At 37.4% G+C, this 72,089-nt stretch overlaps 1 protein-coding gene across 1 annotated transcript; it reads right to left on the minus strand.

Annotated features, from left to right (window-relative positions):
- Positions 1–28,554: 28,554 nt before the first annotated feature.
- On the minus strand, positions 28,555–29,364 carry LOC140974938 (uncharacterized). The gene is made up of 2 exons (XM_073438430.1): positions 28,948–29,364; positions 28,555–28,857 (listed from the first exon to the last, which is right to left on the minus strand). Exons 1-2 carry the CDS (start codon positions 29,362–29,364, stop codon positions 28,555–28,557), a joined length of 720 nt encoding a protein of 239 aa, XP_073294531.1.
- Positions 29,365–72,089: the final 42,725 nt, after the last annotated feature.

A 72,089-nucleotide genomic window follows, 5' to 3' on the forward strand; every position in this document is an offset into this window, starting at 1 on the left:
CACTCCGTCTTTATCAGAGGTGCCAGTAGTCAGAGACTACCCAGATGTCTTTCCTGATGACGTCACAGGTCTTCCACCAGAGAGAGAGGTGGAGTTTGGAATTGAGCTCATGCCAGGCACAGTGCCAATCTCTAAGGCACCGTACCGATTAGCTCCAGCTGAGATGTTAGAACTCAAGCAGCAGATTCAGGAGCTTCTCGACAAGGAATTTATCCGCCTTAGTTGCTCGCCTTGGGGCGCACCAGTGCTTTTTGTAAAGAAAAAGGATGGGAGTATGAGGTTGTGCATCGATTACCGAGAATTGAACAAGGTAACGATCAAGAACAAATACCCACTTCCTAGAATCGAAGACTTGTTCGACCAGTTGCAGGGAGCTACAATGTTCTCTAAGATAGATCTTCGATCAGGGTATCACCGGCTGAAGGTGAAAGATACAGATCTTCACAAAACTGCCTTTAGGACCAGGTATGGGCATTACGAGTTCTTAGTGATGTCGTTCGGACTGACGAACGCTCCAGCAATCTTCATGGACTTGATGAACCGAGTATTTCAGCCTTACCTTGATCAGTTCGTCATAGTATTTATCGACGAAATTCCCATTTACTCGAAAAGTCATGAGGAGCACAGTCAGCACTTGAAGACAGTTTTGCAGACTTTGCAGAGTCGCAAGCTATTTGCGAAGTTCAGTAAGTGTGAATTTTGGTTGGAGAAAGTAGCGTTTTTGGGGCATATAATATCTAGCAGTGGAATTGAGGTGGATCCAGCCAAGGTGGCATCCGTTAAAGATTGGGTTGAGCCGAAGAATGCATCAGAAATCCGCAGCTTTTTGGGTTTAGCCGGTTAATACCGTAAGTTCATCCAGGGATTTTCGTCGATAGCAGGGCCACTCACTTCACTGACCAAGAAGGATGCTAAATTCGCTTGGAGTGACGAATGCGAGAAGAGTTTTGACACTTTGAAGCAAGCTCTTATTTCAGCACCTGTGTTAGCCATGCCGACAGGGCAAGGGGATTTTGTGCTATACACCAATGAATCTAAGCTCGGGTTAGGCGCAGTGTTGATGCAGCAGGGTCGGGTTATAGCCTATGCTTCCAGGCAGTTAAAAGTGCATGAGAAGAACTATCCGACGCATGACGTGGAGTTAGCCACCGTTGTGTTTGCGTTGAAGATTTGGAGACACTACCTGTACGACGAGAAATGTCAGATTTTCACTGATCACAAAAGTCTCAAGTATTTTTTCACGCAGAAAGAACTTAATATTAGGTAGAGACGGTGGTTAGAACTGGTAAAAGACTACGACTGCAAAATTAGCTACCATCCGGGAAAGGCTAACGTTGTGGCAGACGCCCTGAGCAGAAAAGTCGCAGTCATAGCACAGTTGTCAGTGCAGAGACCTCTTCAGTCCGAAATTCTGGAACTTGGTCTAGAGATTTATCGTAAGGGCAGAGCTCCCAGACTATCTAATCTGACAGTTAAGTCTGATTTGCTAGACCGTATCCGTCAAAGACAGTCTTCAGATGAACAGTTACAGAAGTGGAGACTGAAAGATGAAGCCAAGGGCAGTGTGCTCTACTCAGTGTCAGAAGGTATTGTGAGATACAAGGGAAGAATGTGGGTGCATAACGTAGATTCGATCAGAGAAGATATCTTATCAGAGGCACATGCATCTCCGTATTCAATCCACCCAGGAGGTACCAAGCTGTACAAAGACCTGCAGATCTTGTATTTGTGACCAGAGATGAAGAGAGACATCCGCAGATTTGTGTCTGAATGCCTCACTTGTCAGCAGGTGAAGGCAGAGCATCAGAGGCCAGTAGGAATGCTTAAGCCACTCCCTATTCCCGAGAGAAAATGGGAGAATATCACTATGGACTTCGTCGTTGGGTTGCCAAAGTCAATTAGAGGTTTTAATGCTATTTGGGTCATAGTGGATCGACTCACTAAGTCAGCGCACTTCTTGCCAGTGAAGACGACTTTCTCCATGTCGCAGTATGCAGAGCTTTATATAAGGGAGATCGTTCATTGCATGGGATCCCAGTTACTATTGTGTCCGACAGAGACCCGAGGTTTACTTCTTCATTCTGGAAGAGCCTACATGCAGCCATGGGGACGAAGATGCAATTCAGTACAGCTTTTCACCCGCAGACAGATGGCCAGTCGGAGCTAGTGATTCAGATCTTGGAGGATCTATTGCGAGCATGTATGATCGATTTCCAAGGGACGTGGGAATCGAAGCTACCTCTAGTGGAGTTTATACACGACAACAATTTTCAAGCATCTATTGGTATGGCTCCCTATGAGGCATTGTATGGAAGGAAGTGCAGATCACCGATTCACTGGGATGAGATTGGTGAGAGAGCAGAACTTGGTCCAGAGATAGTTCAACATACTGCAGATGTGGTGGTCAAGATTCGGGACAAAATGAAGACCACTCAGAGCCGTCAGAAGAGCTATGCTGATAAGAGGAGAAGAGATCTAGATTTTGCCGTTGGTGATCACGTCTTTGTCAAGATAGCACCTATGAAGAGTGTTATGAGATTTGGGAAGAGAGGCAAGCTCAGTCCGAGATTTATTGGACCGTTTGAGATTCTTGACAGAGTTGGGACACTAGCTTATCGTGTTGCCCTTCCGCCGAATCTGGCCGGGGTACACAACGTGTTCCATGTCTCGATGCTGAGAAAGTACCTAGCTAATCCTTCGCATGTTCTGAGCTACGAGCCGTTACAGTTGGCCCCAGACCTGTCTTATGAGGAAAGACCCGTCCAAATCCTAGACAGACAGGAGCGCAGACTTCGGAACACTGTGACTAAGCTAGTCAAAATCCGGTGGCTAAACCAATCAGTGGAAGAGGCCACTTGGGAGTCAGAGGCAGATATGAGACTTCGCTACCCGGAGTTGTTTGGTAAGACTTAATTTCGAGGATGAAATTTTTATAAGTGGGGAAGGAACTGTAGTGCCCAAATTCAGTACACGTATAACCCATGCATTTATTTAATTATTAAACCATTTATTTAAATTTAAATGGGTGTTAGCCATGCATTACTTATTTAAATGCATTCTTTTAAATTATTTATGTTTATGCGATGCACGTTAAAATGCTTTTCGAGTTCATGTTTCGGGCGATTATTCGAAGCGGGATCAAGGAAAAGACTGGTGACGATTTTGGCAATTTTAAATGTGGTATTTTATTTTAAGTTGAAGTTGGGGGAATTTTAATTAATTTATTTAGTTGTTAGTATTTTAAAGCCTAAGTTATTTACTTAGTGATTTTAACATTTTTTTTTAAAACTTTTAAAGTTTTGCTAGTGTGCACCTTATTTTTCTCTACTAGATTTTTACTTAAAGATGGGTAGGGGTAATATTTTAATTAATTGTTAATTGAGTTAAACTTTGTAATTAGCACCTTGATTAGCATGTTAATTATTGCATTAAGCAATAATTTTCCCTAAATTGCCTACCCAACTCACGTCACACACACACACTACACGCTTTACACACTTTTACACATACCTAAAGCCGATCAAAGCACACACACATATTTCATTCAGCTTTTATTATTTTGAGAAAAGAAAACTTAGGGTTCTTGAGAGAACAAGCAGCCGCCCCCTTCCCTTTTAATTTCCAGCAAGTTCTCGGCGATTTTATTGCAAGGAAAATCGAGCCACGTTCGTCCCGGATTAACCTCGCTTCTTTCTCCGCTTCGGTATCGTCGTTTCGGTAAATTTTATCATAAAAAAGGCACGTATAATCTTTCTTTTGCTGCATCTATCATGTCATATTATGTGTTGCGTTGTTTTATGCGTAAAAATATATGTGTTACGTTCGTCTTTTGAGCGGAAAATGATTTGGATCAGTTTTAAAATAGATTTTAGATCTGAAAACTCGTTTTTACTGTCTTTTTAAATACTGCGAAAATATTTATGGCGTTTTGAGAAAACTTTAAACATAAAATCATAGAACTTTTTGATACCTTCGATTTGATATAAAATTCGAAATATTTATGGCGTTTTTTGTTAGACTGCTCAAACTGCATTTTTCTGAAAATTATGATATTGATGTGTTCTTGGAGTTTTATTGTTGCAGGCTTCGTTGGGGATCGAAGGGTGATCACTGCTGCGTTTAGGTATGTTGAGTAGGATGTCGGGTTGATTTTTGGGGCTTCGTTTCATGTCGATAATCCTTGGTTGCATTAGAAATCGTAGGAAGTATTTGGTATCAAAATTTGGGTTTATGGTGTTTGTTGCATTGCACGAAGTACGACGTTTCTTTGGGAACTTTTGGGACAATTTTACGAAGTACGAGTCAATGCATTAGCGTCCTAGGATGGGTCTCGAGGTGTTGCTCATGCTTCGTATGATCGGTTTGGGTGGTTCAAGTCACCAAAGTCGCGGAATGCAGATTTCTCGGCGCCCGAGCGGTATGAATTTACCGCCCGAGCGCCACTTTCACTGTCGGGGCCAAATTCTTCGAAGGCTCGGCGCCCGAGCGGTAATTTCTTACCGCCCGAGCGCCACCCCTTCTGTCCAAATGTTTTGTTCTTGCTTCTTTTCAAGTTTTAAATAGTAATTGTACGTATTTTATTCTTGGAGAATGTTCACACATCTTTTAGGGATCGTTCGGGGTTCAACGTCGTGGTTTAGTACATTGATTTAAATGAGGTCAATTCCCCAGTTTGTTAGAACGTCCTAGTTATCTATGGAGTTTGATGGTGAGCATGTGTACCTACGTCAAAGTTATGCAAGTTAAGTATGTGAATTCATGTTAGTATGTGCAGCAACGGCCCCGATCGAAGTCCAATGAATCCCTCAAAGCCAAGTAAGTATCTATGACGTGCAAGAAAATATTTTTAGTTTTTCAGATTTGCTAAATGCCTTGTGACCAAATTATGTTTAGGATTGGAAAGCGTTAAATTATGAACGGGGATCTCATGTATGTGGCAGTGGATACGTCCCTGTCAGCCCAGTACTGTGGTTTAGTCTGATCAGGCGAATTATGTTATGGGTCACTTACTTTGAAACATTCTCTATGCAAAATGATGAAGCTATGTATGTTCAAGTATGTTCAAGTATGCAGCATATTTATGAAAAGTTTAAGTTATGGCACGTCTAAGTATGTATGTACGTATGTTCAAGTTTTAATACGCACGTTCAAGTTTTCAGTATGTATGTTCTATTTTGATGTTGCGTGTAGTTTTATTACGTAGTATTCGCTACTTCCAGTTTATACGTGTTGAGTCTTTAGACTCACTAGACTTGATCGATGCAGGTGAGGATGTTCATGAGGAGGCAGGAGGTGAGGACCAAGGAGCAGGCTTGGACTGAGCGGAAGGCTAGACCCGAGGACCGCCCATGTTATTTTAAGATTTTAAGCATGAAAATATTAATACTCTGATTTTATGTTTTGTTGTGAGATGTTTTGAGCAAGCTTTTCGTTTAGCAAAATTTTTATTGGTGACAGATGATTTCAAAGATATATTTTTATGCTCGATGAGTTGACGACCGTATGGATGTTTACATTTAAGAAAATTTTTGATTTTTCCGCAAATTTTAAGTAGTAAATGTACGGTACGTCACATTTAGACTCACTAGATGTGATTGATGCATGTGATTAGGACGATTATGTTTATGGAGGTCTTGATGGTTAATCTGACTGGACTGAAGGTACACATAACCCGAGTACCGACGCTAGTTTTCCGCACTAGTTTATGATTTATGATTTTAAATTATGTTAAGGATATTTGATGACTTTTTTCATGATTATGAGTGATTTTTTTGAGAGGTGATAGTATGGGCTATACTTTTCAAATAATGTTTTGAGGTTTGGTAAAATAGTTGGTTGTTTTACTTTTAAAATGGTTCCAAAATATTTTATGCATGTGATTATGCATCTCGGTCGATTTAGTGAGGTTTAGAAAAAAAATTCTAGCACGTTTTAAGAAAACGATTAGCAGATGTTTCATCTCGGGTTGGTGCATGCCCGGTGATGGTTTAAATGGGGTATTCTTTCTTTACCTACACTGGCTCTCACTAGGGGTGGGCATTTATTCTTGGGTATTGGGTACCCGATCCTACCCGATCAGGTCGGGTAATTTTTAAAAAAATCGGGTTCGTATGGGTACTCGACATTATCGGGTTCGGGTTCAGGTATTTTACTTATACTCGATTGTGTATCAGGTGTCCGACATATTTTTTCTTAAAATTTTTTTATGGTTCTATCCGTCTATTCAATTAAAAAATACATGTATTTTTTTGTGGCTAGTGATAACCCGATATAATGACAAATGAATAATCATAAAAGGGGAAGTTGGTGAAAAATTCCCAATCAAAATATTTCTTTGGGTTCAACCCCTACCCACAAAATTGTGGTACTATGTCATACAAAATGTGGTACACTTCATGTGGAAATGTGGTACTAAAATAGTACCCAGGGACTGAACACAAAAAAAATCGACGGCTGGAGACTGAATGCCAATTTCCCTATCATAAAATGATATAATGACATAATTTTTTGTGAAATATGAAAAATACATGTGTTTTTTAAATTTAATAGTCATAATATGATATATTGTTTGTCCATAACTCGATCATAACATGATTTTTTGTGAAATATTAAAAATACATATATTTTTTCAAAAAAAATTGAAAAAAAGTTTTTTTTCCGGTACCCGAAAATTTCTGTTACCCGACAGTCGGATACCCGACATGATCGGGTTGATGTCGGGTAGTAAAGGTACCCTCGGATACCCAACCCGAAAAACCCGATCTACGCCCACCCCTAGCTCTGACCCAGTCTTCTCTTGACTTCCTTGAAACAGCTCTAAGCTCCCGTTATTTATTATGCCCGAGTCTAAGAATGACCCGGGCTCTTGCCCCAGATATCACCAACCTTATTTACTAGATTACCTCTAAACTACCATATTTCATTAATTACAAGTGTTGGAGATTAATTATTTTTCTCTTGTTGAATCTGCCAATAAGAATTAAGAATTGGGATAAAATTAAGAAGATGAAGTTATTCAGAAAAATGTTAAGTGAGTGGAACACACACATCAACGCACAATAATTGTTTGACTTGGCTAATAAAAGAACTAGTAAATTGAGTCATCTTCGCTATTCCTTTCTAATATATTACAGGAGATTTATAGTTTAATTTTTTATGTACCGGTATATATTTTTATTTTTTGGATACAATTATCCTTGTAATCGTAAATTCACCGGACGAGAAAATTACCCTAATCATATATGAGTTAAAATACCGAGAAGTCTAATGTTTGTTTTCCTAATTTAACTGCAAGGGAAATTCATATAAGTTTTTTTTTTTAAAAAAAAAAACTTATATGAAATCGTCCCACGGATTAATTTTGTAAGACTTATCTCATAGCGGACCCGATCCATTAAAACTATTACTTTTTTCATGTCAAAAGTATTAATTTTCACTTTAAATATAGATCGGGTCGATCTTTTTAACGAGTATTGATCTGTGAGATCGTTCACAAGAGACCGTCTCTTTTTTTAATCAACAAAATCAAAATCATTTTTGTTTAAAATTTTAGAACTCCTATATTTATTCATTTTCTTAACATTTTTATCTCAATCTCGATCTCAAATCTCAATCTCGATCTCCTCAATCTCAATCAATGGTTAATATGATACATTGTTGACATACGAGTATCGTAAATGTTAGAGTAGATGCCCTGCAAGTCAACTGTTGACTAGGGATTTTATTGACTCAGTTGTAAAGAACAATCTTTATTTTAATATAATTCATTATTTCATGGTTTGTTATTTCTTTATCTGTATACCCATGATTTCAAACATAGATAAAGACCTTGATTATACTTTAATACAAATGAATCGTAATTCGATGTTGAAACTCATTTGTAAACACTGTATGATCTAAATTCGTTCCTAGTCGATTCAGCCGCCTAAAACGTGGATAAAGGTCGCTTGAGCTCGAGACTAGCATCTGTGATGTTGTGTACTGCGTTTCTTGGTAAGGGCATAGAGATGTCCAAACATACAGATGGGTAGTCATATGATGATTATACCGAACAACCCTCCCTCGGACTTTCCAAGTGGTTATCATTCATCGAGAGGATAAGTCCGTGGTTATGATTGTACACCATTAGTCCTTACGACCCGGGACAACACTGAGGCTCTATGTGCTAGGGCTGTGCTTTGACTCGTTTACCGACTCCAGGAGAGTCATCAGGTGGCGAGGTTGGGTATAGTTGCGACACATATAGGAGCCAGTGCATTGTAGTCGGGGATTCACCGCTCACCTACGGGTGTGGATATCCTATGTGATCTAATGTAATAATAGTGCATGGAATCTCTGGCCAGAGTATGAGATGTACATTGAAGAAGGAGTTCTCCAATAGTACACGCGATGCCACTATTATAGTTATCACATAGTTATCGAATTAATATGCAACCCTCGATGAACCAATGGTTGCAGATTCGATCGGGATATATGAGATGAAGGGACCGTACTGTACGTTAATCATAATCGACTGGTTCTTGCAGGCACTATCAGTGATACCTAGGGGATCATGGGGCGATGCTACTAGACGCTCTTACCATGATCCGATGGGTGCAATCAGAAATGAGTTCTGACATTCTTAATCAAGGTGTTGATGAAAAGAATGGGGCTAACTAGGGTAAGCCCGAATAAAGGATTATGTCCTGAATCACAAAGAGTTGTGAACCCACGGCTAGCTGTATCCCTGAACCATTGAGGGTCACACAAGTACTGGATTGTTTGTTCCCGTTGAGAGAATAAATTCAAGAAGTTGAATTTATATTATATAGTAAATTCAAGGAGTTGAATTTATGATAATTAAATTTTGAGAGAATAAATTCAAGTAGTTGAATTTATAAAATTTGAGAATATGATTTATTAAACTCAAATGTTGGGTTTATTAAATATTAAATTTTGGAAGTGATAAAAATTCAATGAGTTGAATTTATAATTTAAATAATAAATTCAAATGTTGAATTTATAATGTATTTAATTTATTAAGCTCAAAAGTTGAGTTTATTTATTAATAAATTAAATAAGGTGGGTATGTTTAATGGGCTTGTAAGAGTACAAGTCCATCATAATAAATAATTAAAGTTTTAATAGGCCTTGATTAAATTAATTAAACTAGTTGGACTAGCCCAATTAATTAAATCAAGCCCATTAATGTTAATTATGTCATTAGGCTATTATTTAATTATAAATAATACATGTTGATTACAAAAACCCTAGCCCACCCCACCACATGATTTACGTCTCCCACTTTCAAAAAAAAAAAAAAAATTGGCCTCTTTGGTTTTTCTTTCCAAGGTTGAGCCGCCTCTCGTTTTAGTCTCCAACGTAAAATCTCTTCCAAATTTTCTAGTGCAATTTGGAAGAGGAACATACCATCCAGTCGTGGACTTGATAGGAGGATTTCATCGAAGAAAGTTCGTAGGGAATCAACAAGAGCTAATCCGTTTATACCGGATTAGTTGGAGTCCAGTGATTTAATTCACAAAGGTATAATTCTTTAAAACATCCTATGCATGTTTAATTCCTGAAAACCATACGAGTGTCCAAAAGAATTATTTTGTTTTCAAAATAAAATAAAAATTTTAAACTTCCGCTGCGTTTGGGCACGTAGAAAACCGAGATCCAACAGCAAATGCCATGACCACAAATACTAATATGGAACATGATGTTTCAAATAAGAATTTTCGAGATTTTTGTTCTCATCTATCCTTTATTTAATATTCGAAACTTACGATCCTCTCGTACGTTATATTTTTGTACTTTGATGAGCGACGTAAATGTCAAATATATGAAAATGAATTGCAAAAATCTTAATTTTCATCTTTACCATTATTTTTTTAAGAAAAAATCAAATTGCAAATGGTATGAATAAAGAGAATTGGAACGTCCGCACAGCGCGCGGCGGCTGCGCTAGCGCGGCGCCTGCGGACACCTGTGCGCCCAGCGCGCACAAGGGCTGCTGCCACTGCCCGAAACGTTCGGGCAGCGGACGGGCAGCGCGGGCGGCTGCCCGGGAGTGTCTCGGGAAGCGCGTTGAATAATGGGCTTGAATTGTTTGGGCCTAGGGTGCGATTTTCTGATTTTTCAAAATTTTGGGTAAAATTGATATTTTTGAAAATTGGTTCAATTTTTCTTTTTAAAATTAATTTTTGAAAAATTAATAATTTTCTTATGAAATAAATAATTATAATATGATTTTAATTATTTATGATAAAATTGAGTTTTTACAAGAAATCAATTATTATTGATTTAATTGGAAATTAAATAAAGGAGTTTATTTAATTTATTAAATTCTTTAATAATTGTGGTGGTTTGTGATAAATTATTAGATATATGATTTATCAATTAATTAAATTGTTTAATTAAATTGATGTTAATATTTGATATTAAATGCATGAAGGATGATCGAGAGCCTTGACCAATGTGTTAGGTGTATGTTAGGATATTTTACTGTTTTTATTCATTTTTATAATATTTGATATTATTAAAGTGGGCCTGGTTTATGGCCCGTTCCCACCCCCATGAGATGTATCCCTTATGTGCCATGGCTATTCAAATGTAATTATTAGAAATAGTGGGAGATCAAGACTGGAAGATGGTGGGCCCGATGATCAAGATGAAGACATGTAAAATATTGGAAGCTTTTGTAATAGTTGCATTTGCATCCCTGCATTCACCTAGGTTTTGGACCTGGATCCATGTATGGCTCACATGGATCCAATAGTGTTGGCGATCGATCATCCTTATTTATTGTTGAATGTCATATTATGATATATGTGATATATAGTAGTATGCATGTATGTATATTATTAAATAATATAGTTGCATGAATCCGGCAAACAAACAAACTCGTGGCACGCGATTTTTAAATTAAAATGATGAGACAATTTTAAAATTAAAATCCCTCATTTTGAATAAGATTCAAAATTTATATCAAACCGAAAAAGTAAAAATTAAAAGAGTTTAATTTTTCCTTGCCTTCCATCAACCGTGGTTGCATGTTGATCGCTACCCGCGGACAGTGTCTGGCTCATATTATTGGGGAGACCTGTACGCCGGAAAGCTGTGACTTCCACCGGACATATGATGTGAATTGAGTGGAACTCCCATGACTTCGGCTCATATTATTGGGGGAACTCATGGCGACCGTCTACTATAATTCAATATTGATGGGTTGGTTTGACACGTGAAAATAAACGGCGTCATATTATTGGGTCCTTATTAAACGTGAGGCAAAACACGCGGAGGTTGCATGGGGATGCAATTGGATTCTACCTTTTAGAAATTATAATTGGCTGATATTATTCGGGATTATAATTGGCTAATTGGACTCTACGTGCCTACTAAGGAAATACGATTTCCCTTTTTCATCAGAGGGTGGTGGAAATGTCAAAATAGTGGGAGGAAATTTATAAAATAAAAATCCATATTTTATATCTTAGAATTATTTTAAAATTATCAGTAACCATTATCTGTTTTTCCATTTTCAGTATATTTACGATGACTACTCGTAACCCGCTTTCAATCATTCTCGATCAAAACAAATTGACTGGCCCTAACTATCATGACTGGTTTCGAAACTTAAAGATTGTTCTGAACTCCGAAAGGATTGCGTATGTGCTTGATAAGAAGCCACCTAAGGAGGCGGCTCCTGATATCAGTAGGACTGAATTAGCTAAGCTTGAGAAACATTGGGATCATGATCTCCAAGCTAAGAGCTACATGTTGGCTTCTATGTCGAATGAACTTCAGAGGAGGTTCGAGGAGGCGGTGAATGCTGCTGACATTCACCTTCATCTGAAAGAATTGTATGCTGTACAAACTCGTTCAGAGAGACATGCTACTGTTAAAGAACTCATGACTACACGCTTGCGAGAGGGGGCTTCGGTCCATGAGCATGGTGTTAGGATGATTGGGCTCATCGAGAAGTTGGTGGGACTCGACTTGGTTATGCCTAGTGAGCTCTCGACTGATATTCTATTGCTGTCTTTACCTGCCTCGTTCGATGGATTTGTGGTTAATTTCAATATGAATAAGCTTGAGGCCACCCTTGAAGAGTTGGTCAATATGCTCACTAATTATGAGGCCACAATTAAAAAGGAAAAGCCTGTTCTTCTGGTGGGTTCTTCGTATAGTACGAAAAAGGGAGCCCCAAATAAAGGCAAGAAACGTTCTGCCCCTCCAAAGAAGAACAAGCCCAACAAGAAGCCATACAAGAAACCAAATCCGGGGCCCACAAAGCCTGACAAGTCAGAACAAATCTGTTTCCACTGCAACAAGCCTGGACATTGGAGGCGTAATTGCGCGGAGTATCTTGCCCAGAAGCGTTCTGGCCATGGTATGTTTTATATTGAAGTTAATGTTTCTATTAATTCCTCTTCTTGGGTATTGGATACCGGATGTGGTTCTCATCTATGCAATGATTTGCAGGTGATGGGAAGAAGCAAGAGGCTTAGAGATGGTGAGACCTTTCTAAGACTGGGAAATGGAGCAAGAGTTGCTGCCACTGCCATTGGAGACGTTACTTTAATTTTGGACAATAATTTTAAGTTGTTTTTGAGAGATGTTTTATTTGTTCCTGAATTGGTTAAAAACATTATTTCTATTTCTATGCTTGATAGGGATGGTTATTCTTGTGTTTTTGCTAAAGGTGTTTGCAATTTATACAAGAATGAATGTTTGATTGGAACTGGAGAATTAACAAACGATCTCTATAACTTAAAATTAAAAGATATTCCGTTGAACAATATCCAAGCGCGTACGAAAACAACAACAAACAAAAGAAAAATAGAAGATCCAAATCCCGCACAAATATGGCACGCTAGACTAGGTCATATTTCCCAAAGAAGGATGCACAAGCTAGTGGGAGAAGGCATGTTTGACCTGTCAGACATAAATTCTCTACCAACTTGTGAGTCCTGTCTAAAAGGAAAAATGACTAAAACTCCATTCAGTGGAAACGTGGAACGTGCACATGGTCTACTGGATTTGATCCACACGGACGTTTGTGGCCCGCTAAGTGTTAGCACAAAATTTGGGCATTACTACTTCATTACCTTTACTGATGACCATTCGAGGTATGGGTACGTTTATTTGATGAAACACAAATCTGAAGCATTTGAAAAGTTCAAAGAATTCAGATCTGAAGTAGAAAATCAGCTACAAAGAAGTATTAAAGCACTTCGATCTGATCGAGGTGGAGAATACTTGAGTGCTGAATTTTTGGGTTATCTAAAAGAGAATGGGATTCTCTCACAGTGGACTCCACCAGCAACACCACAATTGAATGGTGTTTCTGAACGTCGAAATCGAACTTTGATGGACATGGTTCGATCTATGATGGGATTCACTGAATTGCCTACATCGTTTTGGGGCTTTGCGCTTGAAACTGCGGCAATGTTGTTGAATAATGTCCATACTAAAGCAGTGGATAAAACACCATATGAGATATGGATGGGGAAACCTCCCAAGTATTCTTACTTGAGAATATGGGGATGTCCTGCGTATGTGAAGCAGACAGTGGGAGACAAATTGGATAGTAGATCCACTTTGTGCTACTTTGTAGGATATCCAAAGAATTCTGTTGGATATTATTTCTATCATCCTAGTGAAGCAAAAGTGTTTGTTTCAAGAAATGCCACCTTTTTGGAAAGGGAGTTTCTATTAGATAGAAAAGACAAGATGATAGAACTTGAAGAAATTCAAGATACTCCCTCAACTTTAGAAGTTGAACCTAATCCCATAGAACCAGCAGTTGAAGTACAAGCTCCTAGAAAGTCTGATAGGGTTATTAGACCGCCTGCCAGATATACACTTCTTCATGAACAAGACCATGATGAGCCTTGTGTTGGATGTGATCCAATGAATTTCAAAGAAGCAATATCTGATACTGATTCAACTAAATGGCTTGAAGCCATGCAGTCAGAAATGGACTCTATGTATTCAAACCAAGTCTGGACATTAGTGGATCCACCTGAGGGAATTGTTCCAATAGGATGCAAATGGATCTACAAGAGAAAGCTTGGGGCAGATGGAAAGGAAGTGACCTTCAAAGCAAGACTGGTTGCAAAAGGTTATACTCAAAGGCAAGGGGTTGACTATGAGGAAACTTTTTCACCAGTTGCTGTGTTTAAGTCCATTAGAATACTACTAGCCATAGCGGCATGGTATGACTATGAGATATGGCAAATGGATGTAAAGACTGCATTTCTCAATGGAGACATCAAAGAAGAAATTTATATGTCTCAACCTGAGGGATACACATAAGTAGGAAGGGAACATAAGGTATGCAAACTTCAAAGATCAATTTATGGTCTCAAGCAGGCGTCAAGGAGTTGGAACCTCAGATTTGATAGCACTATCAAAGAGTTTGGTTTTGCTAAGAATCCCGAGGAACCATGTGTGTACAAGAAAGCTAGTGGGAGTGCAGTGACATTACTAATACTTTATGTTGATGATATCCTGCTCTTTGGGAATGATGTAGGATTACTGCAATCAACTAAAGTATGGTTGGCCAGTAAATGCTCCATGAAAGACATGGGTGAAGCATCTTATGTATTGGGAAGACAGATCTATAGAGATAGATCGAAGAGGATGCTGGGCCTCACCCAAGCCACTTATATCGATACCATTCTTAAGCGATTCTCTATGGAAGAGTCCAAGAGAGGATACTTACCAATGTGTCATGGTGTTACTCTATCTAAAGCAATGTGTCCCAAAACTGAAGAAGAGATAGAGATGATGACACGTGTTCCATATGCGTCAGCTATTGGTAGTATCATGTATGGTATGATATCGTCACGTCCTGATGTTGCTTACGCTTTGAGTGTTACAAGCAGATATCAGGCGAACCCTGGTCCAATGCATTGGAAGGCCGTGAAAGATATTCTTAAGTACTTGAGAAGAACTAAGAACTTGTTCATGGTCTATGGGGGTGGAGAATTAAAATTGGAAGGCTACACTGATTCTAGCTTCCAATGTGATGTAGATGATTCGAAATCGACCTCCGGTTTTGTATTCATGCTTAATGGTGCGGCTGTCTCTTGGAAAAGTTCCAAGCAAGACACCGTTGCGGATTCCATCACTGAGGCTGAGTACATTGCTGCATCTGCTGCAGCTAAAGAGGCAGTTTGGATGAGGAATTTTGTCCAAGAGTTGGGCGTTATTCCTAACGGAGTTGATCCAGTCCCGGTGTACTGCGACAACACTGGTGCCGTTGCGCAAGCAAAGGAACCAAGGTCTCATCAGCGATCCAAACATGTACTGAGGAAATTCCACATCATCCGGGAGATTGTGGGAAGGGGAGACATATCAGTCCAAAGAGTCCCCTCTGCAGATAACGTTGCCGATCCACTTACGAAGCCCTTGCCAGGACCATTGTTTGAGAAGCATCGCGAAGCAATGGGATTAAAGTTTATGGGTAGTTGGCTCTAGGGCAAGTGGGAGATTGTTAGAGTAGATGCCCTGCAAGTCAACTGTTGACTAGGGATTTTATTGACTCAGTTGTAAAGAACAATCTTTATTTTAATATAATTCATTATTTCATGGTTTGTTATTTCTTTATCTGTATACCCATGATTTCAAACATAGATAAAGACCTTGATTATACTTTAATACAAATGAATCGTAATTCGATGTTGAAACTCATTTGTAAACACTGTATGATCTAAATTCGTTCCTAGTCGATTCAGCCGCCTAAAACATGGATAAAGGTCGCTTGAGCTCGAGACTAGCATCTGTGATGTTGTGTACTGCGTTTCTTGGTAAGGGCATAGAGATGTCCAAACATACAGATGGGTAGTCATATGATGATTATACCGAACAACCCTCCCTCGGACTTTCCAAGTGGTTATCATTCATCGAGAGGATAAGTCCGTGGTTATGATTGTACACCATTAGTCCTTACGACCCGGGACAACACTGAGGCTCTATATGCTAGGGCTGTGCTTTGACTCGTTTACCGACTCCAGGAGAGTCATCAGGTGGCGAGGTTGGGTATAGTTGCGACACATATAGGAGCCAGTGCATTGTAGTCGGGGATTCACCGCTCACCTACGGGTGTGGATATCCTATGTGATCTAATGTAATAATAGTGCATGGAATCTCTGGCCAGAGTATGAGATGTACATTGAAGAAGGAGTTCTCCAATAGTACACGCGATGCCACTATTATAGTTATCACATAGTTATCGAATTAATATGCAACCCTCGATGAACCAATGGTTGCAGATTCGATCGGGATATATGAGATGAAGGGACCGTACTGTACGTTAATCATAATCGACTGGTTCTTGCAGGCACTATCAGTGATACCTAGGGGATCATGGGGCGATGCTACTAGACGCTCTTACCATGATCCGATGGGTGCAATCAGAAATGAGTTCTGACATTCTTAATCAAGGTGTTGATGAAAAGAATGGGGCTAACTAGGGTAAGCCCGAATAAAGGATTATGTCCTGAATCACAAAGAGTTGTGAACCCACGGCTAGCTGTATCCCTGAACCATTGAGGGTCACACAAGTACTGGATTGTTTGTTCCCGTTGAGAGAATAAATTCAAGAAGTTGAATTTATATTATATAGTAAATTCAAGGAGTTGAATTTATGATAATTAAATTTTGAGAGAATAAATTCAAGTAGTTGAATTTATAAAATTTGAGAATATGATTTATTAAACTCAAATGTTGGGTTTATTAAATATTAAATTTTGGAAGTGATAAAAATTCAATGAGTTGAATTTATAATTTAAATAATAAATTCAAATGTTGAATTTATAATGTATTTAATTTATTAAGCTCAAAAGTTGAGTTTATTTATTAATAAATTAAATAAGGTGGGTATGTTTAATGGGCTTGTAAGAGTACAAGTCCATCATAATAAATAATTAAAGTTTTAATAGGCCTTGATTAAATTAATTAAACTAGTTGGACTAGCCCAATTAATTAAATCAAGCCCATTAATGTTAATTATGTCATTAGGCTATTATTTAATTATAAATAATACATGTTGATTAAAAAACCCTAGCCCACCCCACCACATGATTTACGTCTCCCACTTTCAAAAAAAAAAAAAAAATTGGCCTCTTTGGTTTTTCTTTCCAAGGTTGAGCCGCCTCTCGTTTTAGTCTCCAACGTAAAATCTCTTCCAAATTTTCTAGTGCAATTTGGAAGAGGAACATACCATCCAGTCGTGGACTTGATAGGAGGATTTCATCGAAGAAAGTTCGTAGGGAATCAACAAGAGCTAATCCGTTTATACCGGATTAGTTGGAGTCCAGTGATTTAATTCACAAAGGTATAATTCTTTAAAACATCCTATGCATGTTTAATTCCTGAAAACCATACGAGTGTCCAAAAGAATTATTTTGTTTTCAAAATAAAATAAAAATTTTAAACTTCCGCTGCGTTTGGGCACGTAGAAAACCGAGATCCAACAGCAAATGCCATGACCACAAATACTAATATGGAACATGATGTTTCAAATAAGAATTTTCGAGATTTTTGTTCTCATCTATCCTTTATTTAATATTCGAAACTTACGATCCTCTCGTACGTTATATTTTTGTACTTTGATGAGCGACGTAAATGTCAAATATATGAAAATGAATTGCAAAAATCTTAATTTTCATCTTTACCATTATTTTTTTAAGAAAAAATCAAATTGCAAATGGTATGAATAAAGAGAATTGGAATAAAAGGCACAGACTTTTGAATGTGACGTGCCTCCATTTTTGTTTTTTAGGGTTCAGTGCCATTTCCACCAGGGATTCATTCCCTCTAATACTGGTAATTATGATGATAGATCTGTAGAAGATCTTATTTAGCATCCCTAAAAAGGTAACTATCTGTTAGGCCCGGGGCCGAAGAGAGCGGAAAGTGATCGCCGATGTCATGAGGTTGCACGAACAATGAGCGGCTCTTGTCAGGTTTCTAGGCGGAGAAAACATGAATGAACCGATCTTACACCGGAAGGAGGGGGATTCCGAAACTATTCAATGTAATGGACTGTACAGTTGAATAGGGCTTAAAAGAATTTGATATGTACTACTCATACTAATAAGATGCATCTTCTTTTCGGTAGCTCATGACATAAAAAACTCCAAAGTTAAGCGTGCTTGATTTGAGGTAATTCTGTGATGGGTGACCTCCTGGGAAGTTTCCTAGGGTGCGTGTGAGTGATGACATAAGCACACTGGAAAGACTCGTATTGGTACAGTGAGGACAGTCGTCGAATCTGGGGCGTTACACTATCAAACTCCAATCCTTTTTTTAAAAAAAGAAATATAATAGATTATAATAAAAATTTCACATATAAAATTGCATTCCATGATTGTACAAGTAAATACTTTTTGTGCATAAATTTTGCCATTCTGACCGTGATTGGTATACTGAAAGTAAATAAGTAAGAATAAAATCGACTTTAGAATGTAATAAGAATTAGTATTTAACCCGTGTTATGTACGAGATGATATTATTATAAAAAATGAATAGATATTTAAATTGTAAAAAAATAATATAATTATAAAAAAAATTCACTAATTTTGAAATATTTTCTTAAATACAATGTATGTCGATTAATTTTTTTGGCTGATAATCACTATCATATATCAAAATTTTAAATTGTGTTAGTCTAAAGCAAAGACATGATGTTTATCGTGTTTAGTGTATTGATGTCGATCACCAACATTAATACATATTTAATTCTTTAATTTCCGAGAGCTATATATTATTATTTTTTAATATGTGATAAATAAATATTTTAAATCAAAATCAATAAAATTAATGAGAAATATTTTTTCCAAAATTCAATAACTTCGTATAAATCCATATTCACAAACAATTTTGTGACATGGTACGTGTTCGACACATTTGAAGGATAACAACAATTGCTTCATCAATATCTTTATCCAAATAGGTTGTGATTTTATCTACAAAATTTCTTCATAATGTACACAACAGCCTATTATTCCTAAAGAAATATGAAATATGTAATTATAAGTAAATTATGTATAAACCAAAAAAGTTATTTTACTAACATTTACTATGTGTATTCCAAACAATGTCAATAAGTTTTATAAGTTGTCTTATAATAAGATGTGTACTTCCATTAGAATTGGTTTAATCCTTTCTATTACTGGACATTTTATACTATTATATATCCGTGAATTTTGTAATATAGAAGAAAATTATCACATTAGCAAATACATAATAATTAAAATTTTGTACAAATAAAATAATAATATATTTTTATTTCTCAATCATGAAATAAAGATTCCAAACATATTGTCTCATTGTTCCCGTTGTTTCCATATGTATGTAGCTCATAGTAGCGTAAAAATCTAAGTTTAAATGTTCATTGCATCTTGGAAAGATTCAACTCACAGATAGTGCTCAAAAGAAAAGTCATTTCAGAATTCAAATTTGGAGTACATAAATTTAGTAAGATAAATAGAATAAAATTGGTTTCCAATATAATATGCAACATTGCATTATTTATAATTTAAAATTCAAATAATGCAACCCAAGAGACAAAAATTATCTAGCCGGTGTTTTTGACAGAATTATATCATGCATTAACTCTTTCAAACTATGAAAATCTCGAATATTACATGCATTGGGTGTCAAACATGTCTAATTATTGAGGGTAATAGACATGTTTATTGAGGGTAACTTAATATCTATTTGAAACCCTTTTGAATATCTCTCTTTTAATTTTATTGGGCTCTATTATTTGAATTTTAAGAAGACAGTACAAGAGACACAATATATATATGGTTTTGGAAGAAAACTATTATGCATTTAATCTGTCAAATTAAGGTAATCTCGAATAACATGCATTTGAGGTCAAACATTTATGATTACTAATTAAATGGTAATTTAATGTTCTTTGGAAAACCATGTTTAAGTGATAAGTTTTGTGACGTCTGCTACTTAAAATATTACTAGAATTTTTTTTTGAAACTAATATCGAAATATACAATTTTATGCATGCATGCGGTAACAGCTGAAAATTTCACATTTAAAAATAAAAATATCCAACCATAAGTAAAAGCACTACAGTTAAAAAAAAAGAGACAAAACTGATAGGATCGGTTGAAGTAGAAGTAATGAGAGTGTTTAGAAGGGGGGTTGAATAAATACTCACTATTTTTTTGACTCTTTTTCAAAGATTTGAATCAGTTTGGTGAGAAACTAAATCACAAGATCTTGTCAGTCGATCACAATCAGTTAACAATAAAGTGCGGAATAAAACTGACTGTAAGATAGATTATAATAACTGAAAAGAGTAATGAATGCACATGGTATGTTTCTGGATGTTCGGAGAATTCAATTACTCGTACGTCACCCCTTCTATCACGAAGATAGGATTTTAACTAAAAGACTTTGATCAATACAAGACTTGTAAAGACCCACTTTAGTTTGGACTTAACAATACTAAGATTGAAACTCTTAGTATACAACTCAGTTTACTTCGAATGAAAAACTTAACACAACTGATCTCTAGGATCAAGTTTTACAGTAATCAAAATGTGCTAAAGTGCTCGAAAGATAACCTGAAAGTTATGAATATATATAATAAGCGTGAGCTTGAATTTCAGCAGAGTAACAGTAAGAAAGATTGTAAGTTCACTCTTCGCAACTGATTATTAAGTATCGTAATTCTTCAGCTGCTTCTCTCTACTATTTATAGGCTTCCTTCAAACGGTAATATTAAATGTGGTTTAAACTTTCTATCCGTCGATATGCCACGTCGAAATTCTTCTGCCAATAGTACAGTACACCTTTTTCTGAATTGTAGCGTTACCACTCACAGTTGCAGACTGTTGTACTATTTGTCTTTTGTTGTTTTCAATAGATGACGTGTCCAGCTGAAGGGTCAGCTGAAAGGTGGAAGCTGATATGGCTTGCAGCTGCAGTCAGTTGACTGCGCTTCCAGTTGCGTAGATCAGTTGGCTTGTTAATCCAGTTTCAAGCGGCCGTTATAAATGATCAGTTGGTTCGATCTTTTGGCCCTTTAGTTTGTCAAACATGCGAAATTAGTTTCCAACAATTTCCCTCTTTTAGGTATTTGACAAAACTAAGCAAATAATAACTGATCAATTGAACTCTTTGTAGATAAAATAATCTTCGAACTTTATAAAATTCTCTCAGTGTACAAATTTGTACAAAGAATGAAAGAATAAAATAATCTTCAAGAAAACGAATCCATCAACTGATAGAAATTCTCCTGTGAGACACTGTGAGACTTCTTCTGGGTGGGTTATAGCTTAGGTCTCTTCCCCCTTTTTGTCAAATGCCTCCATTCTGACAGATAATCTCCGAACATCAACTGATAAAAGCTTAACAGAGGTGGCTACGTCAGAGACTGCATTAAGCATAGTAGTTTGCAGGAAGTCTATTTTTTTGAAAACAGATGTCTCCACGAATTCAACTTTCTTGCCGATTGCATCTTGAGTCAGGGAAAGACTTTCAGCTATATCTCTATTCTTTTCGATTCGTCCACTGCAAAAGAGAGAGAGATCACAGTGGCTTGAATTTGTTTCAATCTCCCAGAGTTTAAGTCATTTGAGGAATTTAGCTTCAAGGTATGAACAAGCTGAGTAGATTGGACATCTGAGATTGCCGTCATCATCTTTGACAGGTTGTGCTGGATGGTTTGAATCTCTTCCAGCACCGAATCAAAGTTCATTGAAGGATGAGGAAATGAAGGTCCAGTTGGCTCTGGTTCTTGTTCTCTTGAGGCTTCATCAAATATTACCAGAGTCCTGTCAGTTATTATCGGTTCTGCATTGACCATTTCAGGAGAATCCTCTACACCTGCTTCCTGTTGAATTTGGAGAGGAGAAAGAATGATTGGTTGATCAGTTGAGTGATCAACTGAAACTGAAGTTGAGTCTTCAGTTTGAATGTCTTCAGATAAGCATAGCTGAGCCTCTATAGTTTCAATAACTGCCTGTTCAGTAACACCAACTGACTGAACTGGCTGTTCAGTTTCTTCAATGATTGCCTTCTCGATAGGTTCTTCAGTCGACATAGTTTGATTAACTAGTTCTTCAATTGGAATGACTTCTTCAGCTGATCTAGATGATTTTAGCTGAATATCAGAGGTGACTGATTGGATGACCTCATCAAGATTGGCCAATGATAAATCAACTTCTGAATAAAGATTAGGATCAACAGTTGAAGAAGGAGGTGCTACAGATGATGAAGGTTGAGCAACTGAAGTGGAGGGGGCAGTTGCTTGTTGATCAGTTTCAGCACCAACGTCCTTGAGAGCTCTTTGAACTGAATCCTCAGTTGGGTCATCTGATGATACGTCTTGAGGAGCTTCTGGAAAAACCAGTTTTTGACCCATTTCTCAATTTTTTATTTCCATCTGTAGTGAGACAAGATCCGATTCTAGTTGATCATGCACAACTTTGTCATTATGTACATTTGGACTGGTAGGGTCATAGTTCAGTTTCAGCTGAGCAACTATCTTCTGTAGCTTTTTGGCTCTCAGCTGATCGAAGAAGTAATTCTTCCTCTCCAGTGCTTGAACAATGGAAGATGCCTTAACCACTCTTAACACAACATGTTCCAGCTTTATAAATTTCTGCAGTTTGGATTTCTCTGAAGCTCTTTGGCGAATACATGTGTTCTGAATTTCACCCATGCATCATAGGTTTTGAGCTTATTTGCTGAAAATCCATTGATCTCTTCCAAGATAAGATCAATGTGTGTTTGAATGGCATTTGTTGGCCTGGGCACTTCTTGCATTTTGCCCTTGCCCTTAGTGTCAGTCAGGGCATGAGGAATACTCAATCCTGAGGTAGTAGCTTCAATGTTTTCTCTGATCACTACCCCCTTTGGTCTGGCAGCAGATAGAGGGACGTAACCAGTGATTGTGATCAGTGGAGCCTTTACTCCAGCAAGCTTTGACTTATCACAGACTTGGTGACCTTCTTTATCAGTAACTTCTCTTCAGCTGGAATGGCTTTCAGAGGAATAGCCTGAATAGGCTCTTGAGCACCTGATGGAGTCATTCGATTAGTTGGTATTGCTTCCAGCACAACTGCTGGCTTGGTTATCTGAGTCCTTGGATTTTTTGCAATTTTAGGAGATGGATTTTTCTCAGAATCTGATTCGCTGACAAGTAGTTTCTTCTTAGCTGTTTTCAGCTGAGCCAGAGTTCTAGCCTTTTTAACTGATTTGGGAGCCGCCTATTGCGTCCCAATCTCCTTTTTAACTTTCACAAACTGTTCAGTTGAGATGTCCAACTTTGTCTTGGGAGGCTGGACATTCTAAGCATTGAAGACCTTTAATTTGGATGATTTTTCAGCTGTATCACTCACTACTCCCTTCATTTTCAGTAGGTAACTGATCTGCACAGCATATCCCTTTGACTACTTCGTAGACTGAAGCATATTCCTCATAATGGTGAAAATCACATTCCTCCAATTCATCTTTTTCTCTGCCATGATTACCTTCATGACTTGGAACTTCTCAAGAGTCAGAGCAGCAAATGAACCAGCCTTAGCTAGTATCCCCTTTGCTGAAATATCAGCCATCAATTGTATTTCTGGCTTGAGTTCTTTCTTTGGATCAGAAACTTGATTTTCCTACAATCGGCAGATAGAAGAGATTGCATCTCCTCAATATCAGATGTTTTCACCTCAGAAAAATTGACAAGCCCATCAGTAGGCAGATAGAACAGATCGCCGAAGGCTTCTTCAGTGATGATCAGCAACTGACCATTGACACTGGTAGCGATGTTTCCATCAACAGTAACATATCCAGAAGAATAGAAATCATGAGTGGATAGATTTTCTGAGAGGATTGACCCAGAAAAGTCTTTAAGCCAGCTGCCTCTAGTTTCAGGAATACCTTCTTAACTTCAACCTCGTTGACAGATAGAACAGATTCAAAGTTGATAGCCATTGCGTTCAGAATGTGAGCGGGAATTTGGTTTGCCATTTCTGAGAATTTGAGTACCTGAAATTTTTGCAAGATAAATGCTCTGAGTTTGAATTTGCTCTGAGAGATAATGTTCGCGTAAGAAAGAACTGAATTGGAGCGGGGAAAGGTACATATGTGGGTGACTGTTCAATTTTTTGGACACGTGTCAGTCCATGGAAATTTGAATAAAAATGTGTGTACGTGTGCTAAAGCGTGTGTATAATTTTACATGGTTCAAATGGGTCCACGTTTTAAAAACACTATTCATCATTTAATGCTAAAACTGACCGTCACATAATTGATTTTGGAATAAAATACGATTAATTTTTTAACTTATATTAGAAGATTAGCTAAATAATCAACCGAAAGATTAGTTGTGAGACTGAATCATTTCAGATGAGGATGGCTTTCTTCAAGGCATGATCTCTGATGAAGTGATGCCTGACATATATGTGCTTGGTCCTTGAATGAAGAACTGGGTTGTAAGTGATAGCAATCGTGCTAGTATTATCACAAAATATGGGTGATTCTTTGGCAATAACTCCATAATCTTTCAATCGTTGTTAGATCCAGAGCAGTTGAGCACAGCAACTACCAACATCAAGATATTCTGCTTCAGTTGTGGAAGTAGCTATGGATGTGTGCTTCTTGCTGAACCAAGAGATCAGTCTGTCTCCTAGCAATTGACATGATCCACTTTTACTTTTACGATCAAGCTTACATCCTGCATAATCTGCATCTGAATATCCAATTAAATTGAAAGAAGAGTCCTTAGAGTACCATAACCCAATATTTGGCGTGCCTTTAAGATATTTTAAAATACGTTTGGCAGCTGAAAAATACGATTGCTTAGGGTTTGCTTGAAATCTAGCACACACATAGACAGAAAATACAATATCAGGATAACTAGCAATTAGGTACAATAATGAACCTATTAAACCTCTGTAAAGTTTCGTCTCAACTGATATTCCCCCTTGATAATTGTCCAGTTTAACTGATGAACTCATGGGAGTACTTGCAGCTGAACATGATTCAATGCCAAATTTCTTGAGCAACTCCTTCGTATATTTAGTTTGACTGATAAAAATACCAGTCTCCAATTGCTTCACTTGCAGTCCAAGGAAAAATGTCAGTTCACTCATCATGCTCATTTCAAATTTGTCCTGCATCAACTTAGCAAATTTCTCGCATAATTTGGGGTTAGTTGACCCAAATATAATGTCATCAACTTAAATTTGAACAAGTAAAATATGATCATTCTTAGAGAATTTGAACAGCGTCTTATCAACTGATCCAACAGAAAAACCATGATCAGTTAGAAATTTTGAAAGAGTTTCATACCAAGCTCTTGGGGATTGTTTAAGACCATATAAGGCTTTGTTCAAATGGTAGACATGATCAGGAGAAAGATGATTGATAAAACCTGGAAGTTGTTCAACATAGACTTCTTCTTGCAACTGACCATTCAGAAATGCACTCTTCACATCCATCTGGTAGACTTTAAAATTCTTGAATGATGCGTAGGCAAGGAATATTCTGATTGCCTCCAGTCTTGCAACTGGTGCATATGTTTCATCGTAATCAATTCCTTCTTCTTGCCTGTATCCTTGTGCTACTAATCTTGCTTTGTTGCGCACAACTGAACCATCTTCGTTCAGTTTGTTCCTGTATACCCATTTAGTACCTATAATAGTTTTTGAAACTGGTCTTGGAACTAGGTTCCAGACATTGTTATGGGTAAACTGATTTAACTCTTCTTGCATAGCACTTATCCAATTAGGATCAACAAGAGCTTCATCAGTTTTCTTTGGTTTCAGTTGGGAAACAAAAGCTGAATGAATAAATAGATTAAGCATTTGATTGCGAGTTCTTACCGGATCAGATGGATTACCTATTACCAATTCTGGAGGATGTGATTTCTTCCATCTGTACTCAGCATTAGTTGCATCCAAGTTAGCAACTGCTTCAGTTTCCAACTGAGTATTTTCTCCAGTTTCAGTTGCTGCTGCATCATTTAGTAACTGAATATTTTCAATAGGCTCCTCCAAATGATTTTCAGGAGCAGCTTCCTGTTCAACTGGTTGATCTAAGACTTCAAGTTCAGGTGTTTGAAGGCTGTTTCGATTGATATGAGTTTCTTCATCAGTATCATCCTCCAAAATGATATTTGTAAACCTATCAACTAGCTCAACTGGATCAGTTGCCTTATCAGTTAGCATAGATTTATAAAAAACAACAGGAATTGATTCTTCAACATTTACAGTATTTTTGTTGAAGACTCTATAGGCTTTACTAACTGATGAATATCCAAGAAATATTCCCTCTGCAGATTTAGCATTAAAAGCTTTTAAATGATTTTTATCATTATCGAGTATAAAACATCTGCAGCCAAATATTTTGACGTAGGAAACCACACTTTTTCGTCCATGCCAGATCTCATAAGGTGTTTTCAAATGATTCTTATTAATCATTGATCTATTCTGGGTATAACATGCAGTGTTTACTGCCTCTGCCCGAAATCTTTGAGAAATACCCGAATCAACAAGCATTGTTCTAGCAGCTTCTTTAAGAGTTCGATTTCTTCTCTCAGCTACACCATTTTGCTGAGGGGTTCTTGCTGCTGAGAGCTCATGCTTAATTCTAGTATTTTCTAGAAAATTTGAAAGAATTTGATTGATGAATTCAGTTCCTCGATTAGACTTGATTCTATCAATTCCAATTGATTTTTCATTTAAAAGTCTTTTGAGAAGCTTGATCAGTTGTGCAGCAGTTTGATCTTTGGATTTGAGAAATAAAACCCAAGTAAATCTTGAAAAATCATCTACAATCACCAAGGTGTATTTCATTCTCCCTAAACTCATTATTGGTATAGGACCAAATAGATCCATATGTAGCAGTTCTAGGCATCGAGAAAAAGATTTACAACCCTTGTTTTTAAAAAAAGATCTTATTTGTTTACCAAACTGACATGCTGAACAAATTTTATCTTTTGAAAAATTTATTTTAAGTAAACCAGTTACAAGATCATGATTACTCATATATGCAATCGATTTGAAGTTCAGGTGGTTTAGTCTCTTATGCCACAACAATTTTTAGAGGATTTGGAAGCAATAAAACAAACTGGTGCATAAGGTTGATCATTCCAACTGACTTTGTAAGTGTTCCGACAACGTTTGCCAGTTAAGATGACCTCATCAGTTGAGTCTTTGATTGAACAGAAATGTTAGTCAAACTGAACCGAGAATTCATTATCGCATAACTGACTGATGCTAATCAGATTATACTTTAGATTCTCAACTAATAAAACATCTTTAATTGTGAAGTTACCATGGATAAGCTTACCCTTACCCACAGTTTTACCTTTGGAGTTATCTCCAAAACTGATGTTAGGTCCAGTGTACTTGTTCAGTTGAGATAGCAAACTTGCATCTCTTGTCATATGTCATGAACAGACACTATCTAGATACCATGTGGATTCCTTGCTTGTAATTGTTACCTGCAATCATAAACAAGATATAATCTTGGTACCCATATCTATTTGGGTCCTAAACAGATTAGTCCTTTAGGAACCCAGACTTGGATCAGTTTAACTGACTTTCCAGTTGTTGTGTTCCAGATAGTCTTTCTTGACTTTTGGTTGTTGGGTGTGTGATGTGAAGAAGAGACAATATGATTTGTATCCTTTTTCAACTAACTATTCTTTCGATATCATTTTTGAACCGGTTTACAGTTGTAGTAATTGTAATAGCTACTCTTTGAATGCTGATTTTTATAACTGAATCGTTTTGGCGACCAGTTTCTGGAATCAGTTGAACTCTCTGAGCTATATCCAATACCATACCATTTACCTTTGTTCTTACTTTCAGTCGATTAAACATTTGTTTTACTTGGTTATAAGAATTCATTTATCTCAGTTGATTTTACAAAGGTAATATATTTTCCTTTGTCTTTACTCAACTTTGGCGGTGTATCACTTGCAGTAATTTCAACATGATTGTTGTACCCCAAACAAGTTTTGTCATCAACTGATTTTTGTGAGTTATGCAGTTCAGTCAGTGCAACTGAAGACTTGTTCCAAGCCTGAATCAGTTCAGTTTGTTTTGAAATTTCAGTTTTTAACTGATGTATCAAGGCTTGGCTCTCAATCATTTCAGATTTTTGCTTAGCGATTTCCCTTTTTAGACTCAACAATTCAACTGATCCATCAGTTTTAGTGTTATTTTCGTTGGGATCATTTTGCTCAGCTCTAATCTTCTCAAAAGATTGAGCAAGTTTGTGATATTCATTCACCTTGTCATGCAAAGTAATAATGAGTTCTTCACGAGTGAAATCAGTGGAGCTGAAATCGAATACATGCTCACTTGCTGTTTCCAATTCTTCATTGTCAGCCATCAAGGATTTGATTTCTTCCTGATCATCACTCGAACTGAATGAGGTTTCAGGCTCTGACTCCTCACTGTCAGTCTCAGCCCACTTTGATTTGCTTTCTTCAGCCAAGAGTACCTCATGCTTCTTCTTGAATGTCTTTTTGTCATCTTTGGTCCTTCTTTTGTGCTCATAGGGCTTATTTTCTTTTTCAGTTGATCATCGACTGTCTTTCTTTGGCTTAGGGCAGTCTGCTATGAAATGACCAGATTTGCCACAGTTGTAGCAAGCATAGGATTCTTCTATGGGCTGATTTCTCTGGTATTGCCTCTGGAAGTTTCTTTGATTTTTCCTCATAAACCTTCCAAATTTCTTGGCAAACAATGACATTGCATCATTGCTCAGCTGATCGGCAGATTTTTCAACTGAACCAGTTGGTTCCAGTCGTACAACAGTTAAGGCAGTTGTAGCTGCTGATGTTGAAGGTTCTACTTCTCTAGTCTGTAGCTCGAACTCATAAGCCTTTAGATCAGCAAAAGAAAAAAGATCATGGAGCTCAACCTTTTTTAGGTCCTTTGACTCCCTCATTGCCATGGTCTTGACATCCCACACCTTGGGAAGACCTCTGACAACCTTCAGTGCAACTTCTTTGTTGGAGTACACCTTTAGAAGTGCATTTAATTCATTGATGATGCAGCTTACTCTTTCGTCGTATTCATGCATTGACTCTCCAGCTTTCATCTTGATGTTATCAAATTTTTGAACAACAACTGATAACTTATTCTCTTTAGTCCTCTCATTTCCTTCGCATAGCTGTATCAGTTTTTCCCATATTTCTTTAGCTGTTTGGCACATTTTGATCTTTCTGAAAGTGACTTTATCCAGCGTCTTATATAGGATATCTTTTGCCACATTGTCCAAGTTGGCTTTTCTTTTATCTTCCGTTGTCCATTCCTTTCTGGGCTTTTCTATTCGATGAGGTGCCCCATCAATTATGGCAACAGCTGTATTGGCTTTCAATATCTTCATGGGTCCGTCGGTGATGACGTACCACATATCGTCATCTTTTGCAGCTAAGTGAGCCTGCATTCTGATTTTCCAGTCATCGAAGTCTTCTCTGGAAAACATAGAAATCTTGTTGAATGAAGTCATGATGATCAGTTTAGTGTATGAGAATATTCAAGGTCAAGATCAGACTGCTCTAATACCACTTGATAGGATCGATTGAAGTAATTGGAGTATTTAGAAGGGGGTTTGAATAAACACTCACGGTTTTTTTGACTCTTTTTCAAAAGTTTGAATCAGTTTGGTGATAAACTAAATCAAAAGATCTATTCCGTCTATCACAATCAGTTAACAATAAAGTGCAGAATAAAACTGACTGTAAGATAGAATATAATAACTGAAAAGTGTAATAAATGCTCATGGTATGTTTCTGGATGTTCGGAGAATTCAATTACTCCTACGTCACCCCTGTTATCACGAAGATATGATTTTCACTAAAAGACTTTGATCAATACAAGACTTGTAAAGACCCACTTCAGTTTGGACTTAACAATGCCAAGACTGAAACTCTTAGTATACAACTCAGTTTACTTCAAATGAAAAACTTAGCACAACTGATCATTAGGATCAAGTTTTACAGTAATCACAATGTGCTAAAGTGCTCGAAACATAGCCTGAAAGCTATGAATATATATAATAAGCGTGAGCTTGAATTTCAGCAGAGTAATAGTAAGAAAGATTGGTTCACTCTTCGCAACTGATTATTAAGTATCGTTATTCTTCAGCTGCTTCTCTCTGCTATTTATAGGCTTCCTTCTAACTGTAATATTAAATGCGGTTTAATCTTTCTATCCGTTGATATGCCACGTCGAAATTCTTCTGCCAATAGTACAGTACACCCTTATCTGAATTGCGGCGTTGCCACTCACAGTTGCAGACTGTTGTACTATTTGTCGGTTGTTGTTTTCAATAGATGACGTGTCCAGATGAAGGGTCAGCTGAAATGTGGAAGCTGATATGGCTTGCAGCTGCAGTCTGTTGACTGCGCTTCCAGTTGCGTAGATCAATTGGCTTGTTAATCCAATTTCAAGCGGCCGTTATAAATGATCAGTTGGTTCGATCTTTTGGCCCTTTAGTTTGTCAAACATCCGAAATTAGTTTCCAACAAAACGTCAAACCCTAGAATATCGTGTAAAACAATTCAAAATTAAAACATGCAAAAATCCTGACAAACCATCAACATGTAAAAATGAAAGAGTATGAAAATATCCATGTTCACTCCTAACTCGTAACATAATGTGCGGAAAAAGTATGATCCTTAGGTTAGCGTGTGCACATCTAGCCCCACCTATTCATTCTTCGGCGCTCCCAGTCTCTACCACATCATGCTAACCTGCATCAACCAAACCTAGTGAGTCTAAAGACTCAACATGCCTTAACCATTATAAAAATTAATACATATAAAATCATAGGCAACAGTGAAAATACTTGTAATTAAAACAACTTCATGATCTTAAAAGCGTGAACGTAAACATATCGTATCAAAACATAACGTGTCAAAACATGTCTCATCATATCAACATATACGTTTTCATTTTCTTTATTTGAATTCCGTTTATTAGTTGTGACTTTCGTATCAGCTCTATTCGATGGATCCATCTACGTACAACAGTGGTACCCGACGGCGGGGACATCAGCAACATTATTACCCATCCAATGAGCCTTAGCCTTACATCTCATCGTATTATCGTGTTCGTATTAGTAACAACCAACTCCATTTCTTCAAAACATGGCATCGTATTAATCACTTATAAAAATCATGTATATGCGTAAATTTATTCAAACCAAGCATGCAACGTAATTTTCATATTTCCATAAAAATTCATGTTCCTAATATCATATATGTAACGTCCTGAAAATGTGAAGGTCTACGTGAACTACATGCATGTAAGTTATCAAATTGCTTATGTATTTTAATTAATTCATTTTAATTGCATGTAGTAAATATGGTAGGCTTGTTTAAATGTTTAAAATATGGTTTTCAATTAGAATGCATAAAGCTGTGTTTTAAATGTTATTCGAGACGCGATCGAGGAACGGAGACCGGTGATCCATATGAGGGAAAATATTTTTATTAAATAATTATTTTTAATGGTTTAATGGGTGGTGTATTTAAATGGAAAATTTGAAATTGCGGTGGTTTGAGGTGTTTTTATATGTCGAGTCGTATTTTCAACCAATGTTCGATTTTCGACTAAAATATGAACTTGTCGAGAACTCGGCGAATATTTTCACGAACTTTCCTAAACAAAATATTTTAAATAATAACTAATGGACTTAATGGGCTTATTATATTTTGCTAATAGGCCCAAGCTTGTACCATGTGTTTTAACTAAATTAAAAGCTAACAAACCCTCCCAAAACCCCATAATAAACTCACGCCTCTCATCCCTAAGCAACAAGGACTCTTCCTCCATCAGCGAACACCCACAACAAACGTAAATTGTTGAGGAAATTCATGAAATTTGAAGGAAAAATCAGCAAGGTTGCATCCCTCGTCTACCCACCGATGTTCTTCGTATCACAAGCCGTTTTTCGTGCGTAATATACGCAAAGACACACCTTAATCTCCTTTTTCTCATCTATCACATCATATTATGTGTTTGATACATGATTTCATGAGAAACATGATACACTTTATATTTTTTTTCATTTTTATGGCTATACATGCACAAAACTAGTGTTTTCATATTTTAAAACTCATCTTAATGATGCACAAAGGGGCTGCCATGGTAAGAGAACTTGAAGAGACGTTTTTCCACATGTTTAAGGGTCCATAGATGCATGTTAAATGGGATGGATAGTAGGGTGCAAGGATGAACGAAAAATGGGAAGCATATGGAGTAAGGTTCGGCTAGGGTTTCCTAGAGGGGCTTGCGGCTCTTGCTGATGATAGGGCACGATCAGGGGACACTAGGGGGCTGCGTGAGGATCCTAGGGAGGCTGTACGATGCTAGGTTAGAAGGGCTAGGTGATCGCGTGGGCTTGGGGGCCGCGCTTGGTTGGGGAGTTGCGGTTTTGAAGGGCTGCTTGTGTTAGGGATGTTAGGTTCGGTCCAGCAGGTTCCTTATGGGTCAGGCATGGTTCTAGGAGGGTCAACTAAGGTCTGGACATGTGGCTAAGGGGCTGGAGTCGAGGTTAGCTTAGGATCGAACCAAGTAGGGGACAGGGTGCAGAAATTTTCAGCAGTGTGCTAGGCTTGATCGAGGTTCTCGATTGACTTGGTTTGGGTTTAATATGGTTTATTTAGGCGTTATTAAGCTTTGATTTAAGTTTGGATAAGTTTCGAGTCAATACGAGTCAAAACCGGGATGTACGTCAAATTATCGAAAAGCTAAAATTTAAGCTTAAGGAATTTTTAAGGGAGTGTTTTAAGATAATAGGTTAAGTTTGGAATGATTAGGGACGTCGTTTAGAGGTCTAAGGATAAATATGGAAAGCTATGCTTCTAGGGGTAAAACAATCATTTTACACCTGAAAAATAGTAGACGTCCTGGCAGTGCCCTGAATGCTGTAAAATATGTTACTATGTTTATTTTAAATGTTTATGGAATTTTATGATGAAATGTTAATGCTAAAAGATATGTTGCATGCTTGGTTTAAAAGAAAAGTGATGTATATGTGCATGAATTTTTATAAGTTATGGAAATATGAAAAGTTGAAGGAGGTGAATTGATTGTGACTAATACGATGATTATGATAATATGATGATATGTAAGGCCAAGGCTCAGTTGACGGGTGAGAGTGTCGTTGATGTCCCCGCCGCCCAGTACTGTAGTAATAAGTAGATGGATCCATCGACCTTCAGCTAATACGAAAGTACAATTGAGAATCTGAATTCAATAAAAAGGGAAACATATACGTATATGATGAAAAAGGGAAAATGTTTACGATGAAAGAAAAAATGTTTACGTTTATGCATGTGCATGAAATGTTATGTTAAGTAAAAGTATTTTTAATGTTGCATGTGGATGTTTATGTATTACTTGTTACAAAGATTAAGGTTTGTTGAGTCAATAGACTCACTATGCATGTGCATGAAAAGTTATGTTAAGTAAAAGTATTTTTAATGTTACATGTGGATGTTTATGTATTACTTGTTACCAAGATTAAGGTTTGCTGAGTCAATAGACTCACTAGGTGTGATCGATGCAGGTGAGTATGATGTTGATGTTAATAGAGGACTTGATGGTTGATCTTCCTGGATTGAAGGAGCACACAACCCGAGGACCATCGCTAGTTTCCGCATTTAAATTAAGTTTATGATTTAGGTTTACGTTAAAAATTTTATGATTTTTGTGATGCTTTTGAGAGGTTTTTGGAGAGGATGTTAAAGTTAGTTTTATTTTGAAATATTACTAAATTTAGGTTTGATAAATGATTGACGATTTAATGTTTTGAATTCTTTTCTTTGGAATTTCAAATAATAGTTGGTTGATTTATTTGGTTGATTTATTTTGATATGGTGCAAAAGTATTTTAAAATATATTTATATATATGTGTATGGGTTCGGTCGAATAGATGGATAAGAAAAGAAAAAAAAATTTCTAGTATATTTTAAAGAAAAACGAGTAGTGGACGTTTTAGTTGGTATCAGAGCAATGTTCCTACGACGAGTTGTGCTACCGCCAGTTCCGGGAAGCTCAGTCGTCAAGCCTGAAGTCTCTAAGATTAAATGGTTTAAAAGTTTTTAATATTATCACCTACATGTTTACATGGTTTATACGTGTAAGCTACATGTTTAAACTGTAAGGTCCAAAATTAAGAAGACGTAATCCAATTGCATGCGAATCTAGGAAGTATGAAAAAATGGCTAATTAATTGATTTTAATTGCTAATTGATTATGTGACATACATGCTTATATGTTAAATAGGATTTTATTATCATCATGCATAAAATTGTATTTTAAGGATTATCCAAGTTGCGATCGAGGAACGAAGACCGAGGGCTAAAAACGTAAAATTTTTTTATTAACTAATTATTTTTAATTGTTTAAAATAAGGTTGCTGGTTTTTCATATTTTTGAAAATAAGGGGTTTTGAGGCGATTTTATACGCCGGGCCGTAAATTTTATCGATGTTGGATTTTTAATAAAAATGCAAACGTTTTGGCAACCCGCCTAATAAATTCACAAATTTATTTAAGCAAAATTATTTTAAATATTTTAGTTAAACACTAGTGGGCCAAGTGGGCTTAATTAAGTTGATTAATGGGTCTAAGCCTTGTTTAGTGATTAATTAAAATATATAATTACAAAACCCCACCCTATAACATGAAAAAAAAACTCACACCTCCCCTACCCCAAATCCTTCAAACTCTCCCTTCAAACACAACTCACGGCACACACAAAATTATAACAAGAAAAAGTTTCAAAATCAAGGGAAGAGCTTTGTTAGTTCAAGGGAAAATTCGGCCAAGGTGTACGTCACCGTTCTTCGTATCGTCGCTTCGTTTTCGTGCTTAAAATACGCGAAGGCACGCCATATTCTCTTTTTACTCATCATCACACCATATTATATAATTGTTTATGAATTTTCTTGAAAATAAGTCACACAATCTTTTATTTTCGTAACCATGAATATACATGTTCTAAACTTGTGTTATTTGGTTCCAAAAATATGTTTCTATGTGTTAAGGGGCTGTCATGAATTAGGAGATGCCAACACATGATAAAATATGATAAACTATGACCAAACATGACAATTTTTAAAAAGAACCACAAGCTGGGACCGTAGGAAAATCAGAAACAGGAACCGTGAGTGTGTGTTGGATTGTGTATGATGGAAGGGCTTGGTGGCTTTGCATGGGGCCTTGGGGCTTGGCCAGGGCTGGCTGGGGATCGAGTAGGATTGAGAGAGATGGCCTGGTGGAGTCCTTGAGGGCTAGGATGCGCACAGCCAGGCTAGGGAAGAGCCCACGCTGCATAGGACTCTTCCCGTAGAGTGATGAAGATCGGCCGAGAGTTTTCAGAAGGTGGCTTGAGAGAGGGCTGGGCTAGGTCATCTAGGCTATGGCTCAGGGTGGTCCAGAGAGGGTCAAGAGGGTTCGGGCTTGAGGGAGGCTCGAGCAGGAAGTCCTAGACGAAGTAGGAAACTCACAGCGCCTACGAACAGCAAGGGAAGCGCGCATTCAGTTTCTGATTCAGGTGCTTCGTGGTTGGGGTTCAAGGGCCTAGGCTGGACTGGGCTGGGTTTAGGTGTTGTCCAGGGTTGGTTAGGGTCATAGTGGTTCGGTGGTGGCTCGGATGGAAGAGCCCTAGGCTAGCAAGGATTCCTAATATAATTAGAACACCTCACGTACACACACATGCAATTGGGTCAAGTTTCCAGCATGTTTTGAGCGGGCCAGGACTTGTTTTTTCTGCTGGGCTTGGTCAAGAGGGTCCCTAGGTGGGTTGGCTCGGGTTTTTCTCTAGGTGGCTCGAGCGTGGCTTGAGTAAATTGAGAGATGGCTCGGTGTGTTCGTCGATGTGTCAAAAAAGAAACTTAAAAGGCTAAAATTGAATCCATGGGTCCACGGGTGTGGCTCATGACTTGGAAGGCTAAAATAAATCTTAAAAATGTTATGTTTAAAATTTGGGATTAAAATAGCGAGTTTTGGATTTATTCGGAATTTAATCGACACACGAAACGCTAATTAACGAGTTAATTAAAACACCTAGTTTTAAGCTTAATAAAATTATGGAAAATTATATTTAAGCTCAAATAATTATTAAAAGTATAAGTTTTTAATTTGGGAATTTTATATTAAGGTTTGGTTTAATTCGGGATTAAAACGCAGTAATAGTCTATATTTAAAGAATAAATTAAAAGTCCTCGATTTAAGCTAAATAAAAATATAGGAAAATTCATGTAGGCTTAATTAATTATTTGGGACATGTTAGTGTCAATGAAATTAAGAAAATGTCAAAAACGAGAAATTTTACGTCCAGGGGTAAAACAGTCATTTTACACCTAAAAAATTAGTAAACATCATGGCAATGCCCTAAATGCTGTTTTTATGCTATTATGATTATTTTTAAATGTTTATGAAATGTTCATTATTAAATTATGATTTTTAAATGCCTATGGGATTTTTATGGTTTAAGGAAGACATTTAAAAGACATGTTGCATACTTGGTTTCAAAAACAAAAATAGGTTATGTTATGCATGATTTTATAAAGTGATGAAAATGTAAAACGTTGAAGGAAGTGAAGTAATTGTGACTAATTCGATAATGTTGGAGATATCGTGAGGGTGACGGTCCCAGTGGGAGCCTGACGATCGTATTTCCATTATTATGAATATGAGGATATGAGGTAACGGTAAGAATGAGAATAGCGTGAGGAGAAAAGGCCCCAGAGGGAGCCCATTTATGGGAAAAGGCCCAGAGAGGGCCCAGTTGACCGGTGAGAGTGTTGCTGGTGTCCCCCGCCGCCCAGTACTGCGGTTTCATGTAGATGGATCCATCGACTTTTGAGGTTTGAGGAAAGTCACAATTAACAATCTGAATTCAACAAAGGAAGGGAAAAAGGAAAATGTTTATGATCATGTTAAAGGTTTTTATGTCATGTTGAGGAAAAAAGAAATGTTAAAGTTTATGTTTGCATGTCATGAAAATGTTATTTTTACGTTAAAGGTATTTTCACTATTGTATGTGGTTTTATACGTATTACTAGTTATAAAGATTATGGTGTGTTGAGTCTTTAGACTCACTAGGTGTGATGGATGCAGGTAATGATGACGTTAATATTACTGGGGGCCTTGATGGTTGATTTTGCTGGACTGTCGGTGCACACAACCCGAGGACCAACGCTTGTACTTTTTCCGCATTTGCGATTTATGATTCATGATTTACGTTAAAGATTTTAAGAATATTTATTTATGCTTTTGAGAGATTTTGAGAGGTTTAGTATGGGCTATACTGTTCAAATTTATTGTTTTTTAGGTTTGGTAAAACATGTGACGATTTCATTTTTATGACTATTTCACTTGATTTTAAAAATGCTAGTTGGTTGATGTTTTATTTTAAAGGGTAAAATATTTGATAAAAATATTTTCATGAGGTAAATGTATAGGGCCGAAAATTGAGTGTAAAAAAAAAATTTCTCGTACTTTAAAACCAATAAAAAGGACAGACGTTTCAGTTGGTATCAGAGCCGACCTCTCCTAGTACGGTGTGGTTCGGGGACGAACCAAGCGGAAGCTGGTGGGCATGTGAGGCCCGGGGCCGAAGAGGGCGGGGGATGATCGCCAGTGCCATGAGGTTGCACGGACAATGAGCGGCTCCTGGCAGGCTTATAGGCGGAGGGAACATGAAAGAACCGATCTTACACCGGAAGGAAGTCTGAAACTGTTCAATGTAATGGACTGTACAGTTGAAGAGGGCTTAAAAGATTTGATATGTACTACTCATACCAATGAGATGCATCTTCTTTTCGGTAGCTACAATTGGTAGCAGAGCCAAGGTCACGGGTTCGATTCCCATTAATTGCAAAGATTGCAATTATTGGGAGGGAGATTGTTGGGTGCAATAATTGTCCCTGCTTGGTAGAGCAGTCGAAACATGGTGTTTGAGTTGCTGTGCGGTTTAAAAGATTTGAGGTGCACCATTACCACCAGTTATAGCTTTTGGTAAAGCGGTAACCACTCGGTCCTACATTATGAATGCTTTTGGGACAGGTAGATCTTTTAAGAAAATACCGATGATTCGTGGTTACTAGTTGATTTAATTTTTGAGAATTTCATATAAGGAATAGTGATTCGAAGACTGTGATGATATTTAGGAGTATAAAAATGTATAATTTGGGATTTTAGGTTTTGATGGAAATGTAAGATTGGTGATGAGAATTGATTTTGGGTTAATAAGCTTAAAATTAATGAAATTTATGTTACGATAAACCTATAGAATGGAATTAGAAATACCAAAGACTTATGGGTTAATTGTAAAATTTTCGAAATTAAGGACCAATTGGATAATTTTTGAGGAAATTAGGAATTAATTTTGCAATTGTTAAAGAATTTGGGGAATAGTTTAGCAATAAGTGAGAATTGAATGGTTTAAATGATAGGAATTTTCGATGATTTAGGCTTGAAGAGATATTTAGAACCTTGAAATATCTTGGTTATAATGTTATAAGGAATGATAATCAAAAGCATTGTAGGATGAATCAGTATTGAGCTTGAAAATCTAAGCGTTAGTGGAATAATGTTGTGACGTACCATACTTTAAAATTACTTAAAATTTGCGGAAAATAAAAATTTTTCTTAAATAAGTAATAATCTTTCAAATGCAATATAAATAAAATGCTTGACTAAATATTTGAAATAAAAACGAGTACAAGCTATTTCCGTGACATCAATGTCACAAACAACACGAGCTTGCAAAAAGTACTTGTTTAAACGACATGAAGTAATTTCATCAAAAATCAGAGTAAATCAATTTAACATGCATAAAATTTTTGAAAACTTAAGCGGTCCTCGGGTTAAGCCTCCGAATAGTCCGAGCTAACTCACTGGTCGCCACCTCTCGTCTCTCCGAACTCGTCCTCACCTGTATCGATCAAGTCTAATGAATCTAAAGACTCAACATGTATAAACTGAGAATATCAAGTAATACGAAATAAAACCACATGCATTTTAAAGTAGCACATACATATCTAAACTCTGAACATACTTACATAAACCTAGACGTGCCATCATTTCATAAACTTTTTCATAAACGTGCTTGCATCATACATACTTAAACATGCATAATCATCATCATTTTGCTTAGAGATATGTTTCAAAGCAAGTGACCCATAACATAATGCGCCTGATCTGACTAAACCACAGTACTGGGCTGGCAGGGATCATCACAGCCTTTCGAACGAATGTCCAATCCCACATACATAAGATCCCCGGTCATGCTTTACCGGGTAGATTTGTCTCTGGTCATGCTTTACCGCTTCCCAATCCTGATCAAAACCTGTTCATGCTTTACCGGGGTGGAGAGGTCCCCGGACACGTTCTCCGGCTTCCAAACCCGTAACATAGTTGGTCACAAGACAATTCGCATACCTCAAAAACATAAAACATTTTCTTTTTGTATGTCGAACATATTTATATAGTGTTAATGGCTTCGTTGGATCTCGCTTGGGCGACTGCTGGACATACTAAAACATTATTCCAGAAAACCTAGCGCTCGGGCGGTAATTGTAGAGCCCAAAATCAGTACACGTAAAACCCATGCACTTATTTAAATTGCTAAATTATTTATTTAATTTTAAAACGATTTTTAGCCATGCTCAATTAATGATTTGCATTATTTTAAATTATTTATGTTTATGTAATTCACGTTAAAATGTTTTCTTGAGTTTCATATTTTAGGCGATTATTCGATGCGGGATCGAGGAAATGAGACTGGTGACGATTTACGAAAATGTGATATTTTATTTTAAGTCAAGAAAATTTGTATTTTTATTGATTTATGAAGTTTTAAGCATTTTAAAAACCTAATCTAATTATTTGGTGATTTTAAGATTTTTAAACTTTTTAAAGTTTATCACTTGTGTATATTATTAAAATTAGGGGGATTATATAAAGTTAGTATTGGATTAACTTTTTGTTAGTATTACCATAAATATTTCAAAAATTCATCCTACTAACCACTCAAGATTTCGAAGCGTGCACAAATTTTCCAATAGATAATACAATACTGAATTAAATTATTTACCTGTCAGCAATGTAGTGTCGGGATTTGCCTCTTCGGCATGCATGGCAAAGACTCTGCCCTGCGTCGGCTTTCTCCACTGCGTGCAGTCCTTTAGCATGTGATCACTGGCTTCACACTTGAAACATTTGCCGGAACCCAATAAACATTGTCCCTCATGTCTACGATTGCACTTCGGGCACACCGGATTCTCACCAGGCTTCTGAGGAGCCTTTCTTTGCGGTATAGGACCTTTGTCTTTCGGATGTCCTTGAAACAGCCTCTTTCCCTGCTATCCCTGGAAAGGTTTCTTAAACTGCTGTTGAGAGTGTTGCTGCTGGGGCGCCTGATAGGGCCTTTTGCCCTGCCTGTCATCCTCAATATCTTTATGGTCTTGTTCTGCCGCCAAGGCTCTCAACAATGCAATAGCATAGGTAGTAGGACCAGCAACTCTAACATCACGTCGCAAGGCTGGCCGTAATCCATCAATGAAATGCCTCAACTTCTCTCGGGCTTCATTCGCAATTAGGGGCACGAAGTGACACCCCTCTCAAACTTCCTTACAAACTCTGCCACACTGCTGTCTCCCTGTCGCAAAGTCATGAACTCCCTGGTTAGGCGGGAATGTACTTCCTTAGTGAAGTACTTGGAGTAAAACACCTCCTTGAAACCCTACCAAGTAAGGATCTTCAAATTAACTGACACAGATGCGCTCTCCCACCACAGTATGACATACTCTGTCAACAGAAAAGTGACACATCTGACTCTGTCATCATCCTGCAGCTCCATAAACATGAATATCACCTCGATGGACTTAATCCATCCCTCAGCTATCATCGGGTCAGTGGTCCCCGAGAACTCCTTCGGATGCATCCTCCTGAATCTCTCATACACCGCCTCCGGTCTGGGCCTCGCTCCTCTTTCTACCCTAGCATTGTTCCCGCAAACTGTGCAAAGAACTGAGTCATCCCTGCAAGCATCTACGCTTGCATATTTGGCGGTGGGCGAGGAGAAATGACCCTATCCCAATCCCGAGCCTCTCTATCCTCTTCACCTACTCCACGTGCAATCATACGTCTAGGAGGCATACTGTTCCAATATTTACCCAACATGCAAACCAACATGCAAGAAGATAATATCCATATCGTAAGATGAACGTAAATCAAACTTAAACATGCACATGTTGAAATCATGACCTTAATGCTTACTACATGTAAGAATTTTAAAACTTTAAAACTTACAGACTTGAGGCGTGACTTCGTGAGCTTCTAGCTCTGATACCAACTGTGACGTACCATAACCATAGAATCTGAAACTTTGATCTTCCTTCCATCTGCTGAAAGTTGAGTTTGCATCTCCTCAACATCATATGTTTTCACGTCGGAGATATTAGCTAGCCCATCAGTAGGCAGCTGAAATAGGTTGCTGAATGAGTCTTCATCGATTATCAGCATATGGTTGTTGACAGTAGTAGTGATGTTCCCATCAGCAGATATGAATCCATTAGCATAGAGATCCTAGATCTCATTTGGATAGATGTCTTGAGAAGACATTCCCAGAAAGGTCTTTAGACCGGCAGCTTCTAGTTTAACAAATACGTTCTTGATCTCCTCAGTCGGAACAGATAGGATTGAGTCAAAATCAATCGCCACAGCGTTGAGAATGAAAGCCGGTACTTGGCTTGCCGTTTGCTGAATATTTTGAATATCTGCGAAAGATAAATAGCTCTGTGTTTTGGTTTGCTCTGAAATGCTCGTAAAGGAAAACTGAAATGGAGCGGGGATAAGTACATATATATGTGACTTTTCAAAATATTGGACACGTGTCAGTCCAAGAAAATTTGAATAAAAACGTGTATATGTGTGATGAAATCGTGTGTAGAATATAAACGGACTACGTGGGTCCACGTTTCAAAACACTATTCATTGAAAGACATGAATTAAATGCGTACTAATTAGTCACATCACTTATTATGGAATATTTAACGATTAATCAGTTAACTTACTGGAGAAGATCAGTTAAGTCAGCAACTGAGTGATCAGTTGAAAGCTGATTCAGTTCAGTTGAAGACCAACTGACTATTGTCTTATCAATTAACCATTTATCTGATATTCTCCCTCAATAAATGCATATAAATAAAAGAAAGGGTAAGAGAAGCTTAGTCTGATAAGTCAAAAGCTTTCAGTTGACTAGTGTGTCTTCGTCTTTTTCTATTTCTTTAATGACAACCTGTCTATAAATAAGAGCGAAGTCATTACATAATAACTATTACACATCGATGGATAGTTCAAGCAGTTTCAACGTCCCTGTATCTGCATCAACACTTCGTCGGTTGGAGAGTTTAAAGAACACTATAGAGGAACTCGTTTGGTTAAAGGTTATGTCCACTTGGATCAAAGCACACGAACTCCAGACCATTCAACGTGATGGATTAGTTTCTACTCGCAAGCAGAGAGTAACTGCAAGAAAGTATAAGAGACGTCTTGAAGTCATCCATACTTCTAATCTTGTCACTGATGAATGTCTTATCCATCTGATGCTTTTGAAAGAATGGAAAGTGCTGGAAAAGATCTCTTCTTTAGAAAGGTTTAGAAGAATTAACTGTCATGAATTGTATAACTTGTTTTCCCTTTGGCAAGATGCCACTGAAAGAGAACTGAATCGTGTAACCTGGATGAGATTTTATCAATAAAATATTTGATTTGATTCATTGTTTTTTCCTTTTCTGCATTATGAACTGATATCGGTTGACAAACAGTTAACTAACTTATAATGAATAACTGAACAGTTATTAACTGATATATGACTAAATGAACAAATATTTATAACAACTGACATAACAATATTATCATTGATATAATTCATACAAATCAATTAAACCAAGAGTATTGCGAAAATGAGAAAACTTAGTCTCGGGTAAAGGTTTGGTGAAGATATCAGCAGCTTGTTGTTCAGTTGGTATGTATTCCAGCCCTATTGCTTTATTCATAGCATGATCTCTGATGAAGTGATGCCTGACATCAATATTCTTGGTCCTAGAGTGAATAACTGGATTGTAAGTTATTGCAATCGTGTTTGTATTATCACAAAAGATTGGTGATTTTTTTGCAATGACTCCATAGTCTTTCAGTTGTTGCTGAATCCAGAGCAGTTGGGCCCAGCAGTTTACAGCAGCAAGATATTCTGATTCAATTGTGGAAGTTGCTAGGATGTTTGCTTCTTGCTGAACCATGAAATCAGTCTGTCTCCTAGAAACTGACATGATTCACTGGTGCTTTTACGATCTAGCTTACATCTTGCGTAATCTGTATATGAATATTCAACTAAATTGAAAGAAGAGTCCTTAGCATACCATAAGCCTACATTTTGTGTGCCTTTAAGATATTTTAAAATTCGTTTGGCAGCAGTAAAATGCGATTGCTTAGGATCTGCCTGAAATCTAGCACACATACAAACAACAAATACTATATCAGGACGACTAGCAGTTAGGTACAATAATGAACCTATTAAACATCTGTAGAGTGTCGTCTCAACTGATATTCCTCCTTGATCATTGTCTAGTTTGATTGATGAACTCATGAGAGTAGTTGCAGCTGAACATGTTTCCATGCCAAATTTCTTAAGCAGTTCCTTCGTATATTTGGTCTGACTGATAAAAGTACCAGTTTCCATTTACTTCACTTGCAGACCGAGGAAAAATGTCAGTTCACCCATCATACTCATCTCAAATTTTTCCTACATTAACTTAGCAAATTTCTCACATAATTTGGGGTTAGTTGACCCAAAAATAGTATCATAAACATAAATTTGAACAAGTAAAATGTGATGATTTTTTGAAAATTTGAACAAGGTCTTATAATCTGATCCAACAGTAAACTTTTGATTAGTTAGAAATTTTGAAAGAGTTTTATACCAAGCTCTTGGAGATTGTTTATGAAACGTATGCTATTCGTTTTCTTAAAACGTGCTAGAAATTTTTTTCTCTCCTTAATCTCCATAATTCAAATTATACATATATATACTTTAAAATACCTTGACACCATTTTTAAAATAAAATACCCAACTTCCATTTAAAAATCAAAGGAAAATATTTTAAAGCATACAATCGTCACATGTTTTACCAACCTAAAAACATTATTCGAAAAGTATAGACCATAATATAACCTCTCGAAAACCACTCACAAACATAAATAAAAAGTCGTAAAAATATCTTTAATATAACTTAAAATCATAATTCATAAACTAGTGCGGAAAACTAGCGTCGGTCCTCGGGTTATGTGCACCTTCAGTCCAACAAAGTCAACCATCAAGACCTCCTTTAACATATTCATAATCAATAGCACCTGCATCATTCACACCTTGTAAGTCTAAAGACTCAACACACCATAATCTTGATAACAAGTACTACATATACAGAACACATGCAACAGTGAAAAATACTTGTACTTAAAATATCGTTTTAATGAAGATGCATAAACTTTAATCATAACCATTTCCATAAACATTTTCATGATGCATAAACTCTAAATAAAAACATTTTCGTAATGATGCATCAACTTTAAACATAAACATTTTCATAAACTTTTCATAAACATTTTCATAAACCTTTTCATATCCTCATAAACATATCCATATCATCATCAACATATACATATTCATATTCATGTTCATATACGTGTTTTGTTGAATTCAGATCGTTGATTGTGACTTTCGTGTTCGTATACGTGTTGGGAGATGAATCCATCTACATGTAACCACAGTACTCTCACCGGTCAACTGGGCCTTGGCCTATCCTCATAATATGGAAATACGATCGTCTGGGATCCCTCGGGAGCCTTCTCTCATAGACGGGCTCCCTCTGGGGTCTTCTCCCGAAAATGGGCTCCATCTGAGGCCTTTTCCCTTCAAGTTATCCCAAAGCATATCATCATATATATATACATATCCGTATCCAAGGAAATACGATCGTCGAGCTCCCACTGAGACCATAACCCTCACAATATCCCCAACATATCATCGTATTAGTCACAATCCCTTCACGTCCTTCAACATGTTATTATCACTTAATAAAAATCATGCATACACGTATCATTTCGATTTTTCGAAACCAAGCATGCAACATGTCTTTTAATTTCCATATTAAATCATAAAAATCCATAATCATTTAAAACAAACATTTTAACATATAAAAATCATAAAAAGTCATAAACATTTTAAAATAAAAATTTTAACATCATAAATGTTTAAAATACACATTTAAATCATAAACGTTTAAAATAAATATTTTAACATAAACATACATAACATAAAAATTACATAAATATTTAAAATTGACATATTAACATATAAAAATTCATAAAAATCCATAATCATTGAAAATAATCATATTAGCATATAAAACAGCATTCAGGACACTGTCATGACGTTTATTAATTTCTAGGTGTAAAAAGACCGTTTTACCCCTGGTCGTAAGATTCCATGTTTTTGACTTTTTGTTAATTTCATTGACTCTAACATGTCCCAAATAATTATTTAAGCTTACAAGAATTTTCTCATATTTTTATTTAGTTTAATTCGATGACTTTTAATTTATTCTTTAAATATAGCATATTACTGCGTTTTAATCCCGTATTAAGCCAAACATTAATATAAAATTCCCAAATTAAAAAAATTAAACTTCTAATAATTATTTGAGCATAAATATAATTTGTCATTATTTTATAAAGCTTAAAACTAGGCGTTTCAATTAATTCGTTAATTAACGTTTCGTGCGGCGATAAAATCCCGGATAAATCCAAAACTCATTATTTTGATCCCAAACTTTACAATTGCATTTTTATTATTTATCCTACCATTCCAAGTCATGAGCCACACCCGTGGACCCATGGATTCTATTTTAGCTTTAATATTTTCGTTTTGGACACCCTATTAAATACACCGAGCCATCTCCGAATTTACTCAAGCCACGCTCAAGCCACCATGAGCCAAAACCTATCCAACCCATCTAGGAACCCTCATCACCAAGCCCAGCCCGTAAAACCATCCTTGGCCCGCTCAAAAACCTCCTGGAACCGGGATCAAAATTTGCACCCTTTTCTAACTCACGCTAGTAATTTCCTAGCCAACCTAGGTCACCTCCAGCTGAGCCACACCCAAGCCCAGCCGACCCTAACCACCCCTGGACCAAGCCCAGACCCAGCCCAGACCAACCCAGCCCCTGGACCCTGTGCACGAGCAACCTGAATCAGAAGACACAAGCTACGCGCTTGTCCTTCTTTATGTCAACTCGAACCAGCGGCCAGCCTAGCCACTCCAGCCCCTAGCTCGTCCCCTTCCCATCCTTTTAGGACCCTGATGGACCACCTGGCCCAGCCACAAACCGAGCCATAGCGCTTGGAACTCTCGGCCCCCTCCTGAAACCTGCGTGTGAAGAGTCCCCTCACGCAAGGACTCTTCCAGCCCACCTAGCGCGAGCCCTAGCCCCCTAAGACTCTATCAGGCCCTCACACCTGACCCTCCTCGAGCCCCATCAAGCCCTGGCCAAAGCTTCATGCAAGGAAATCGAAACCATGAAGACAACACAAACTCTCGGCCCTCTTCCCTTAACCCACGTTTGTTCCAGCTTGTGTTTGTTTTCATGTGCAACTTATTTGTGTGATTAAGACTCTTTAAAACATGTAGAAACCACCCTTAAACCTTACCTAATCATGGCAGCCCCTTAGGATAATGTTAAACATAGATTTTGGATCAACATGCATGATTTAAAAACCCTTCTTGATGCAAAAACGAAAATATTACCAAGGTTCCCTTAATTTTCATGCAAAACACAATTAAATAAATACTATGGTGTGATATATGTTTGAAGGAAAGAATATGGCGTGCCTTTGCGTTTTAAACTCACGAAAACGTTGGCGATTGAAGAACGGCGACGACGAGACGATGACTTGATTTTTCCCCTGAATTTTGAAGCTCTCTCTTCCTTTGCTTGTGTGTGCCGTGAATTGTAATTTAAGAGAAGAGTTTTGATTGAAAAAGGGGAGTGGGGCGTGTAGTGTAAAGGGTTTGGGGTAGGTTAATTGCATATTATATACTTAATTAAACACTAATTAAGCCTTGGCCTATTAAGATATTAATTAGGCCCATTTAAGCTTATTAGAGATTAATTCAAATATTAAAAATAATTTTGCTTAAATATGTTTGTGAATTTATTACTCGGGTTGCCAAAACGTTTGTATTTTTGTTGAAAAACCAACACCGATAAAATTTACGTACCGGCATATAAAATCACCTCAAAACCCCATATTTTCAAAAATAAGAAAAAGCATCACCCTTAATTTAAATAATTAGAAATAATTATTTAAAAAAAACATTTTCTATTTTTTAGCCCTCGGTCTCTGTTCCTCGATCACAGCTCGAATAACCTTTAAAACTACATTTTTAATGCAACTATGTAGAAAAATATATTTTAAACATGTAAATATGCACAACAAAATTAATTCATGCAATTAAAACATTTAATTAATATACAAGAGGATTTAATAATTTCACGCATGTGGTTTACATGGACCTTTAAATTTTCGGGGCGTTACAATCTCCCTCCCTTAAATTGAATTTCGTCCTCGAAATTCGCTTATCCTTAATAATCAAAATTTTAGACTTAGTTTTAGTATCCCAAAAATCCATGCTTCCGCTGCGCTACTCTGATAAAACTTAAGTTCTAGAATGTCCTTACGTTTCCTTGATCACAATTAAATTTTCTTCTAAATCCTTTTTTTGCAATTCACAACTTAAAAAGACCCATAATGTGTAGAACCCGTTAAATCAGACTACGTATAAGCCATGCATAATTTATAGTATTTTAAATTAAAATGGTTTCTGTTGTGAAAAAGTAAAAATTTACGGTAAAAAATAAAGATCTCAAACTCTCAAAATATCACACTACACACTTTATAATATTTTTCTCTCAACTCAATTGTGATTTTCTTCACAAATGAGAGATATTTTTATAGAAAATTTTTACAAATAATCCAAAAATAAATTACATCATTACCTTCATCATCACACACAAATTTCAATATTCAACACCTAATTTTACCTAATTTTCAACATTCAAATATTCAATACACATTTTAAATATTATTTTTCAACACTCCCCCTTGTGATGATGATCATAATGATTGTCTTCATTACGTGTTTTTATACTGCCTCGTTAAAAACTTTACTAGGAAAAACCCATTGGGATAAAAACCATAGTAAGGGAAAAAGAGTGCAGTCACGTAAACTCCCCCTCATGTTGACACGAACAATTCTTCACAAATTTCGTAGATTGCGCATCCCAATATTATATATGTGCTTTCTGAATATTGTCGTAGGAAGTGCCTTTGTGAAGATATCTGATGAGTTTTCACTTGATTGAATGTGACGAACATCAATACATTTATTCTTCTCAAGCTCTTTGGTGAATGCGAAGAACTTAGGAGGAATATGTTTAGTTCTGTCGCTTTTTATGTATCCTTCTTTCATTTGAGCAACACATGCAGCATTATCTTCATATAGTATCACAGGCTTCTCGTCGAATGATAATCCGCATGAGATTTGGATATGTTGAGTCATTGATTTTAACCACACACATTCACGGCTTGCTTCATGTAGTGCAATAATCTCGGCATGATTTGATGAAGTTGTTACAAGTGTTTGTTTCTGTGAACGCCAAGAAATTGCAGTGCCTCCACGAGTAAATACATATCCAGTTTGAGAACGTGCTTTGTGTGGATCAGATAAGTATCCAGCATCGGCATAACCAATTATACTTGGATTAGCATCTTTTGAATACAAAAGTCCCAAGTCTGTCGTTCCTCGTAGATAACGGAATATATGTTTAATTCCGTTCCAATGTCTCTTTGTTGGATATGTGCTAAATCTTGCCAATAAATTTACGGCAAAAGATATATCAGGCCTTGTACAATTTGTAAGATGCATAAGGGCACCGATAGCACTTAGATATGGTACTTCTGGACCAAGAATATCTTCATCATCTTCACATGGACGGAATGGATCCTTTTCTATGTTTAATGATCTAACAACCATTGGAGTACTTAAAGGATTTGATTTGTCCATATTAAAACGTTTAAGGATCTTTTCTGTATAATTTGTCTGGTGAACAAATATTCCACATTCTTTTTGTTCAATTTGTAAACCCAGACAATACTTGGTTTTTCCAAGATCCTTCATTTCAAATTCTTCTTTCAAGTATGACACAACTTCTTGAATTTCCTTATTTGTTCCAATGATGTTTAAATCATCAACATATACAGCAATAATTACGCATCCGGATGTTGTTTTCTTAATGAAAACACAAGGGCATATTGAATTATTTACATATCCCTTTTTCATCAAGTGATCACTTAGCCTATTATACCACATTCTGCCGGATTGCTTCAACCCATATAATGATCTTAGTAATTTCACAGAATAACATTCTCTGGGTTTTGAACTTTGTGCTTCAGGCATCTTAAATCCTTCAGGGATTTTCATATATATATATATATTACTATCAAGTGATCCATATATGTAAGCTGTAACAACATCCATAAGTCGCATTTCTAAATTGTCAGATACTGCCAAGCTAATCAAATACCGAAACGTAATCGCATCCATCACGGGAGAATACGTTTCTTCATAATAAATTTCAGGCCTTTGAGAAAAACCTTGTACAACAAGTCGAGCTTTATATCTTACTATTTCATTTTTCTCATTTCGCTTTCGAATAAAAACCCATTTGTATCCAACAGGTTTTACACCTTCAGGTGTAAGGACTATAGGTCCAAAAACATTACGTTTATTTAGCGAATCCAATTCAACCTGGATGACATCTTTCCATTTTATCCAATCCTGTCGATTTTTACATTCACCAAAAGATTTTGGTTCATGATCTTCATTATCATATATGATGTCGATTGCCACATTATAAGAAAATATATCATCAATTTCTTCTATATCTTTTCGGTTCCATATTTTTTCAGTATTAATATAATTAATAGAGATTTCATGATTCTCGTCAGTTTGTGGTTCTGACAGAACATTATCATGTGTTTCTTCAGGAACAACATTCTCTATTTTGTTATCATCATTTGTTTCTTCAGGAACATCATTATCTATTTTGTGATCATTGTGTTTCTCTATGAATTTTCTTTTTCGAGGATTTTTATCTTTGGAACCGACTGGCCTTCCACGCTTCAGGCGTTTTAAGACATCATGACTTTGTTCAATTTGTTTCTTTGGAATTTCAATTCGAGCAGGAGCATTTACAGCATTTATATATGATTTAGTTACTCTTTTTGTATCTGTAAATGGATCTGATATTTGATTTGCTATTCTTTGCAAGTGCACAATTTGCTGTACATCTTTTTCACATTGTTGTGTTCTTGGATCTAGATGTAACAATGATGATACATACCATGTAATTTCTTTTTCGGTATGTTTCTTGTCTCCCCCTAACATTGGGAAGATTTCCTCATTAAAATGACAATCAGCAAAACGTGCTGTGAACACGTCGCCTGTCTGAGGTTCAAGATATCGAATGATTGATGGACTATCATAACCGATATAAATACCAATCTTTCTTTGAGGTCCCATTTTCTTTCGTTGAGATGGTGCAATAGGCACATACACCATACATCCAAAAATTCTCAGATGAGAAATGTCTGGTTCTTTACCAAATGCAAGCTGCAATGGGGAGTATTTATGATATGCACTTGGTCTGATGCGAATTAATGAAGCAGCATGTAAAATTGCATGTCCCCATATAGAAATAGGGAGCTTTGTTTTCATAATCATTGGTCTAGCAATCATTTGCAGACGTTTAATCAATGATTCAGCCAATCCATTTTGAGTATGTACATGAGCAACAGGATGCTCAACAATGATTCCCATAGACATACAATAATCATTGAAAGTCTGGGAAGTAAATTCACCAGCATTATCAAGTCTAATTTTCTTGATTGTATAATCGGGAAATTGATTCCTCAATTTTATTATTTGAGCAAGTAATCTTGCAAATGCAACATTTCGAGTTGACAATAAACATACATGTGACCATCTGCTGGAGGCATCAATCAATACCATAAAGTATCTGAATGGTCCACATGGTGGATGGATTGGTCCACAAATATCACCCTGAATACGTTCAAGAAACATTGGTGATTCAGTTTGGATTTTGGCTGGTGATGGTCTTATAATAAGTTTTCCAAGAGAACATGCTTTACATTGAAACTTATTATTCTGAAAGATCTTCTGGTCTTTCAATGGATGACCATGTGTATTTTCTATAATTCTTCGCATCATTGTTGAACCAGGATGTCCTAATCGATCATGCCAATTGGTTAATATTGAAGAATTATCAATTACCATGTTTGATTCAATGGGACGTATATGTGTATAATGCAATCCAGTAGGGAGCATTGGTAGTTTTTCAATCACATATTTCTTTCCTGATTTATATGTGGTAAGACACATATATTTCTCATTCCCTTCATTCATTGTTTGAGTATCATACCCATGGGAATATATATCATTAAAACTCAACAAATTTCTTTTCGATTGTGGTGAATATAAAGCATCATTGATCAAAAATTTTGTACCATTAGGTAACAAAAATTGTGCTTTACCACATCCTTTAATCAAGTCTACAGGACCTGATATTGTATTCACCGTTGTTTTTGTTGGTTTTAGTTCCAAGAAATATCTTTTATCTCGGAGGATAGTGTGCGTTGTACCACTATCGGGTATGCAAACTTCAGCTTTGCTCATAGCATTTTCCATATTTGAACTTCAAAAAATATGCAATGAAAAAAAATTAATGACAATACATATTTAAATATAACACATATCATAATTGTACAATAAAACATTATCATATAAATACATGAAAAATAAATTATTGTACATTTATATTCTACCACTATATTGTTCATTTTCAGAGAAATCATTGAGAAAATCTGCAGCATCAATATTGTTCATTTCTATCCCACCAACATATTGATCATTTCCAGAGAAATCATTCATAAATGCAGCAGCATCAAAATGAGTTGAATCACTCAAACGGTCACTTCGCTCAGTGAAGTTGGTCTCTTTTTCTTTCCCCTTTATCGATTCTTTATAGAGCTTGCAAAGGTGCTCAGGGGCTCGACAAATACCAGACCAATGTCCTGGAGTGCCGCATCTGAAACAAGAACTTTCAAATCTTTTTGAGTGATTTTCATTAACACTCATGTTCTCATGATGCCGTTTCTGTGAGTGGTTCGTGACGCCCTTTTGAGATGAGTTATAAAAATAACTATCTCTATTGTTTTCAAAACCACGGCCTCAACCACGACCACAACCAATTCCACGTCCACGTCCACGACCACGACCTCGACCTCGACCAAACCCTTGTCTTTGAATTTGATTTTGGTTTCCAGGTTTAAATTCATTTTTACTTACAGCATTTACTTCTGGAAATGCTGATGATCCAGTGGCTCGGGACTGATGATTTCTCATTAGTAGCTAGTTGTTTTTTCCGCCACAAGAAGACAGGCGATGAGCTCAGAATATCTCGCAAATCCACGCACTCTATATTGTTGCTGTAAAGTAATATTTGATGCGTGAAACGTGGAAAATGTTTTTTCAACCATTTTCGATTCTGTGACCTCATGTCCACAAAATTTTAGCTGCGAGATTATTCGATACATCGCTGAATTGTAATCATTGACTTTCTTAAAATCTTGGAATCTTAATATATCCCATTCATCACAGGCGGTCGGAAGTATAACTTCCCTTATATGTTCAAATCTTTCTTTCAATCCTTTCCACAGAGCCATGGGATCTTTTTCGATGAGATATTCACATTTTAAACTTTCATCGAGATGTCGACGCAAAAATATTATAGCTTTTGCTTTTTCTTGTGATGAAGATATACCATTTTCTTTAATGGTCTTGCTTAGACCCAATGACTCAAGATGCATTTCTACATCGAGAGTCCATGGCATATGATTTTTCCCCGTAATGTCGAGTGCAACAAATTCGAGCTTTGTCAAGTTTGACATGGTGGTACTAAAAAAAATTATGATGCATTTTATTAGTTAATGAATATTGCAATATAAAGTAATGGATAAACAACAAATACAAGCATTCGTAAAAATAAAGAAAACACATGAGGAGGATATTCTCCGATAAGTACAAGATTCGTGAGTATTATAACCAAAATAATTAAAAATAATTTTGTGAAAGCCATCTTCTTTTTTCTTCAAAAATTTGATGAAGAATAATTTTAGAGAAGAAGAGAAAGTTGGAGTGATTGAATGTGTTTGTGAGATCATATTTATAGGGCAAAAACTAGCCGTTTTGTTACCGTTTATGACCGTTGGTGTACAAGAAAATAAATGTATGTATTTGTATAATTTTATGGTAATAATATGGTGTATATAATATTAGTAATGTTTTAAATAATTATGTATATCATATCACAATATTATAATGAGGTGTCATAAGATATTTTGTTTAAAAACCTTATAGACTTTTATACTTGTCGTATCCCTTACCGGGAGTGTGGGATGTCGTCTTAACATCCTCCCAGGATTTATAACAAGTTTTTTGAAAAATTTATTTTTATTATTTATAATAACATTATATTATATAGTAAATATATAAACAATAAATAAATAAACAATAAAATAAATATTATTACTTTTGTTACCTTTTTCTTCTGTTTTGGAGCTTGGAAAAATATGGAGGACTTTTAGAGCTTCGTGCTGATAACGTGTTGTGAAAAAGTAAAAATTTACGGTAAAAAGTAAAAATCTCAAACTCTCAAAATTATCACACTACACACTTTATAATATTTTTCTCTCAACTCAATTGTGATTTTCTTCACAAATGAGAGATTTATTTATAGAAAATTTTTACAAATAATCCAAAAAAAAATTACATCATTACCTTCATCATCACACACAAATTTCAATATTCAACACCTAAATTTACCTAATTTTCAACATTCAAATATTCAACATTCAAATATTCAATACACACATTTTAAATATTATTTTTCAACAGTTTCTTTATTATTTATGCCATTTTAAAGTTGTTTGGTCATGATTATTCATTTTTAATCGCATAAGTTTAGTTTTTTCTTTTCAGTTAAATAAGCGAGGCCGGACCGGAGTTGGAGTTTTAAGATAAAATTTAATGATAAGAAAATACTCATAAATTTAATTTAAGTCAAAGAATAATTTATTTTAATGTAAAAAGAAAGTTTAAGAATTTAATTAATTAATTAGAGATAAGTAGTAAATAAATTCTTTTATGTCCAATAATTTAATTAAAAGCCTAAAATAAAATATGTGACCAATTGAGATAAGTTAATCTAGGATTATTTTATTTAAGAAATTGTAACTTAACATGTTAGTGAATTTAAATTAAAGATTTAGCCATGCATGCAAGAAAATAGTCCCCCTAAACTAATTTATTTGATTCACGAAAATACCTAATGGGTAGATAAAACTCTAAAGATTTAAAATACAATATTTAAGCAATATTTTTCCCCCCATTATCTTAAAAAAAAATCGGCCACTTCCTTTAAAGGATTTAAATATTTGGCAACTCTCCATTATTGATCCCTTTCCTTATCCTTTTCTTGGTAGATTAATCCCATCAAGATAATTCACCAATAATTAATAAGTAAGCAATATTCTCACCCCATTTACTTAGTAGAATTCGGCCCCCATTTAAAAAGATTTGTTATTGGTTTGACAACTCACCATTTGATAACATTCCTTATTCTTTTCTTGGGAGATAATTCCCCCACCTTTTAATCACCAAGTAATTATTAAATAAGCAATTTTCTACCTTGTACCTAGACTAGAAATCGGCCATGCACTCCTCTAATTATCCCTCAAATTAAATCATATCATTATTATTTCCTTATCTCACAAACTCAAAAGATAGCAAGATTTGAGCTTGCCATTTAACTCCCTTTTATCTTGCAACATTCCCTCATTTTTCCCTAGCCGTTCTCCCCACCCCATTCTCTCAAAATTTCAGTGTTCATCAGCAAGAAAAATCGAGAGAGCACTAGAGAATAATCGTGAGAAAAACAAGAGAGAAAACAAAAGAAGAACACTCCGTCTCCGCCGCGCCGAATCGTCGTATTAATTCGTTTTCTTTTCAAACGATTTTCAGGCATGTTTATATCCTTCATTTCTCTTCAATCAAGTCATATATGCATTTTAAAACATCACATGTTCATGATTTTAATGGCAAAACCGAAATCAGGACAGCATGTTTCAAAAAAATCTGTGCAGAATATTTTCGGCCCTTCCTTGTACATCACGGGTTGGATTTTTTTTGTTGGTTCAGGGTTTGGCTCGGTTCCAGGCGCTCAAGGCTGCATCTAGGCACGTACTAGAGTGGGTTAGGAGCATGTTGATTCGTTGGATTCAGCCCCATGCACTCAGGAGGCGAGGCTTGACACCAACTCTCCATAGTTACGAGTTTGAGTCTCGAAATTTCAGTTTTTGTTGTTTAAGGTGAGGTTCGAATCTTGGTTGGATTTCGGGCCTGTAACCATGGTTTGAACCCTTCCTTATCATGTCTAGGACGTGACCAAGATGCCCTTTCATGGCTTGGTTCATGGTCCCATCGGTTTTCAAAAAAAAAACAAGACAAGTGTCCCTTGATCCTTTTTATTTTCTGCATGAGTGGGTTTCGATTATATGGGGTTTGGGTGGATCTTGGTTGGCTTCTAGCCCTTAGCCATGGTTCACACAATACCTCATGGTGTCTAGATCATTCCATGGTCAATCATATGGCCAATGGAATGACATACGATAGCAAGAACGAACAAGACACCCCACGCATGTGAGATGCGTTCTCTGGTGGAGCTTGTTAGTAGTGTCGGGCGTTGCTTGGATTGTGGTTGGCCTAGGGCCCTTAGCCATGGTTCAATCCACACCTTGGGATGTTGGTAAGAGACTCTGGTTGGTGGTTCAAGCCCCAATGGCCGATAGTCCCGAAAACGACGCAAGGAAACGTACCAACAGCTGCTGTATTTTTTGACAACAACTGTACCTGCAGTTCAGAGGTGTGTTTCGAGTTCTTGGTTGGCTTTTAGCCTATGTCCTTGGACTAGAAATTACCTTATTGAGTTAGGAAGGTCATGTTTTTGACCGTTTGTAATTTGGTTAAGTTTAGAGGTCGTACAAGAATTTACGGTGCAATGTGCCAAAGTGACTCTCGAAAGAGCTTTTCATGTTTTGGCCTCCATTCACCAAAATTTCGACTTGTACAACTTTAGGAGCATTATTTCATCATTTTAGGTGTAATTTAATCATGACTAAATGATGGTTCGGTGTTGGTTTGGGTTGACACGGAATCATGATTAAATACGAAGTCGTTGAGCGTAATTGTCCCGTTTTGGGTTCAATTACGAAGTTTTGGTCAAGTTAAATCGTTTGCATATTTTTCATGTTAGAATTAGGGCACAGCGAGCCTGGGAACGATCCAACCCATTTGGTAAATTAATACAGGATGTTTAATTATGTTATTTAATTATATTACGTGCATAAAAATATAAAATACTCATTTTTGAGATTTATGCGATATTGCTTGTGGCCACCTCACTATCATGGGATTGCAGCTTATCATGAGAGTATTACCTCACCCGATGGTCAGTAACCGGTTCATGTTCATTTATTAGTATGGTTATCCAGTCCAAGGGCTGTGATGATCTCTACTGCCCAGTATACTGTGGTTTAGTCTGATCAGGCGATTCAGTTCAGTTCATGGGCCACTTGCGTAGAACATAATATCAACAGAAAATTATTACATGCTATTCCACGACAGGGCTCTACGGAGCAAACATTTCACTTACGATTTTCAGTTCAGTTATGCACGTATTTATAATTATTCATGACACGATTTTCATGATACGCTTTATGACACGATATTCCCACGTTACATTTTACGATATGATATCTTTACATGGCATGGAATTTTATGTTATATGTACTTGTTATTTACGATATATGCATGCTGAGTCTTTAGACTCACTAGACCCGACTGTTGTAGGTACTGATGAGGTCGGGACCGAGGGCGAGGACCAGTGCGCCATCGTGGGTCGGCAGTAGTGGAACCCGAGGACCTCATTTTCAGCACTTACTATTTTTATTCCAAACTCAGTTTTTATTTTTGTTGAAATTATTTTAGTTGTTACTTTGAAACAAATATTTACTTCCGCTGCTACTTTAAACGTTGAACCATTTTTACCAGTTTATTTTATGATTGAGGTTTTTTATTTAATTAAAGAGAAAATTTTTAATTTTTCCGCAAATTTTCAAGTACGAAATACGTGCCTCTACAGTTGGTATCAGAGCCTATGTTCTTGTAAAGGGTTGTACTACTACTAACCTTGAGAAGCTCACGAAATCACGTCTTCGGTCTGTAAGTTTTACATTTAAGTATTTTTCTTAAAGCATGAAATATTTTAACAGCATCTTTCCATGAAATGTTTTACGTCAAAATTTTAATTATGCAGTATTTATTTAAATTTAAAGAAATAATGGAGATTACGCATGTTAGTTACGTATGGATTATGTATGGAACAGTATGCCTCCTAGACGTATCCTTGAGCGCGCGAGAGATGATGAGTCTCGTCATGAGGATGGTGAGAATCAGAGGCAGGAGAGGAACGGTCCTCCACCCCCTCTACCAGACATGAATGCCCAGATGCTAGCTGGGATGACTCAGTTCTTCGCACAGTTTGCGGGGAACAATGCTGTGGCAGCAGGGCTGACAGGGCCCGAGGCTACTTATGAGAGGTTTATGAAGATGCGTCCGAAGGAATTTTCAGGGACGACAGATCCCATGATTGCCGAGGGCTGGATCAAGTCCCTCGAGGTTATCTTTGAGTTTATGGAGCTTGGAGATGCGTACAGAGTTCTTTGCGCCACCTATTTATTCGGTGGAGATGCCCGCTTATGGTGGGAAGAAGCATCATTAGGCCTGAACTTGGATACTTTGAGCTGGACGCGCTTCACGGAGGTATTTTACTCCAAATATTTTACTGACGAAGTGCGTTCTAGATTGACCAGGGAGTTCATGACCCTGAGGCAGAGAGATCTGACGGTTACGGAGTTCATCCGTAAGTTTGAGAGGGGCTACCATTTTGTGCCCCTGATTGCGAATGATGCGAGTGCCTAGCTGAGGCACTTTCTAGACGGACTACGGCCGGTCTTGCGCCGTGATGTTAGGGTGGCTGGCCCTACTACTTTTGAAGTTGTTGTTTCCAGAGCTCTTGCTGCAGAGCAAGATCAGATTGACATTGAGAGGGATCGCCAGGGTAAGCGACCAGTTCCAGTACCACACCGCCCTCCTCCTCAGCAGCAGCAGCATAAGAGGCCTCATCACAGCCTGCCCAAAAACAGAGGACCACAGCAGCGGTAGCAGGGACGCGCAGTCCCGATGACCTTTGAGCACCCAGTCGGTCCCAAGTGCACACGCCGCCATCCTGGAGCATGTATGTATGGCTCAGAGAAGTGTTATAAGTGTGGTAGCCCAGACCACTTGCTGCAGCAGTGCCCTCAGAAGAATCTGCCTACCCAAGGCAGAGTTTTTGCCCTTTATGCGACAGAGACGAACCCGGAGACCATGCTTATGACAGGTAACTTAACGCTTTAATTGAACTTAGAATTTCGTTAGGATTGCATGCTCTACTCAGCATTATTTTTGCGAATTTAAGTTAGAAAAACTTTGGCCTTTGCATGTCTATAAGTTAGTTCTTGTGATTATTGGGTTGAGCTCGATGTTCCAACCTTTCAGGGAGAATTTTTGTAGCTGGCTCAGCTACAAAAGCCTTGATAGATTCAGGGGCTACTCACTCGTTTATTTCGGAGGTCTTTGCTAATTTTCTCAAGGTCAAAACCATTGGGCTAGATGTAGCATATTCAGTAGTATTGCCTTCTGGTGAAGAGATGACAGCTACCTATGTGATCCGTGACATAGATCTCGAGCTTCATGGCAATCTCGTTTATGCGGATCTGAATGTCTTACCGATGCCAGAGTTTGACATCATTCTGGGGATGGACTGGCAACTAAGAAACAGAGTTTTGATCGACTTTCAGCGGAGATCTGTTCTAGTCTGACCACCTGGGATGACGCAGTTCTTATTCGAGTCAGATAGGTACTTTCCTTTACCGCACATTATACCTTGTGTCCAGGCTAGGAAGCTCATGCATAGAGGGTGTCGGGCATTTTTAGCGACTTTTGTATCCGTCCCCGAGGCACCCAGTCAGTCAGATTCCGATGTCCAAATTGTTAGGGATTTTCTAGACGTGTTTCCTGATGACGTCTCTGGTATGCCAACCGAGCGAGAGGTGGAGTTTTCTATTGAGCTTATGCCAGGTACGGTACCGATCTCAAACGCACCGTACCGATTAGCACCGACGGAGATGGCAGAATTGAAGAAGCAGATCCAGAAACTTCTTGACAAGGAGTTCATTCGCCCGAGCTTTTCACCATAGGGCGCGCCAGTTTTGTTTGTGAAGAAGAAAGATGGTTCGATGAGTCTTTGTATTGACTACCGGGTGTTGAACAGGGTCACAGTGAAGAACAAGTACCCACTGCCGCGGATTGAGGATTTATTTGATCAGTTGCAGGGAGCTTCAGTATTCTCCAAGATTGATCTGCGTTCCGGTTATCACAAGTTGTGGGTGAAAGATACTGATGTATTCAAGGCTTCTTTCAGGACTCATTATGGCCACTACGAGTTCCTTGTGATGCCGTTCGGTTTGACGAATTCGCTCGCGATCTTCATGGATATCATGAATCGCGTATTTCAACCGTATCTCGATCAGTTTGTGATAGTATTCATAGACGACATTCTCGTCTACTCGAAGAATAACGAGGAGCACGGCAAACATCTCACCACAGTTTTGCAGACCATGCAGAAGCATAAGCTATTCGCGAATTTCAGTAAATGCGAAGTCTGTTAGAGAAGGTGGCATTCTTAGGCCACATTGTTTCTAGCAGCGGTATTGAGGTAGACCCAGCGAAAGTTGCAGCAGTCAGAGATTGGGTTGTGCCGCAGAATGCATCAGAAATCTGCAGTTTTCTTGGGATAGCAGGATATTATCGGAATTTCATTCAGGGATTCTCTTCCATCGCAGTTCCACTCACATCATTAACAAAGAAGAATGTTAAAGTTGTGTGGAGCGAGGAGTGCCAGAAGAGCTTCGAGACTTTGAAGCAAGCTCTTACCTCAGCGCCAGTATTGGCAATGCCGTCAGGGCCCGGAGAGTTTGTTCTGTATACCGATGCTTCGAAGCTCGGTTTAGGCGCAGTGTTGATGCAGTATGGGAAGGTGATAGCGTATGCTTCTCGACAGTTGAAAACCCATGAGAAGAACTACCCTACCCACGACCTAGAACTGGCTGCCGTAGTATTTGCCTTGAAGATTTGGAGGCATTATTTGTATGGGGAGAAGTGCCAGATCTTTACCGACCATAAGAGCCTCAAGTACTTCTTTACGCAGAAAGAGCTGAATATGCGTCAGAGGCGTTGGTTGGAGCTAGTAAAGGACTACGACTGTGACATTAGCTACCCCCCTTGTAAAGCTAATGTAGTTGCGGATGCACTGAGCAGGAAAGTCGCAGTGATGGCTCGTTTGACGATTTCGAGACCCCTTCAGTTTGAGATGCAGAGGTTTGACCTACAGACTTATCCTAGAGGTATAGTTCCCCGTCTATCTACCTTGACTATTCAGTCCTCTCTTCTAGACCATATTCGCAGTGGGCAGTCAACAGATGAACAATTGGCAAAGTGGAAGCAGAGAGATGAGGCCAATGGTAGTATCTTGTATACAGTTAGCGATGGTGTTGTGAGATATCGAGACAGAATGTGGGTTCCTAGCAGCGATTCTATTCGAGCAGATATTTTATCAGAGGCCCACATGTCGCCGTACTCTATTCACCCTGGGAGTACGAAGATGTACAAAGATCTGCAGTTGTTGTATCGGTGGCCCGGCATGAAGAAGGATATCAGACATTTTGTATCCGAGTGCCGGACATGTCAGCTTGTAAAAGCGGAGCATCAGAGACCAGCAAGTATGCTCAAGCCTCTTCCTATTCTCGAGTGGAAGTGGGAGAATGTTACCATGGACTTCGTGACCGGTTTGCCGAAGTCAGCCAGAGGATCAAATGCTATCTGGGTGATTGTTGATTGTCTTACCGAATCAGCGCACTTCTTGCCTATTAAGACGACTTTCACCTTGATTTAGTATGCAGAGTTGTATATCCGGAAGATAGTCCGACTTCATGGTATTCTCGTTTCTATCGTGTCTGACCGAGATCCTAGATTAACTTCCTCGTTTTGGAAGAGTTTGCATTCGACTATGGGTACGAAGTTGTTGTTTAGCACAGCTTTCCACCCTCAGACAGATGGGCAGTCAGAGAGAGTTATCCAGATTTTAGAGGATCTTCTCCGTGCTTGTGTTATCGATTTTTCAGGGAGTTGGGAGTCGAATTTGCCATTGGTAGAGTTCACCTATAACAACAGTTTTCAGTCGCCTATAAGTATGGCTCCGTATGAAGCACTGTATGGTCGCAAGTGCAGATCACCTATTCACTGGGATGAAGTAGGGGAGAGATCAGAATTGGGTCCGGAGATTATTCAGCAGACTGCGGATGTAGTAATCAAGATCCGTGATAGGATAAGGACTGCTCAGATCCGACAGAAGAGTTATGCGGATCAGCGGAGGAGAGATCTAGAGTTTGCCGTCGGCGACCATGTTTTCGTGAACGTAGCACCTATGAAGGGTGTCATGCGGTTCGGAAAGAAAGGAAATCTCAGTCCGAGATTCATTGGACCATTTGAGATCCTCGACAGGGTTGGGACGTTAGCTTATTGTATTGCTCTTCCGCGAATCTGGCCGGAGTACACAATGTGTTCCACGTCTCAATGCTGAGGAAGTATATGGAAAATCCTTCGCATGTCTTGAACTTCGAACCGTTGCAGCTCACTCCAAACCTGTCTTATGAAGAAAGACCAGTGCAGATCTTAGACAGACAAGAGAAAAAGCTTAGGAACAAAATAGTGCAGCTAGTGAAAGTCAAATGGCTTAATCATTCAGAGGAGGAAGCTACGTGGGAGGCTGAGCCAGAGATGAGGAGTCGTTACCCCGAGTTATTCGGTGAGTTTTAATTTCGAGGATGAAATTTCTTTTAAGGGGGGAGAGTTGTAGAACCCGTTTGACCAGACTACGTATAAACCATGCATAATTTCTAGTATTTTAAATTAAAATGATTTATTTATTATTTAAGGTATTTTAAAGTTGTTTGTTCATGATTATTCATTTTTAATCGCATAAGTTTAGTTTTATCTTTTCAGTTTAATAAGCGAGGCCGGACCGGAGTTGGAGTTTTAAGATAAAATTTAATGATAAGAAAATACTCCTAAAATTAATTTAAGTCAAAGAATAATTTATTTTAATGTAAAAAAAAGTTTAAGAATTTAATTAATTAATTAGAGATAAGTAGTAAATAAATTAGTTTATGTCCAATAATTTAATTAAAAGCCTAAAATAAAATATGTGACCAATTGAGATAAGTTAATCTATGATTATTTTATTTAAGAAATTGTAACTTAACATGTTAGTGAATTTAAATTAAAGATTTAGCCATGCATGCAAGAAAATAATCTCCCTAAACTAATTTATTTGATTCAAGAAAATACCTAATGGGTAGATAAAACTCTAAAGATTTAAAATATAATATTTAAGCAATATTTTTCCCCAATTATCTTAAAAAAAAATTCGGCCACCTCCTTTAAAGGATTTAAATATTTGGCAACTCTCCATTATTGATCTCTTTCCTTATCCTTTTCTTGGTAGATTAATCGCTTCAAGATAAATCACCAATAATTAATAATTAAGTAATATTCTCATCCCATTTACTTAGTAGAATTCGGCCCCCATTTAAAAAGATTTGTTATTGGTTTGACAACTCACCATTTGATATCATTCCTTATTCTTTTCTTGGGAGATAATTCCCGCACCTTTTAATCACCAAGTAATTATTAAATAAGCAATTTTCTACCTTGTACCTAGACTAGAAATCGGCCATGCACTCCTCTAATTATCCCTCAAATCAAATCATATCATTATTATTTTCTTATCTCACAAACTCAAAAGATAGCAAGATTTGATCTTGCCATTTATCTCCCTTTTATCTTGCAACATTCCCTCATTTTTCCCTAGCCATTCTCCCCACCCCATTCTCTTGAAATTTCAGTGTTCTTCAGCAAGAAAAATCGAGAGAGCACTAGAGAATAATCGTGAGAAAAACAAAAGAAGAACACTCCGTCTCCGCCGCGCCGAATCGTCGTATTAATTCGTTTTCTTTTCAAACGATTTCCAGGCATGTTTATATCATTCATTTCTCTTCAATCAAGTCATATAGGCATTTTAAAACATCACATGTTCATGATTTTAATGGCAAAACTTAAATCAGGACAGCATGTTTCAAAAAAATCTGTGCAGAATATTTTCGGTCCTTCCTTGTACATCACGGGTTGGATTGTTTTTGTTGGTTCAGGGTTTGGCTCGGTTCCAGGCGGTCAAGGCTGCATCTAGGCACGTACTAGAGTGGGTTAGGAGCATGTTGGTTCGTTGGTTTCAGCCCCATGCACTCAGGAAGCGAGGCTTGACAGCAACTCTCCATAGTTGCGAGTTTGAGTCTCGAAATTTCAGTTTTTGTTGTTTAAAGTGAGGTTCGAATCTTGGTTGGCTTTCGGCCTGTAACCATGGTTTGAACCCTTCCTTATCATGTCTAGGACGTGACCAAGATGCCCTTTCATGGCTTGGTTCATGGTCCCATCGGTTTTCAAAACAAAACAAGACAATTGTAACTTCGATCCTTTTTATTTTCTTCATGAGTGGGTTTGGATTATATGGGGTTTGGGTGGATCTTGGTTGGCTTCTAGCCCTTAGTCATGGTTCACACAATACCTCGGGTGGACCTTGTTAGTACTGTCAGGCGTTGCTTGGATTGTGGTTGGCCTAGGGCCCTTAGCCATGGTTCAAGCCACACCTTGGGATGCTGGTAAGAGACTCTGGTCGGTGGTTCAAGCCCCAATGGCCGATAGTCCCGAAAACGACGCAAGGAAACGCACCAGCAGCTGCTGTATTTTTTGACAGCAACTGTACCTGCGGTTCAGAGGTTTGTTTCAAGTTCTTGGTTGGCTTTTAGCCTATGGCTTGGGACTGGACAGTACCTTATTGAGTTAGGAAGGTCATGTTTTTAGCCGTTCATGATTTGGTTAAGTTTAGAGGTCGTACGAGAATTTACGGTGCAATGTGCCAAAGTGACTCTCGAAAGAGCGTTTCATGTTTTGGCCTCCATTCACCAAAATTTTTACTTGTACAACTTTAGGAGCATTATTTCATCATTTTAGGCGTAATTTAATCATGACTAAATGATGGTTTGGTGTTGGTTCGGGTTGACACGGAGTCATGATTAAATACGAAGTCGTTGAGCGTAATTGTCCCGTTTTGGGTTCAATTACGAAGTTTTGGTCAAGTTAAATCGTTTGCATATTTTTCATGTTAGAATTAGGGCGCAGCGAGCCTGGGAACGACTCAACCTATTTGGTAAATTAATACTGGATGTTTAATTATGTTGTTTAATTATATTACGTGCATAAAAATATAAAATACTCATTTTTGAGATTTATGCGATATTGCTTGTGGCCACCTCACTATCATAGGATTGCAGCTTATCATGGGAGTATTACCTCACCCAGTGGTCACTAACCGGTTCATGTTCATTTATTGGTACGGTTATCCAGTCCAAGGGCTGTGATGATCTCTACCGCCCAGTATACTGTGGTTTAGTCTGATCAGGCGATTCAGTTCAGTTCATGGACCACTTGCGTAGAACATAATATCAACAGAAAATTATTAAATGCTATTCCATGACAGGGCTCTACGGAGCAAACATTTCACTTACGATTTTCAGTTCAGTTATGCACGTATTTATAATTATTCATGACACGATTTTCATGATACGCTTTATGACACGATATTCCCACGTTACATTTTACGACATGATATCTTTACATGGCATGAAATTTTATGATATATGTACTTGTTATTTACGATATATGCAAGCTGAGTCTTTAGACTCACTAGACTTGATTGTTGTAGGTACTGATGAGGTCGGGACCGATGGCGGGGACCAGTGAGCCATCGTGGGTCGGCAGTAGTAGGAACCTGAGGACCTCATTTTCAGCACTTACTATTTTTATTCCAAACTCAGTTTTTATTTTTGTTGAAATTATTTTAGTTGTTACTTTAAAACAAATATTTACTTCCGCTGCTACTTTAAACGTTGAACCATTTTTACCAGTTTATTTTATGAATGAGGCTTTTTATTTAATTAAAGAGAAAATTTTTAATTTTTTCGCAAATTTTCAAGTACGAAATACGGGCCTCTACATAATGACTTATTGCTATTACTATTATAACCTTGAATTTCAATTTTTCTTACAATTCCCAATATCAAAAGATGGATGACCATACTAATCGTATATTATTTTCCTTCTTTTATACCCAAAATATTCATCAACTTATCATATTTCAACCTTACAATCCCAAACCCATCCGCTAACGCTTAGATTTTCAAGCTTAATATCGATTCATCCTTAAAATCCCTTGATTAAAATTCCTTATAACGTTATAACCTAGATATCCCAAGGTTCTGAATATTCTTAAAAGTCTAAATCATCAAAATTCTTACCATTTAACCCATTCTGAAACGTCTGCCTTTCTTTTGCTTCAAAAGTACTAGAATTTTTTTTTATCGAAACTTACCTTAATTCGGTCGATCACCCATAATACATAAAAATATTTTCATAAAATATTTTGCTCCATTTTAAAAATAAACCAACCAATTAGTATTTGAAAAATCAAGTGAAATAGTTAAAACATATAAACGTCAAATGTGTGACCAAACCTAATAAGCAATAACCGTGAAAAGTACCATCCTCTCCAAAAACAACTCAAAACATAAGTAAAAGTCGTAAAATTTTTAACGTAAATCGTAAACCATAAATCGTAAGTCATGAGTGCGGAAAAGTAGAAGCGCTGGTCCTCGGGTTATGTGCACCGACAGTCCAGCAAAATCAACCTTCAAAACCTCCAGTAATATTAACATCATCATTACATGCATCCATCACACCTACTGAGTCTAAAGACTCAACACACCATCATCTTGATATCAAATAATACGCTTAAAACCACATGCAACAGTGAAAATACTTTTACGTAAAAATAACATTTTCATGACGTGCATATCATAAACCTTAACCTTTTTCTTTTTCCTCCAACATAACATAAAAACTTTTATCATGTTCATAACATTTTCCTTTTCTTTTGTTGAATTCAGATCGTTAATTGTGACTTTCCTCAATCCTCAAAAAGTCGATGGATCCATCTACATGTAACCACAGTACTGGACGGCGGGGGACATCAGTAACACTCTCACCGGTCAACTGAGCCCTGGCCTATCCTCATCGAAAGGAAATACGATCGTCGGAGCTCCCTCTGGGGCCTTCTCCCATAAATGAGATCCTTCTGGGGCCTTCTCCCCTCACGATATCCACACTTTTATCCTCATATCCTCAATGGTAACAATGGAAATACGATCGTCAGGCTCTCACTGAGACCATAACACTCACGATATCTCCAATGTAACCACGTAATAGTCACAATTACTTCACTTCCTTCAACGTTTCTTATTCTCATCACTTTATAAAAATCACGCGTAACATATAATTTTTGTTTTTGAAACCAAGCATGCAACATGTCTTTAAAATGTCTTCCTTAAATCATAAAAATCAAGACATTTAAAACTCATAATTTCATCATGCATAATTTCATAAACCTTTAAACATAATCATAATATCATAATAACAGCATTTAGAGCACTGCCATGACGTTTACAATTTTTACGTGTAAAAAGACCGTTTTACCCCTAGACTTGACATTTTACTTTTTTGACTTTTTTCTTGATTTCTTGACTCTAACATGTCCATAATAATTATTTAAGCATAATTTAATTTTCTCATAATTTTATTTAGCATAAATATTAAACTTTTAAATTTATCATTAGTTAATCGTTTTGACGGTGTTTTAACCCCGAAAAATCCCAAACTTTAATATAAAATTCTTAAATTCAAAACTTAGTCTTTTTATATTATTTTAGCCCTCGTGAAACATGACTCGACCCCATGAGCCGTGTTTCAATTTATTTTAGTTTAGAAAACCCTAAAGTGACCTATAAACTTTGACCCCGAGCCATCTTCCGATTTTCTCGACCCGTCCTCGAACCATGTTGATCCAAACCCTGACCAACACCCTTAGACACCCTAATGGACCCTTGGAACCCTAAGGAACCATCCCCAACCTAAAAACGTGAGCCCCAAATCAAGACCCAGAAGTGGCCGAGCGAATCACTTTGCATGGACTCTAAGTTTGTGAACTTAGGAACCTAGCCAACGCCACAGCCCCCAAACCAACCTCTAGTGCACCCACCTAGGACCCTAAAGACTTGCCCTAGCCCAGCCCTTGAGCCTTGGACCGAGCCTTAACTACCCTGCAAGCCGCGCAACCCCTGCGCTATTCTGCACACGTTCTCGGGTAGGAGTCCTAGTGGGTTAGGACTCCTCCCAGCACTCTTAAATCAAACACTTACGTGGTTAGGACCCCTTATCAGACTAAAACACCCCCTGGCCCCAATCCATGACCCTCCAGCCCCCTACACCATGCAACCCGATCGCCCCAAACCCCAAGACAGAAACCGACTTCCAGCGTGCTTGTGGTGCAGCATGGTTGTGGGTGTTTAGGACCTCTTTTAACGTGAAAAAAAAAAACATCACTTGATTATGTCTTAACATCATGGCAGCCCCTTAGTACTTGAAAAACATGAATCGTAGCATAAAACCAATAGTTTATAGCATGCATAGGAATAAATCCGAAAATAACACTAAGAACACCATGTTTTCATACAATCATAATTTAAAACGTTAATACGATGTGATAGATGAGAAAAGGAGATATAAGACGTGCCTTTGCGTTTTAAATGCACGATTATCTGTTGACGACGAAGAACGACGACAAAGAGGGCCTAGGTTTTGCAAAATTCTTGAAGCTTCGTTTTTCTTCTTCCACAAGGTGTGTGTTGTCGTGTGTTGGTGTGATGGAGAGAGTTTTAATTTGGATGAAAGTGTGTGGCCGGTTTCTGAATTGGGGCGTGAGATATGAGAGTTGGGGGAAAGGATTTAATATATTATATACTCTTTTATTTACTAATCAAGGCTTAGGCCTAATAAGCCCTCAAATTAGGCCCAATTATCTTTAGTTAAATATTAAAAATATTTTGATTAGGATAGTTTGTGAATTTATTAGTCGGGCAGCCAAAAAGGTCGTATTTTTGTTGAAAAACCAACAACGATAAAATTTACGTCCCAGCGTATAAAATCACCTCAAAACTCCTTGTTTTCAAAATATGAAAAACCATCAACCATATTTTAAACAATTAAAAATCATTAATTAAGAAAAACATTTTACGTTTTTCTGCCCTCGGTCCCCGTTCCTCGATCGCAACTTGAATAACCCTTAAAAAATATAGTTTAATGCATAATGATAATAAAATCCTATTTAACATGTAATAATGTATGTCACATAATCAATTAAGCAATTAAAATCAATTAATTAGCCATTTTCCATGTTTCCTAGATTCGCATGCGATTGGATTACGTCGTCTTAGTTTTAGACCTTACAATTCCTCCCCCCCTCTAAATAAAATTTCGTTCTCAAAATTAGAACTTACCAAATAGATCTGAATAACGATTCTTCAAGTCCCTCTCGGTTTCTCAAGTAGCTTTTTCTTCCGAGTGATTCAGCCACTTGACCTTGACCATTGGAATGACTTTGTTTCGGAGTCTTCTTTCCTGCCTTGCCAAGATTTGGACAGTCTTTCTTCATATGCCATATTTGGAGTCAATTGTAGAGGTTCATAATTTAGTACATGTGATGGGTTCGACATGTACTTCCGTAGCATCGAAATATGGAACACATTGTGAACTCCTGATAGCATTGGTGGCAATACCACTCTATAAGCTAGAGTCCCAATCCTCTCCAAAATCTTAAACGGACCAATAAATCTTGAACTAAGCTTGCCTTTCTTACCAAAACGCATAATACCTTTCATAGGCGCTATCTTAACAAATACATGGTCGCCCACTGCAAACTCTAAGTCTCTTCGTCTCTTGTCAGCATAACTCTTTTGTCGAATTTGTGCACTTTTCATTCTCTCACGAATTTTGACTATAAGCTCGGTAGTCTCTTCAATTACATCCGGACCAATTTCTCTTCTTTCTCCAACCACGTCCCAATGAATATAAGATCTACACTTCTTTCCATAAAGGGCCTCAAAAGGAGCCATCCCAATTGATGATTGATAGCTATTGTTGTAGGTAACTACACTAGAGGTAATTTCGGTTCCCAACTGCCTTGGAAGTCAATAACACATGCTCGCAGTAGATTTTCCAAAATTTGAATAACTTTTTCTGACTGACCATCGGTTCGAGGATGAAATGTTGTACTGAATAATAATTTGGTCCCCATCGCTGCATGCAAACTTTTCCAAAAAGATGACGTGAATCTCGGATCTCTGTCAGAAACAACAGACACCGGAATCCCATTCAGACGAACTATCTCTCGCATGTATAACTCTGCCTACTGATCATGGTGAATGTCCTGATCTTAATAGGTATAAAATGCGCTGACTTCTTAAGACAATCTACTATCACCCATATAGCATTGAATCCTTTAACGGTCTTTGGCAATCCCACAACAAAGTCCATAGTGATGTTTTCCATTTCTACTCGGGAATAGGGAGTGGCTTAAGTTTTCCAGCTGGTCTTTGATTCTCTGCTTTAACTTGTTGACACGTCAAACATTCGGATACAAATCTCAGAATATCTCTCTTCATGTCTGGCCACCAATATAACACCTACAAATCTTTGTACATCTTCGTTCTTCCCGGGTGAATGACATAAGTTGTGTCATGAGCTTCTTTCATAATAAGATCTCTCAAAGAATCGTCACTAGGAACTCATAACCGATCTCGAAACGAACTATACCATCAACCTCTGAATATAATTTCTGACCCTTGGCTTCATCTTTGGCTCTTCACTTTTGCAATTTCTCATCGGTAGACTGTCCATCACGAATTTTATCTCTCGAAGTCGACTGTAATAATAATGTGGCTAGATTAGGGGCCTCGGCCCTAGCATAAACTTCAAGCTCAAACCGCTGTATCTCGGACTACAACGGTCTTTGAAGTGATAATTGAGTGATAACTGCTGCTTTTCTACTCAATGCGTCTGCCACCACATTAGCTTTCCCCGGATGATAGCTAATCTCACAGTCGTAGTCCTTTACTAACTCAAGCCATTTGCGTTGTCTCATATTCAGCTCCTTCTGGATGAAGAAGTATTTCAAACTTCTGTGATGGGTAAATATTTTGCACTTCTCCCCATAAAGGTAGTGTCTCCAAATCTTCAATGCAAAAACTACTGCTGCCAGATCTAGATCATGAGTAGGTTAGTTTTTCTCGTGAATTTTCAACTGTCTCGACGCATAAGCTATAACTCGGTCATTATGCATCAGAACTGTGCCCAAACCAAGTTTAGAAGCGTCGGTATAAAAAACATACTCCCCTTACCCCGATGGCATAGATAAAACTGGTGTCGATATCAAGGCTTGCTTCAACTTGTCAAAACTGTCTTGACACTCGGGTCCCCAAAAAAACTTTGCATTCTTCTTTGTCAAAGCGGTTGTGGGTACAACTATAGATGAGAACCCCTGAATAAACTTGCGATAATAGCTAGCCAGTCCCAAGAAACTGCGAATCTCGATAACACTCTTCGGTACTGGCCACTCTTTCACTGCCTCAACCTTGCTTGGATCAACTTCAACGCCATCGCTAAAAATGATGTGGCCTAAGAATGCCACTCTATCAAGCCAAAACTTGCACTTGCTGAATTTTGCATAAAGCTTTCTGTCTAGTAGTACTTGCAGTGCTGTCCTCAAATGACGACAATGCTCCTATTTGTTCCTCGAATAGATCAATATATCATCAATTAAGACTATAATAAATTGATCCAGACACGGCTGAAATACACGATTCATGAGATCCATGAAGATTGCTGGCACATTAGTTAGACCGAATGGCATGACCATAAACTCGTAGTGCCCATATCTAGTACGAAAAGCTGTCTTGTGCACAGTAGACTCTTTCACTTTTAATTGATGGTATCCAGATCGCATATCGATTTTAGAAAATACCGATGCTCCTTGCAACTGATCAAATAAATCTTCAATTCTTGGCAGTGGATATTTATTTTTGATACTGGCCCTATTAAGTTCTCGATAATCAATGAATAGACGCATACTACCATATTTCCTTTTCACAAATAATACCGGTGCGCCCCATGGAGAATAACTCGGGCGAATTAAACCCTTGTCTAGCAATTCCTGAATTTGATCTTTTAATTCATTCATTTCAGCGGTTGCTAGACGATAAGGTGCTTTAGATATAAGAATAGTTCCCGGAATTAGATCAATAGAGAATTCCACTTCACGATCGGGTAGAATGCCAGAAACGTCTTCGGGAAAGACGCTGGGAAAATCTCTGACGATATCAACATCTTCTAATTTCTGACTGATAGGAGCATGTGTGGTAGTTACACATGCTACAAAAGATTGGCATCCGTGTTTAATAAGCTTCCTCGCACACAGACATGAGATAATGTGCGGCATTTGTTTGTTTCTCGCCACATCAAAGACAAGATTTACTGCCAGGTGGTCTGATAGATACTGATCGCTGACGAAAATCAATCGAAGCTCCATTCGCTGATAACCAATTCATC

The sequence above is a fragment of the Primulina huaijiensis genome, chromosome 4 (assembly GCF_012295235.1).
Source record: "Primulina huaijiensis isolate GDHJ02 chromosome 4, ASM1229523v2, whole genome shotgun sequence".
In the NCBI taxonomy this organism is placed as follows: domain Eukaryota; kingdom Viridiplantae; phylum Streptophyta; class Magnoliopsida; order Lamiales; family Gesneriaceae; genus Primulina; species Primulina huaijiensis.

Bases quoted from the DNA above. Each gene is read 5' to 3' on its own strand.
- LOC140974938 (XM_073438430.1), bottom strand. From the start codon at position 29,364: ATGAAGATATTGAAAGCCAATACAGCTGTTGCCATAATTGATGGGGCA. The intron at 28,858-28,947 runs GTGTGGGATGTC...GCTGATCTAAAG, and splicing joins TTGTCAGAGGTCTTCCCAAG to GCTTATGAGTTCGAGCTACA.